Genomic DNA, 66,997 nt, shown 5'->3' with positions numbered 1-66,997 from the left:
AAAAAATCAAAGGTTCTTCAATTTGTGTATGCTGGTTAAAGCGAATATTGAAATTCATTTAAACTTAAATTACATACTCGCAATTGCTAAACACAACGACCAAGTTGAGGAAAATGGAGATGTCCTACATGTAATAATAAATTCTATAAAATTTTATTTGTCATTAGATTTAGCATTAAGAGCACGTGATTAATCCGAGGACTCTGTGTATGTTTCGTGCATTAGTTCATCTCAGTTCCGAGTTAGATAAAGACTTAAAAAAAAAGTAAGAGTAATGTGCTTAACCAAATCCATACCATTTAAGGGTACTAATTCTAAACATTGTTCAAAACGAGTTGCTTGAATGCATATTAAAAGTGTACTATGAAGAATTCCAAAAAGAACTGAACGCTGTAGACTATGTTTCTAACATTGTTGATCATAGGACTGATGTTTTACTCCTATCTATTAAACGACAAGCCCACATTTTTTCTCTAATTTGTCTTGACTTTATTTACAGTTGTATACATTTCGGTGAGTTTAATAATAATAATAATAATAATAATAACTACCGGTATATTATTCATTCATTCATTCAGTGTTTTACCCAAGGGCAGGTCTTTCACTGCAAACCCAGCTTTCTCCAGTCTTTCCTATTATGTATGTATTTATTAACATTACAATTAGGTATACACCTAGTGGCAGTGATATATATTATACAATAATTACAGCAACAAAAAAATTAAATAAACGTAAATTTAATTCCAACTATAAATAAATAAATGCAATAAACCTAGGACTATAAATAAAAACTATGCTATAATAATGCCTACTATAAGCAAAAGTAAACCTAACTTATAACTCTTGTAAGTACTTCTATGAAATCCAACTATTATCAACTTAAGTAATTACATATCACCTTAATTAATTACATATAAACTTAACTAATTACATGACACAACTTAGATAATTACACTGAATCTACAATTAAATTTTCATTCTAATCTTCTCAACCTTTCCCTAAATGTATTAATTTTGAGAGGACCACCCTGAAAGATTGCCACAGGTAAGCTGTTCCAGTCTACTATTGTGCGGTTAACAAAGGAAAATTTTGCCACGTCCTTTCTTTGTTTTCTGCATTTAAACTTCCTAATATGATCAGCTCTGCCTAAGTATGATGGTGTCACTAATCTAGCATTGATGGCGGTCCATGCTTTGTGTCCCATTTGTGCATTAAACAATGCGGTCAGTCCGGTTTTTCGTCACCTTGATTTGAGAAATTTCCATCCTAAATCTTTTACTATTTCTTCGCCATGTACCTTTCCATTTTGACATATTTTGCTGCCCTGCATTGGACCTTTTCTATTGAATCGATTTGGTTTTGTCTGTACAGATCCCAACCTACTGCTCCATATTCCATAATTGGGTGAACAAGGGTTTTGTACTCTAATTCTTTTGACCTTCGATTAGCTTTCTTAAGAATACGCAAAAAAATCTGTTATTATTATGTATTATTATTATTATTACTACTACTACTACTACTACTACTACTACTACTATTATTATTATTATTATTATTATTATTATTAGTATTATTATTATTGTTTATTTCTGGCATTAGACATTAAATATTTATGAGCCACCACTGTTCCTTACATATATATGATCATTTGGTAATGTAATTGGGTACAGGCAGCATGTATCAAGAACTTTTTTTGTGAGAAAAACTACGGTATTGTTTACCGTATTATTCCTCTATTCGAATGAATTTAAATATTAATATATTCTTAATTTGTTAGGAAATAAGCAAGCTTGTGCTCGGGCGCAGGTTCGATCCCTGCCTGGGCTGTTTACCTGGTTGGGATTTTTCTGAGATTTTTCCCAACAGTAAGGTGAATGTTTGGTAATCTATGGTGAATCCTCGGGCTCATCTCGCCAAATACCATCCCACTATCACCAATTCCATCAACGCTAAATAACCTAGTTGTTGATACAGTATCATTGAATAACCAAGAAAAAAAAAAAAAAAGCAAGAAAGAAAGGTTGCAAAACACTTTGGAAAGAATTTTACACATCCATAGAATTATGTCTCCAATTGAAAATTTCTTCAGAAAACAATTTTAGATCTCAAAAATATGTACAGGAATTAATCTGTAAAACTTACAGAACCGTAGATGTTATAGAAATACAGACAAATAAGAGGTCTTTATTTTTCTGTGAAAAAAATTATTTTTCTATCTCCATATTGTATTCTTAGAATCTATATTCCTCTCTCACCGCAAATAATACATACAGAGACCATCTGTGGTCGTTACTTTAAGAGGATTAATGAAACCTCTTCTAAACTATGCACTTATGCCATGGCAGTTTAGTTTTGGAAAGAAGGAAAAAATAAAACTTTCCACTATAGATCTACTCATTGTTTTTAAACGGTTATCTAAAGACATTGTATCAACTGTGCAATTATGTAGTGTCAGTGGAATTAGTGATACCAAGATTAGTTCAAGAATTCACCATTGATTACCTGACATTTCTCTTTACATCGGGGGAAACCTAGGAAAAAATCCAACCAGGTAGTCAGACCAAGACAGAATCAGACCAAGCAAAGCCTTAGAGCATGAGTTCTGCTCGTTCCCTCTAGACCACGCCAATGGCTTGCTCGCTGGAATTTGTCAAGGCTCTTGCTCCAAACCTCCTGCATATGGCGAGAGACAATAGCAGAGTACTGTGACATAGTCATTTCATTATCTCTCACAAGAGGCAGAGAAGTTTGTTCCCTGTTCTATTCTGCGAGCATCTGTATCGACTTCCTGAGATGTGCTGATATGCAGTTAATAAGTAAATTTGGCTGCTACTCATCTCTTACTGATGGGGATTTCTCTGGAATGGAGTACTTTGTTTCGAGTTCCAGACATAGATGGCAATACCATGGAATTTTCTGTCGAATTCTTCCATAACCACTGCAACATAGAGATTTCCAGGAAATAATACATTTAAAACATTATTGTGCATGTAAAATATTTATATAAATGAATGACATGAAGAGTGTGATTGAGCCTTGAATGTAGAGTTGAGTTTAGCTCTGTGGTTAAACAATTTTTAGCCACAACATAAATATATATATATAATATATTAATAGCATAATATATTATTTTAAGTCATATATTTCGGAAAAAAAATTATTTCTTTTTTCTTTCCAATGGCAGGACCCTTAAATTTTATGCTATTCGCCCAAACTCTATGAGTGTACTAATAGATGTAACTAGTGCCAAGAAGCAAAGGCCACTTAATTCATCAGAGACTACTCAGAGCGTACCACAGGCAGTTTTTGGATTCTCCATTGCACTCATAATGAATGATAATGGAGTGCTCTTAGCATGTCACAGGAGTACCAGAGAAAACCTCTTTGTTGCCTGGACCATGGGCTTGCCCAGCACAAGTTATAAACTCAGGGTGGAGCAGGATTTGAACAGCATGTAAGCTCGATGCACTAGCACTGAGCATCATGGTGGTTATTTTGTTAGAAATTTTGCCTTTCTTTCTTCATTTCTCCTTCTCTCTCCCTCCCTCCCTCCCTTCCTCTTTCTCTCCCTCTTTCCCCCCTCCTCCCCCCTCTGTCTCTTAGGGTGGGAGGGAAACATCCCATGTACCTCGACCTGAGGTCTGTTGTGCGCCCCTGGGATGAGTTGCATGCCCACTGATCCCACCTACGCCAAATCAACCTAATTGCTAACACCTTGACGACCAGTCCCACCATCCTTCAAATCTGTGTACCATTCTACGCCAACAATCCCCCCACATTTCCCCCCTCAAATGGTCAGAGTTGTAAACCTCCTCTCCCATCTTCTCAACAGTCTGAGGTGTAAGCCCCCTCTCCCGTCGGGAGGGGAACGGGTTCTGGTGCAGGGCACCAACAACCACCACTTAACATATACATGGAGGCTGGTCGAGAGAGTCAGTAGTTTCGGAGGGCCACTGCAGGCGCGATCTGAAAACCAAGTAAGACAACCAGAAATGAAGAGGAAAGGATGATAAGGGAGGAAAGTAAGTGGCGAGAATGAATGGGGTTCCATATACCTGATAAAGTTACTTGATATTCATCCATAGGAGTGAGGGGAAAAAAACCGAAAAAACCTCACCCAGGCAACTTGTCCTAAACGGGGAATCGAATCCCAGCCCGCTGGGTTCGGGAGCGAAGATGCTACCACAAGACCACAGCAGTGGACTTCATTTCCCTTACTCCTTTTAATACTGACAATCCAATGTGGTGTGGAGAGGGTATGTCTTTGGACTACACTGAAGACAAGCTTACATTGTGGACCTCCCTGGTCATGTGATCAGGACAGCATAGAGCTACCACTGAGATAGCATAGGGCGGCACATGACAAGGGATAAACATCCAATTCCATGGACAGAAGATAAATCTCTTCCACTGTCCAGACCAGAAATTGAACTCTGGACCACTTGGTTGTAAAGAGCATATGCTATCTAAAGAGCCAAGAACTACTTATGGTGGGACAACAGGAGAGAAATCAGGGCCAAGACCAGTCAGCATGATCAAGTGTGTTTGATTTCTTTTAATCACGTTGCTTGGCAGTGCCAAGGTTCGGAGCAGCAGCTTTCTTGCTTTTGTATGTGATGCATAAGTGTATGCAAACTATTTAAGGATATGAGTAAAAATCCATAATATTACGTTTTGGCTACTGTGAGGATAAAGATGCTTCCAGTATATACGAGTGTTGGCGAACAAGAAGGTTCTTTCTCTTGCAAGCTCGCTTCTACCACTTTCTCATATTTGGTAAAATGAGTTATAATAATTATAATTCTGTTCTGTTAACTTTGGAATAGATTCTCTTTACACGTGGGAAGCTACGGAAGTTTAGAATACTATATTTATTCCGAGTGTCAATTGTTCACCTTACTAATAATCTGTCTAGGCAGTACTGCTGCAAAGCTCTAATAATTCTCTGCAGTCAGTCTTTGAAGGTTATATAGAGGAGATTTGCAGTAAAGAATAAAATTTTTTTATATTTATACCATCATATGCCACCACGGCAGTCTAGTGGCTAAATCACTGGACTTATATTCCTGTGGACCCAGGTTTGATCCATGGCATATCCCCAATGTATAAATTGTGTTCGGCAAGCCCATTGTCCAGGTAACACAGGGGTTTTCTCTGGAAGCCAGCCTCCTTTGGCGCACCCTGTGCGATGATTCTGTTCCTAAATTTGTTTACACAATATGAGTGAATGACGAACAGACAAGTGCCCGCCATTAGTTTGTGTGTGTGTATATATATTCATTCATTCGTAGTGTTCTGCCCAAGGGCAGGTCTTTCACTGCAAATCCAGCTTTCTCCAATCTTTCCTATTTTCTGCCTTCCTCTTTGTCTTCACATATGATCCATATACCTTAATATTGTCTATCATCTCATATCTTCTTCTGCCCTGAACTCTTCTCCCATTCATTATTCCTTCCAGTCCATCCTTCAGTAGGAACTTTCTCCTCAGCCAGTAACCCAGCCAATTCCTTTCCCTCTTCCCTGATCAGCAATATTCTTTCTTCACCCACTCTTTCCAATACAGCTTAATTTGTTATTCTATCTGTCCATTTCACATACTCCATTCTTCTCCATATCCACATTTCAAATGATTCTAGTCACTTCTCTTCACTTCGTCGTAATGTCCATGTTTCTGCCCCATACAATGCCACACTCCACACAAAGCACTTCACTAATCTCTTCCTTAGTTCTTTTTCCAGAGGTCTGCAGAAGATGTTCCTTTTTCTATTAAAAGCTTCTTTTGCTATTGCTATTCTCCTTTTGACTTCCTGACAGCAGTTTGTTATAATATTTATTCATCAATACCAAATTTTTCAAGTAATAAACAATTAGCTGAATTGTTTTGTAGTGCTTAGGGTCACCTTGTGTCCCAGGAAACGAGGAATATCCCGTTTTTAAGTACATGAAAAATCGTCCTGACCAGATAGTCGAAGAAGCTCGAAAATCCCAGATTAATATGTTTGATCTAGTATAAGAGTAATATTTAAAAAATACGACACTGTGAATTTGCGTGAGTTTCCGCTAAATAATACCAAAATTTTACTGTATTTAAAAGATATATTACAAGATTTTTTATATCAATGAAAAACGCTAGATTGCATGTTACAATTATACCTACATGCTAGAATGATGTACAACTGTAACTGTTTTATTTTTCTAAGATTAGGATAGTGCAAACATGTAATGGGCGTTTTACGAATGCTCAGTACACAGAAGTAAGACATGCTATGAACAGATTCTGCCAGAACAATCACAATTTCTGTATAAAATCCTGATCTGTCTCAGAAAATGTTGAGCAAATATCTGGACTGTGGAAAAATAATAGTAGACCTGTATTATATTTTTAAAATTAATTTATTTTTGCTTGAATAAAATGTATGTTAGTCACGATCATATCTTCCTAATATACATTACAGATTCATTACTTTTCCTGGGTTTCTTCAGCCAGGTTATGACAACCCAAGTAATGCTTAAAACTTATGTGTAAGCACAATGGCATAGAATTACTATACATGTTTTATGATACGACATCTATAAGAAAACCTCCTGTATTCATGGCATGCCTGTGAAAAAGTATATTCATTTCATACATAGCAGCTAATACTTTTCTTGTCGAAAATACAGAAAAAAAATGCGCAATTTGTCCACATCTGTGGAGTAATGGCTAGCGCATCTGGCCGTGAAACCAGGTGGCCAAGGTTCGATTCCCAGTCAGGGCAAGTTACCTAGTTGAGGTTTTTCCGGGCTTTTCCCTCAACCCAGTATGAGCAAATGCTGGGTAACTTTCGGTGCTAGATCCCGGACTCATTTCACCGACATTATCACTTTCATCCTATTCAGACACTAATCTAAGATGTTGATAAAGCGTCATAAAATAACCTACTAATGCGCAATTTTCACTCTTGGTTTAATGTTACTATAATAGGCGCAGAAATTATGCAATACACCTTTTTAAAACATTAAGTTTTGTCGGTACTTCTCTCCATTTCTGAAAATTGCTTTGTATTCGAAAAAAGAGATTTAAATGAGATCTCATCAGTAAAAAAAAAAAAAAAAAAAAGGTAAAGGTATCCCCGTAACATGCCATGAAGGCACTTGGGGGGCATGGAGGTAGAGCCCCATGCTTTCCATGACCTCGGCACTAGAATGAGGTGGTGTGGTCGGCACCACACTCTGACCGCCTTTTACCCCTGGGAAAGACCCAGTACTCAATTTTATAGGAGGCTGAGTGAACCTCGGGGCCGTTCTGAAAGTCTGGCAACGAGAAAAAATCCTGTCACCGCCTATCGAACCCCAGACCTTCCAGTCCGTAGCCAGCTGCTCTACCAACTGAGCTACTCATCAGTATTTGTAAAAATATGAAACCATATATACAAACTATAATATATTTCCAATAATACTTTCAATACACAAGACAAGAAAATTTTATTATGAATCGTCATATCTTCGAGGTTGCAGGTTCGATCCCGGCCGAGGTCGATGGCATTTAAGTGTGTTTAAATGCGACAGGCTCATGTCAGTAGATTTACTAGCATGTAAAAAACTCCTCTGGGACAAAAATTCCAGCACACCGTCGATGCTGATATAACCTCTGCAGTTGCCAGCGTCATTAAACAAACCATAATTTTAATTTAAATTCGTCATATCTCTGTAAAATTAATCATTGTAATCCCAAGTTATTTACTGATGTAATGATTCACTCTGACAAATATATATGTCAGATGTTTCAGAGATTGTCTATGATATTTGTGACTTGAAAGACGTGTATTCTTCATGACAGAGTCGGCCTCAGTAACGTAGTTGGTATAGTGCTGGCCTTCTATGCTCGAGATTGCAGGTTCGATCCCGGCCCAGGTCAATGGCATTTAAGTGTGTTTAAATGCGGCAGGTTCATGTCAGTAGATGTACTGGCATGTAAAAGAACTCCTGCGGGACAAAATTCTGGCACACCGGCGATGCTGATATAACCTCTGTAGTTGCGAGCGTCGTTAAATAAACCATAATTTTTTTTTTTTGTGATATGTCTACCTACTTCATTCATTATAAAGTGCAACAATGAACCCATTGTGACTATCGTTTCTTTAGTTAGAACAGGTTGTATCAGAGGGAGGTAAAGATTAAGAGTTGAGTAAGATAGATTGTGAAACATTACAACCAGTGGCGAAACTAAGGTGTAAATACTGGGTAGGATGAAAAATCTACTCACCTTATATCTCTTTTTATACAGTAGATGTTTCTCGGCTTTCCTATCAAAATTTTTTGTGACACAGGACACACAAGAAGATGATGACCACCCACTTTCACATCCAAACAGAATACAGGTATAACAGTATAACTTATTTGTCTCAGAGCACCCTGTTAGCCAGGGATATTTCTTATAAACTGACCATGAACATTGAAATTTTCTCTTTTGTCTTCCTCCATTCGCTATTTTAATATGTAAATATAGTGTTGATCTATCTTTATAACTCATTTTGTTTCACACACCCAACTTGAAAATGGTTTCCCCTTTTAATTCTGCAAATAATGATCTCAATGTTCTCTCAGTAAGAGCCATTTTACACAAAATTAATATGTAACACAGACACACATGCACTCTTGATTAAACTAACACTCAACGATGCAGCACATTCACAGAACACCAACATAGCTTGGCGTATTATATCATGATGTTGAGGCTAGCTACAACTCCTGCTACTGAATCTTAGAGAATCAATACCTCCTCCTCCCTGGCCTTCCCTCAAGCTTGTGAGTGCTGCTTCCTGTGAGCAAGGCCATCATAAGTCGCTATGAGGCTTCTGCCACAAGCCTCTTGCACTGAACTGTCTATCCTGGAATGACTGCCAATAGGAATTTAATATATGGAAGAAACGAAGTGAAACCAAGGTGTTATGATACATAATTAGTATGAACTTATACTGTTATTAGATATAAGAACTTAAATTTTTTGAGTAGGTTAAACCTCAAAAGTCTCTTAAGACCTTCGCCACTGATCACAACACTTTATAGCCCAATAAAACTCAAAACTCTGGCAGCAACAACTTTTAAAACTTAGACAATGGACCAGACTGTAGTGTCCAATCCTTATATAGGTATTAATAAATTTTACATTATGAAATTTCATGCAGTGTAATTTTATATTCAAGATTAGGAATATCCCTCTATTATTTGTGAGTTTTGTTTTTTCTGAAATCTTATAAGATTGACTACATGACAGTTTATGGGATAAGGATTATTTTATTCACAATTTATAACCTTGTGTTTCATATTTTCTGATAAATTTTAAACGATGTAGGCTACCTTCAAAAGTAACAGTACTTCTACTCTGCATGATACTCCAGTGTTGGAGTTTCTCTTGAAAGATGTATCTTTTTAATTCACTTAATGATAATGTAGCATTCTCAGGTGGAAATGGAGGTAGATCAGCCAAGAGACATATGATTGCAGATTATTATGTCTCAGATATTTAGTTTGTAATCATTTCTACTTTAAATGTACTGGTACTGACATTGCGTAGGCCTATAATATAAAAAGGCCTCGGTATAGTAAGTGAGCTAAGTGAGATTTTTTGTAGATGGTTGAAACTGTAAGAAGCCTATAATCATTATGTTCCCAGAAAGTGAATTAAGTTATCTAGGAAAATTAACTCTGAAGAATGAGCTACGAAAATTTTGTGATATGCTGAAAGATCACTATTATATTTAACATTTTGTTGATAGCAAATAAAAAAAAAAATAGAAGTCTGCATACAAATGTTGGAAAATTGACTTAATAATGTATTCTTAATGTATGGCACTGATATCACAAAACATTTTTGGCTAGCTGACAATTTGAGTTACTGGCATTAGCTGTTGATGATGTAATGCTTTTGTTAAATACCGTATTTCCACGTTGTAAAGTCTACATTGGAGTCCAAACTCCTGACGTTACAAGAGTTGTTTCCAATGTTGCCAACATAAAATATTTCCAGCTAGTTGCTGCTAAAAATACTGTCAGATTTGGCACCAAGACAGCTAGAGTCTCAAATCAAATTGCATAATCATCTTCTTCATTCAGGATAATGTCATTCTAGTCCAATTTGGCGGAATTGCTGGAACTTGTGGAACTGTTCAGTAGTGGTGCCGATTTTACTTAGAATTAGTGTTGAAAATTCATGATCACAAAACTTTCCATGCCCTCTAACACCTGCCTTAATTACTAGGAATCAACACTATCTGTTTTTAACCTATTGCTATGATATTTTAACGAAGTTTAGCTAGTTAAATGATCGTTCAAACTTTGTGGTCGGCCAATATAAAACAAGTAATTTCAGAGCAAATTTTGATAATTCTCTGAAGGGGCTGTTTCCACTAGCATCTCTCTATTCTTTCACTTCGCTCCAGAATTCCGCATTTATTTTTTCCCACTGAATTTGATTCAATTTCGTTCATTGCTAATCAATGTGAGTAACTTTCTCATCTTTAAATCCAATTTCATTTGTCAGTGCAATTAAGAATTCCTCAAAACTCTTAAATATTTTTGAGGTGAAAGAACTTTATAAGCTTTTTTTTAATACTGCATTTTGTGGCTAACATTATTGCAGTTCAATCACTAGATTCAGTAGTAAATAGTGTAACATTTTAATCTGTTAAATTCAGCATACTGAAACCACTAACACAATTTATATTAGGAAATATAAATACAGAAAACTTTACTCTATTGCACATTAAAAATTTATTTTAACCTTGAAGGTTGGAATGGAAATCATTACGGCTCAAGTAGAGCGGGTAGAAGAGAAAGTGTGGTAACTCTGCTAGACTTAGAACTTTTAAACCCTCTGTTGTCGCCGCGACAACTAACCAAAACTTAGGCATGACAACCTTTTTAAGACCACAGTTTTCCTCTTCGTACTGTAGATAGAACTGATAGAACCCGCTCTACTGTGAAGTTAAAGAGAAATTTCTTGTATTCGAGTAATCTTTATTGTGCCGTTTATGTGAGTGAGTAAGTGAGTAGAAATATGCCTAATTGTTTTGTTCCTAGGTGTAAATCCGGTTATATAACTTGTAAGGAGGTAAGACGTTTCTTTTTTCCACCCAAAGACAAGGCTTTTTTCCAGAAGTAGTGTGAATCAATTGCACGAAAAGACAGAAAACTGCATGCTCGTTTCTATGTCTGTGATATACATTTTTCTGAGGATTTGATCGTAAAAGCAGACAAGTTTATTATTGATGGCAAGGAGGTAGAACTTCCACGGAATAACTAGCAACTAACACCCAATGCCATACCACATATTTTCCCTAACGATATCTTACAAAAAACGAAAAGAAAAGGAAATCCCCAACCAAAAGGACATCAATCCCTTCTCATAGAATTGTGCCCTTACCTGTAAGTAACAATAACGCCCATACTTCAATAGTGACAAGTTCTGATGAACTTATAAACATTCATGCTTCCGACAATTGTGAACATTTAGAACAGAAAATTATTGTATTAAGTAGAAAATTGAAAAGAGCCAATAGAAATTTAACTAGAATTAAAAATCAATTTAGTGCAGCCAAGGCTAAAATAACTCTCTTAGAGAAGGAACTTAATGAAATTAAGAAAAGTAAAGAGGAATGTAAATGCAATTGCAAGTTCCTGAGCAAGAAACAGAAATTAATAATTGATACCATGTAATCTTCATCTTACGATGTTTGGTGACGTATACACGTCCGTTGATGTGACATATTAATGAATTTAAATACTATTATAGTCACAATCATGCCACAGTATGAAAGAAAAATTTCACAACCTCGAACGGGAATCGAACCTGCGACTTCCTGTTCTCCGGTCAGGCCTCTACCACTAATTCCAAGCCTTTGGCGTGAGACGAACTCGATAGTTCAGTGGTAGAGCGCCTGACCGGAGAACAGGAAGTCGCAGGTTCGATTCCCGCTCGAGGTTGTGAAATTTTTCTTTCATACTATGGCACGATTGTGACTATAATAGTATTTAAATTCATCAATTGATACCATGGTAAAGAAGTGCCAGGTCAAGGATGCAAGAGGCATGCATTATGAGAGTGAATTTCTTCTAGAAAATTTATTGTTCAAAATAAAGTCTCCAACAGGATATAGGCATTGTTTTAACCATGAATTCTTACCACTTCCTTCAGAAGATTATTTAAAGCACCTCTTAAAAGGCATAAAATGCTCATATGATGTAAATAGGCAGGCAGTTATTGCATTACAAAACCATTTCGCTGATGAAACTGACGAAAACAAAAAAATGGGAATCTTAATTTATGATGAGGTGAAATTACGCGATGAGGTAGCGTTTAATAGCATTTCACTTATGGTGGAAAATTTTGTTAATTTGGGAGACGTGACACCCGAAAATCAGAAGAACACCTTAGCTAATCATGCGCTTGTATGTGCCATTACTCCACAGCTGGGTACAACCTGTTGCAGTAAACGCAAGCAGAAATGCTACACCTGGAGACACATTGTCAAAAATAATTTTGCAAGTAATTATTCAGCTAGAACTAGCTGGTGTCAAGGTGATTGGATTCACATCTGATGGGAGCCAGACAAACAAAGCTGCTTGGAAATGTCTTGGCATATCTGGAAAAAATTGAAAAGTTAATATTGTTCTCTCCCTAAACCCGTAGACCAGAAAAGAAAATTATTGGGGTTTCTGATGCGATACATATTTTAAAATGTATCAAAAATAACTTTCATGATAAAGGTGTAGTACAATTTTGTAACCAGGACATCAACTTTGATGTTTATAGACGGGTATATTTTAAAGACATATCTCCTGAATTTTCAGGGCTTAGGTCATGCCCCAAAATTACGTTTAGTCACATTGACCCTACTTTCTTCCAGCGAATGAACGCAAGACTAGCATTCCAGCTGTTTAGTGTGAGCATGGCAAAGTCCATACAATTTTTTAGGGTCATAAACTGTGATAGGTTTGAGAGAAGTGAAAGTACAGAAGAATTCACAAGGCAAATGAACGATCTTGCAGATGCACTAAACTCAAAGACTCCCTCCTCTGCCCTGTACAAAGGATCCTTCCATCATAAAATTTTAGGAAATATATTACATATAATTGACAGTAAAAAGAACACGTTCGCCTCAGAAAGAACCCTTGAATCACTCAGAGTAACAATTCAGAGCACTCTCGAAATATACTTCTTATGGAATTGCGGATTTAAATATATTCTGACAGCAAAATTTAACCAAGACCCTCCAGAGCAACATTTCGGAATTATTAGATCGTTATCTTGTGATGACCATCCATCTACCATAGACTTTCTACATCTGCACATGCTTCAATCTGTCTATGTTCCAGTTAAAAATGTGCTCTCTTCAAGTCCAAATTGTGAACCTCCTAATTGAACCTCCCTTACTTCTTTTATGAATCAAATGCGCACCCTTGCGAGAACTGCAGAAGAAACAAATAAGGAGCGTAAAGTGGCCACCTTGAAGAAAATCAGTGATAAGTTGGTGGTTGATGATAATCCTATTGAAATGTACGATTGGGAAAGTAATCTGCTTTCTCTTACACAGAGTGAAAAGTTAGCAAAAGAGTGCCTTGTGTATTATTTAGCGGGTTATATCATAAATAAAGTAACCAGATTTACTGGCTGTGTGTTCTGTGTAAATAAGCTTCGCAGTGCATCACTAAGAGAACAGAATGTCTCCGCTTTCACTAAAATGAAAGATTATGGAAGCTCGAACTCTTTTCTAACGCATCCTTCTGAAGGTGATATGAATGTTTTAATGCAAACTGAGACAATAGTTGGTGTCAAGATAGCGTCAAATAATAGTTTGTGTTTATCGAATACAAACTTCATGTGACATCATTAGGATGCAATGAAGAACATGCCATGGACATAGTTCCTAAACTTATTTTCCATTATTTGAAGTGTCGCTTCTTTTTTCGAGCCAAGGAAATTTGGAAGGAACTTCAGTCATCAAAAATGGTGATATCATCCCGCAAGATATCGATAGTCGCAAGCACCTAGCCTCATCTGAAGAATTTAATAATTGGACACCTATTTTTGTACGTAGAATTTAAAAATATGCTTGAGGTAATGTTCTTGTGTAATATTTTAATTTATTACTGTCAAATCCCACATGATCCCAACTGGTCATTTTCTAAACTCACATGTTCCAAACAGAGCACTCTCAGAACACTCATGATCCAAAGTTCGTTGTCAAAATTCGTATGATCCATAATTTAAAGATAAATAACTTTTACTCCTGTATAAATAAGTACGGTTACAAATCTGAATAGTAGTTTTTAATCATTGCGCTTTCATTTATTAACCTTCATTGTGAAGAAAATGGGCTCCAAGAATTACAAGTATGTTTTCCTTCATTTGTGAAAATTTTCATTTTTGGAACAAGTGAGTTGTTATGACTCTAACCGACTCAATGATAAAATTTTGATAATCTCTTAAGTTAGCTTCTGATACCCCGATTCTCTCGGAAAAAAACTTGGAAACCCTGATGATGCCTTACGTTAGACCATGATGCTGTGGTGAGGGTCACAAAGGAAGTACCGGTACTCAATTAAAATAATGAGGCTAGTCCTTTTATATCGTAGTGTGTATAAATGGTTCTTTTCAGGGAAGACTCGAGGCCAAGCGACGTTATAGATCAGGGGTGCTCAACCTTATGAATACTGCGAGCCAATATCTAAAAGATGTTCATCCTCCAATAATAAAAAGAATTTGCATAAATGTCTTATTAATCAGTGATTGCTGTAATTTATAGTAATTAATAATATGTCTGTTCAAATATATATTTTTTTAAATTTTAAGTTTTAAACTTTACTATCGGGCCGCAGCATAGTGGCGGGCGCATGAAGGCGCGTCCACACTATGCCGATCGGCAGTGCCTCTCGGCAATATGAAATAGGTATGGACGTATCGTTCGGCCTGTGCCGACTGGCCGATTTGTGCCGAGCGGCTTGCCGAATTCAAACCGACGGATGTCGGTCTCCATGAAAGGAAGCCGAGCCGAATTGCATGTGTGGACGTGCCGACCCATGCCGCGTGGCATCAATATGAATCAGTGAACTGTGAGCAGTGTTTGCGCTATGGAGTGGTCCAACGAACAAGTTACCAAGTAACTTGATCTATATCGCAGTCGTCCTGTTCTATGGGATTATGAATATAAAGACCATAATAAACGACACGATGCCCTTATGGAACTCATTCTCTTTCGGTGTTGGCAAAGAAGAAATTGAGAGAAAAATAAAAAATTTGCTAACCCATTTTGCTAGGGAAGTGAAAAAGGAGAAGGACTCCAATAAGTCGGGTCCCGGTAGTGATATCTGCTATAAAAGCAAATGATTCTGTTACGATAGTATGCTGTTCCTGAAAGACAGAAATAAACCAAGAGGAGATACAGACACAGAAGTATGCATATTCAAATTTCACTAGTTTTCTAACACAGTATAGGCTGTTTTCTCATGTTTTACTGAAAGTCCAACTTCCCTTCAGGATAAATAAAGTACTCTTTAAATTCATTTCTCACTGTCTCTGCATCCACTATACTTCTTCGATGCATCCTGGGAATATTAATGAATCCTTGCAAACTTGAATTTTCTTGTCTTCATACTCCCGGAAGAGTTTCACCTGTACTCGAACACTCAGTATCAAATGTTCCAGTCGGATTGTAAATAGCCTTTGACGTACTCTTTCAGAGGAAATTGTGCAAATAAAATATTGTTAGTGTTACTTTTGTTACTGTGTCCGGTTCCAATAACATTGGCTTTCGAAGTACTCGAAAGACGAAAAATATTAACCCGAAAGCGTTTTCTGCAACTCTACGTCCTCTACTTAATCGATAGTAAAAAATTCTGTTCAAAGATCTTTTGTCTTGCACTCCAGGAAATGGTTTCATAATGTTATGTGATAAGGAGAATGCATCATCCGCAAGAAAAACAAACGGGGTAGCAGCAGTTCTCCCTGGAATAGCGCAGGCTGCTGGAAGATTCATTGTGTTAACTTCTAGACATTTCTTGAATTTCGTCTCATTGAATACGCCACCATCCGATATTCTTCCCTGGTATGCTACACTTGCGTATGTGAAGTTGTAACTTGCGTCGATTACTGCAAATAAGACAATACTGGAGAAAACTTTATAATTAAAATATTCAGTTCCACTGTTAATTGGAGTTTGCAAATTTATGTGTTTCCCATTCATTACTCCTACACAATTCGGAAAGTTCCACTTGTCATTAAAATCCTTTGCTATCATTTTCCATTCAGATTCATTTTGGGGCATCTGAAAAAAAAAGATGATAAAGGAATATTAGTTGTTAAATATATATAATTTGAATTTAAAATAAAAAATTGGAGTTTTGAAACAATGAAATGATTTGATTATAAACAAAACGTTCGTTGTTAGGTTCATAAGAACTCAGAGCCAGAAGAAAGACCTGATTTAGGTGTTCTTCCTGAACATGAAGACCAGAACCCGAGCCATCGCCGCAACCCGAAGATAGAGGAAAGAAAAGGGCATTTATATCACCGTAGAAAGGCTGTACTGCATCACCGAAAGGAAAAGGACAAGCAAAATGCAGCAAATCTTCGGCGCAAGATGAGGAACTTTCAATTATGAGGGAAGTTAGGGCAAGAAGACAAGAAAGAGACGAGTACATTGTGTTTGCCGAAAATGTCGCAATGAAATTACGCAAACTCTCGTCACCGCATGCTACAATCCTGGTTCAATATATAATAAACACTACAATATTCGAAGCAGAGATGGGGAAGGACAACAATCCACCAGTACCCCAATACCCAACCTCCACGAATTCGCAAATGCCAGTGTTTGGTTTTCCTCAAGCACAATATGGACCAGTGTTTCCAAATCCTATATATATAAATCCCACAAGGGTAGCTGCCCTTCAGTAAGGGTTGCCAAAGACACAGCATACTAAGCAAATAAAATAAAAATAAACATTTGCGTTATCACTATTTACGATTTTTATTTGCAAATGGAAGCTAACCTTGGGAAAATACTTTTATTCAATAATTATTAGTAATCAAAAAGAATATAAGGAAATTTAGGTGTACAGGTGATTACGTAAAATCTGAACAGAATATTTCATTACGTCTATAGCAATAATTTTCAAAATATTTAAAGGAATTCCAAAAGACTTAAAACATTCAACTGAGAATTTTGGAATTGTTCCCCTAGCTCCGAACAATAGGCCAAATATTTCAATCTGTCCTTGTATATCTGTACTTCTCTCTCGTGCACCTCATTGTCTCCTCTCACTGTTCAGTAACTATATTCAGAGTCTGATGCTCCTCCCTCTACAGAATTTCTCGATCCAGAAACTACGGACAGTGATTCAATAGATAATATTCTCCTCAATCTTTAATATGTTCACTTGCAATAATTGTCATTGTAATTTTGTTTCACTGTGTAAATTTTCTAATAAATAAATCCATTATACAAATATTTGTTGTTTTATTCACTTACTTACTTATTTACTTACTGGCTTTTAAGGTACCCGTAGGTTCATTGCCGCCCTCACATAAGCCCGCCATTGGTCCCTATCCTGAGCAAGATTAATCCAGTCTCTACCATCATATCCTATCTCCCTCAAATCCATTTTAATATTATCTTCCCATCTACGTCTCGGCCTCCGCAAAGGTCTTTTTCCCTCCGGCCTCCCAACTAACACTCTATATGCATTTCTGGATTCGCCCATACGTGCTACATGTCCTGCCCATCTCAAACGTCTGGATTTTATGTTCCTAATTATGTCAGGTGTTTATGTTGTTTTATTCACTACCTTAATAAAATCTTGTAGAGCTTCTATAAGTCTATCACACAATTCTGGAATAATAGTTGAAATCACTTGCTTCGAAATCTTAAAAGTATACATGAGAGAATGGTAGGAATCATAGACAAATAAATAGAATCCTCTGTTGCAAGAAACCGTAACGTTACAGCAAGACGCTCATTGGTAGGAATGGCTGTCCTGTATGAAGTATCACACTTGCTGATTTTCGGCCCAATCATAATGAGAAGAGTTTCAAAATCAGCACTGGACATTCGAAAAAAAATTCTGAAACCCCCTCCACATCTGTACTCGAGATTTAACTGGTCTACATCGTCCAATATCAAATCTTTCATCAGATCACTTCCTCGATTTCGACTCTGGAGACTAGGACGTACCCAAAATCTACGCTTTCGGAACTTACGGCGTTTGGCACTTAAAATTATTATTAAAGCTGCAGAGGCAAGTAGAACGTCCTCCTCGTCGCACATTTTCACTACTAATGCCGACCGATGCTGATCCATGTGTGGACGTACGAAGCATTTTCAACAAAGCCGATTGACTTTGCCGCGCGGCAATGCCGATCCCTGCCGATCGGCATAGTGTGGATGCGCCTTGAGGCTCGCGAGCCGCGGGTTGTGTCTGCAATTATAGATATATATTCGTTTGGTTCTACGTTTTCACGAATGATGTCATTACGAGCGCGAGACATCTCGATTTCGTCGGTTTGCTACATCGTTGGTTTGCTACATACACGTAGTAGTTTCAAGGCTATACAACAGAGTGCAGTATTTCATATTCGATAAAATCAAGTTCCCTCCCATCCGGTAGTATTCGATAATTATTTCCGGTCGAAGGACGAGTTAAGAATATATCCGGTGTGTTTATGTTCTGGAACGATGGCCCTAAGTGGTTTTGTAGAGTTTTTCCAAAAAGGAAAGGTTAGTGAGAATTAGTACATAATATAAGATAGTGACAACAAGAGTGTCAGAATGAATTTACTTTTCATATCATTTAGTTTGTACGTCATTTTGACAGGAGTGAAGTTTGCAGACGATTTTCGAAATATATTTGTCTTTTCATGGCATTTACAGGTCGGAAGTAATTTGAGAATTCCCGTGGGTTGAATTTGAGTATTAAAATCATTAAATAACGCTTGGAAACGTAGTGGGTATATAGTAATTCATTTATGTTTCTAATGAATGTATTGGTCATAAATTTGTCTTCAAACTTAGGCTAATGTTATCACACAGTGAAATAACCAACAATTATAATGTAAAATCATAAATTTCTTTCCATTTTAGGCAGTGGCATGCGGTGGTCAAACAGACAGGGTAAGCTGTTCAGTTTTTTATAACACAGCCTCCCTCTGCAACTGAACCAAAACCAAAAATAAATTTCAGTCTTAATAAAAGTGCATTTGAAAAGTACATTACCTATTACGAGGAATGGCAATATTTTTTTTTTTTTCTTGTAGGCTATTTTATGAGTTTCACATATTAAGTATGTTGAATTGTAAGTATGCGTTTTACTATTAAAATTGTGTCCATAAATGACAACAATTTAAATGTTATTTAATCTTAATTCTGTGGCTTTCCCCATTAACTAGAAAGTGTGATTAATGCATTTCAATTCATTTTCATTAAGGTCTAAGTCAATATGAACATCTTTGGTTTATTAATGGTGAGAGTTTACTTCGATATCACAGAAAATCGGAGTTAGTGTGATTGCCATTCCTTATCCCTAAGACAGTTTTTGCCCAATGAAATTTTTATATAGGCATTTAAGTTTTTCGATGTCTATTAACATTTTCTTCTATCTAAATTCCCATTCGTCTCTCCAAAGCCTGACCTATTGGTACCAATGTCACCAGGGTAAACTTAATTGCAAGTTTGATATGCCGAATATTGCATTGTGATTTTCTGTAGTATACATGAAACTCGAATAAGATGTCCAATATTTTCAACATGTGTTACAATTTTTTTAATTTTCTAGGAAAACTTTAAATTTAGTGTGGCTGCGTAGGTTAAGAAGTTAATTTATTTTAATGATGTTATGCTATTTTTCTGTTATGGTCATTGGTGGAGGTAATATTTATATGTTATAATTTTTATCTGTATCTTTATTGCCATCCACATGGCCATTGAAATAAGACATCAATCTGTGAAGACTGCACTATCGTTACATTAGAGTGTGCTATTCTGTATTCAGTGTAAATTTATAGCCTATACATGGATTGTATTTCAGTAGAATATCACCTTTGTTTCTTTGCGTATGAAATACTTGACAACCTCTTCTTATGAAAGTTACGTAGGTAAGCTTATTACTTAATTTTAGGGCCATTACTTTGTAGATTGGGGTTAGAGTTGTTCCAAATTTTAGATAGGCTTATTTTGTTTCTAGTCTTAAAATGCAGCTAGTATCCCGAAGTTTAGTTTCAATTTTTTTTCTGCCAGTTATTGTTTGAAACTTCTTTCTAGTATGTGACTTTCTGTTGTCAGTGTCTTAACATTCGATTCTCTATCTTTTCGATTTATTATGTAGATACAGAATGCTGCATTTTTCATAAGTATAATGAGGAAATAAGGTACATATAATAATGGCTTAATTGTACTGACCTCTGCATTCTGCAAAATAAGGTGACTGTTCTTTTTCTACTAAATAGTGAAAGGATGTATTACCTCACTAGGTGTTCTGAATATTATGCATGAAGTTTCTCCTTTCGCTGTCAAACATAATAATTCTTTTGTTATTGTAAATATATTCTAAGGCTTTTAAGCATTTTATTATCAATTTGCTGTATAGACGCACATGTAGAATTTAAGTTTGTATATAAAAACTTAACTAGGCCTTGTAATATTTATTTTAAAAGTGAGTAAAAGAGTTTAACCATGAATGGGAGTGATTGGCACACAGTGCATTTAGCAAGTGTGCTAACTCCTGCAAGTGGATTAAAAGCATTTACACATAAGTGTAATATAACATTTTATCCACGAGCTCTTAAAAATAACAATTTAATATTAAATAGTGTATAAACTTATCTTTTATATTCTTGTTACTGTTGCTAGGAACAGTGAGTGGATAAATTTCTCACTCACCGCCAAGGCAAACAAAAAGACCGGAATGCAGGGATGCTTTTCAGGCTTGACAGGCCCCAACGGTGCCATGGTACTATTTTTTGAGGTCATACAGTGCCAGGGCATGTTTATGATTTTCATTTTATCGTCAGATTTTGTATTTATAAAAGGTCATATTTTATTCATATTCAAACATTTTCCTAATGTAGTCTACACGATAGACTTAACAACCTCTACATCTAGATTCGAACCCATATATTTTCGTCGTAACATTCTGTAAGTATTCCTGCAGAAAAGATGTTGATGATGATGATGATGATGATTATGATGATGATGATGATGATTATGATGATGATGACGACGACGACGACGATGGTGGTGGTGGTGGTGGTGGTGATGTCGATGGTGAAGACTACTAGTGGTACTATTGAAATCCCAGAGCCAGGGCACTTTTTTGTTTAGAAATATACCACTGCTGAAATGGGAATATGCACTCCTTCCTAGTAAAGTAACATGAATATGAAGGATATAGCCTAATGTGTGTTAAACATGAGTATAGCATCTGGCTATTTTATTAGGTAGTGTTGGATACAAATTTTTATTGAAATTATAAATTGCAAACTTAAAAGTTTTTCACACTCGGTGGTAAACTATAGGGATAAAAGAAGTATGTATTATATTAAATAGTAATTAGGAATTTGAATGAAGTTCTGGTAACAAAGCATGTACTTGTATGTTTACTGGGTGGTGAATAAATAAGACATATCTTAGTAATTTTAATGCTAAAATCTATATATTTAAATATTAGTGCCACTAATTGTTTTACTGAACAAATTCAGCACCCACCTATTCTATTAAAGGTTATTGTTGTTCTAGATGATAGAAGAAATCTAAAAATAATATTACGTGATTTGAACCACAAAACTGCACTCACTTGTGGTGCATGCCGTGGATCATTCAAAAGAATTGAGTGCAATGCAAGCCCAAAATGACGTATTACCGAACCTTCTTCTTTTTCTTTAAGGCCTCTCCTCTCTTCAGCAGTTATTCTGTATTTCCATTCACGAACTTTCACTATCTTGCCGGTTTTCTTCCTGCAGATGGTAAAACGTCATTAAGGGTATTCCAAGTCTCCATGTTGTCTTTGGTCATCCATGTTTCCTCTGTTCTGCTGGCAACCCCTGTAGAATAGTCTTTGGCTACTGGTATATCTTCTCATTCATTTTTCGTATATGACCATACCACATCAGAGCTTGCCTCTGAATTGTTTCCGTAACAGGCTTCTTCCAGTCCGTTAGGCCTAGCTGTCTAATATCTTCATTTTTTATTCTCTGTAACCTGGATACACTTCCTACTCTGTGTTCCATCCATCTCTACTGCTGATGTTCAACTAGGGTCCACCCCTTTGTACCATAAGTAGATGTATTTCCCCACTATTCTGAAAAATTCTCTTATTCTTCTGCCTAACTATAATGTTACTATACAGAACCTCATTTGGTGTGTTCCTGGAGGACACTATATTCAGTGAGGGAAGTGGAGGAAAAAAACAGAGGCAGTATGCTATTCCAAGATTTTCCCCTCGCATACCTCGATTTAAAAAATGGCATACCCCTTCCTAACAGCATACACATACATGATGTATAAAATAAATTGTTTCGTGCAGTCAGTAATGTGAATCTTTTAAGCTTACACAACATATTATTAAAGTTCTTAAAAAATAATTTCAAGTTACTTCAGTTATTTATTAGATTATTTTGAAATGTCCATTGAGAGTTATCATTTAAAATAATGTTAAAGCTTCAAAGTCCCTTAATTAATTATTAATAAAAAGTGAAACAACAAAAATGATACAGTCACTAAATTGGCAACAATGGCCATCATAAGCCTTCTATACTTGAGATACTACCCTTTTAACTATTCCAGGGGTTGACTTATCAAATAAACGTGTCTAAATACACGTTGAATACAGTTCCAGAAGGCTATGGTTAGATTTACGAAGCAAACAGATAGTACTCTTTGCTGTGAAGAAATGTAGCATATATTCTTATGGATCACATTTTTTCAGTGACGGTATGTCATTTTTCACTAACAGTATGTTTTCTGGCCATAGAAACCAGTGGCGGTATTCCATACCTGCGCACACCGCCTCACTGACTATATTCAACATCAGCATCATAGCTCATGGTAATTGAACCTAAATAGGCCTACTTGAACCGTTTTACTATTGGAATTGTTACTTGAGGTAGGATGATATCTCGTCCTAAGTTACTGTCAGGAGCTCAGTTGTCTTTATAGGGTCATGTACAAAAATGAATATTTTGCTGTAATTCTTCTATCAAAGTATGTAAAAATTTGAAAAAATTAAGATATGCGCTACTTTAGACATACATGAAGGATTTGAATTTAAATCTGTTTTTAATTTTAATACTGGATAAAATTAAAACAAAATCAGCGTATCATAATACCATTTTATGTGGACTATCGTGATAAACCTATAGTGCTATTTTAATACAGTGCAACAAACCTGGCCATATTACACAGAGCAATGAAGTAGGGCTATTGTGATACACACAGATGCTTAATGTATCTTCTGTAAAAGTTTGGTTGAAATCACATTAAATTCGACTTAAATTTAGTAACTTTTGTAATGACCGCTTTTCCCCATGAAAATTTACTGGTAAACAATTTACTGAGACTTAACACATTACTGTCAATGCTAGAAAACTGCTATATGTTGAAATAATTTTTTTGTGTGTAAGAAAATATATCGAGTAAATTATGACACAATTTGTATTGCTAAAATAAATTAAAATACGTTTCTAAATAATGATGAATATATTTTCCAAACTTGTGTTAAATTTTAGCAGTAAAAAGAATTACTATTAAGCTAAAATTGTTATGTAAATAAGCAGGGTTGGCATGTTTAAAACAAAATGTTTTAAACACAGTGTTAAAAAATGTTTAAAACAATATCCATTGATTGAAACATTTCAATCACATCATTTAAAACTATATGATATTATATATATTATTTTAATGTACCGAAGTACATATGATATTTCCATGCAGATATTCTGCGTCATCATACGATGAAAGAGTAATGGAACGGAGAAAAATTCTCTCCGGTGCCGGGATTTGAACCCAGGTTTTCAGCTCTATGGCACCGGGGTTGTATCCGGTGTGGCTTAGTGGATAAAGCATCAGCACGTAGAGCTGAAAACCCGGGTTCAAATCCCGGCACCGGAGAGAATTTTTCTCCGTTCCATTACTCTTTCATCGTATATGATATTAATTTTTAAGCTAACAGAATTCTCTGTTATGTTTATTATTATTTCTCCGTTAATAATAAACAACCAGAATGTTTAAAACTATATAATCAAAACATGTTCCTTCTTTTGTTCCATACTACAAGTTATTTCTCTTGTTTTCTGGTTGTTTTATTTTATCCTACTTGTTTACAATATAAAATCATGTTTGCCGTCTATTCAGAGGTTTATAAAATATACAGTTATGGATCTACAGTGGTGATCCTGACTTTATGGATTCAAACTTTAACTTTTTTTTTTCCAAATAAACATGATTATTAATAAGGTATTTTTGTAGGATATACAGTGCAAACAATCTGAATGCTGATATCTGCATGTAGACCTACCAGGTTTTCTTATATTTATAAGAAGTCCACAGAAAAAGTATTTTAAGATGCTTAAATTATAAAATATTCTAGTCTTTTTCTACTTTTCTACAAATTTAGCTTAAAATTTCAAAATGAAAACTGAGCTGTAAAATAAAATTTTGAAAGTACACCGGAGGGTACCAATTTTTTCTGTTGTACCACTGAGTCATTAAACCACCAAACACCACTTCTACTTCATGAAATGTTTTAATTGTTGAGTGCACGAAAAAGACATGCAACTTTGTTAGCCTTCTCTGTGGTACAAGTAATCATTCGACCATGATCATTTGCTCACTAATCGACACTCACCAGTGGCATCTTAAGAAAGCAGAAATACGGATATTCAGTTTGATTGGAAATTTATCTTTGTGTTTCTGTTGTGTGGCTCAAATAATAAATACTAAATGCAAAGTAATCTGTCTTTTAATTATACTGTCTAAATATTTAGTGAAGCGAAATTTTGATGATGAGGATTCTCTATTTAAAAAAAAAAGTATTTATTTAAAGAGGTGGAAAGATGTGTACAATTGGCTTTTGCCCACTTGAATAAGCCCTCTCAAGCTCACAATGAACCACAAATAGTCAAAGAGCAGGAACAGATGCCCCACTGTTTTATTGAAATCAGAATTATAACTTTGTGCCAATTCAAAACAGGAGTGTCAAGCTTTTTCATAATGATGTAAAAAATGATTTCTCACTGTTAATAGATGATAGATCTTCAGAGAAATATAAGCAATGAAACTGAGGTAAATTCGAAAATATTATTTTTCTTTTTATGAAATTTATCATTAAGTTTCATATAATGTATTATTTTTTCTAGTTAGTAGGTTATTAATTTTATGAATAAATTACCCTATTTAATTCAATAAACAGCGTGAGAAATGTAAGGTGCCTGAAATGTCGGTTTCCCGAATTTCTCTTAAAGTTCTGGAATTTCGCTAATTTTTACAATACCCATCTGGCAAGCCTATGTATAAAACATGTTTAATATAAAAAGCCAACTTTATTTTTTTCAATATTTAAAAAATTAACCAACTCAAAATATCACTAATTTCCACGAAATTTCTAATAATAAAAGATGGGAGAGTCTCAGCGTAAAAAAATATAATTTCTGAGTATCCAAGAAAAAATGCAGTTGCATCCTTTCGATTACTCACAGGACTATTTGTCAAAACACTTGAACAAAATTGGAATTTTTTTCTTCATCACTTTGTCCATTGTACAGTCTTCAGAAAGAAATGGATCAGAATCATATGTCCAGCCCTTTCCTTTAACCCCACTGTGTGTGAGAAATATTGGAGAGCAACTTAACTTGTGTTAATTAATGGCTTTATTGCCAAGAACTCAGCATTAGCTAACAATGATGACGACAACAACAACAGCACATTTTAAAAATGCACTATTACATGGCACTGTTTAAAACAGTATAAAACCAGTTTAAAACCAAAATAAAACATGTTTTTTTTATTTTTTTAAATAAAACTTTTTTTTTTTGAACCCTGTAAATAAGTAAAAGTAAGTTTATATGTAAAAGTTTTAAACTTCTACTGTATTGTAGGTTCCAACATGTCAATTCAAACATCCCTGAAGAGCTGAGAAATCAGAAGGAATCTGAAACGAAAATACAGTTAAGTTTTGTTCTTCCCACAATTAATTAATAGTCACAGAGTTGTATGCCCTCTCTAAATCGATACACATAAAATTAGTTTTTTAACCATTAGGATATAACTTTTGTCTTAAGCGGATGCACTGCTGAGTTTTGGTCAATTTTGATTATTTTATTCATTTTCTAAATATGGTGCCAAAAATGTGCGGTTTTTTAGGGATACTCTAGTGAAGATTTCATCGCAACATCTTCATTCCAAATTAGAAAATCAGTTTATCCCATGTAAGTGGCTATGAGATGCCCGGTGCGAGACCATATTCATGTGGTGCGTTGTCATCAATGCTCCGCTTACGGGCACTTCTCATCAGCATGCAGCTCTGAAAAACGATGTTCGCACTGTGCTGGTTCACATGACAGAAGTGACTGTGAAAAAACTAAAACGGAGTGCATAAACTGTAAGCGCTACAACAACAAAATGGAGACCAGAAGAAATTTCAAACCTGTGAACACCGAACACGTAGCCACCTCACCTGACTGTCCCGCGTACAAGAAAATTGTAGACATTATTAAGTCGAAAATTAATTATGGCTGAACTTATTATTTTCCAACAGAATGTACATAAATCACTTATTCCTACACAAGAACTTATTCACACGACGGGACTAAACTCTCAGCTGTCGAACAATGAAATTAAATTGTTATGTGTTCAGGAACCTAATTATAGGAAAAATCGCATTTCTGGTTTTGGTATTCATAATTTTGTACATTCTTACAAGAATGGCTCTGATGGTAACGAAAGCATCCCACGCGCGGCTATAATCACTAGAAATGCTAACATTATACAATTACCTCAGTATTGTTCTTCTGATAGAGTTGTTATATGCTTAGATTTCACTGGTATTGACATATATATTTGTAATATTTATTGTGATCCTGCCTGCGATTTTGACATTGTTCTAAATGATCTTCATAAAATTTGCCTAGATCTTAGAGATAAACACCTGCTTATACTGGGGGATATCAACGCCAAACACCATGCTTGGGGTAGTCCTATAAATGATAGGAAAGGGATACAGTTCCACGATTTTTGTTGCGCCAATAATCTTACCATACTCAACAAAGGAAACAAACCAACTTACCGTCGAAATAACTGCGCAAGTTTTCTCGACGTAAGTGTGTGTAGTGACAGGCTCTTACAACTCATCTCAGATTGGGCAGTAAGTGATACGGCAACTATGTCTGATCACGAACTGATTATAATCCGAATCCAGTCAGCATCTTGTAATTCTAATTTCTCTGGTGTTACTCGTAAATATAGAACTAAAAATGTCAAGTGGGATCACTTTAAAATCTCTGCAAAGAAGAAATTGCAACCAATCTCTTCCAAAATAAATGACATAGTTTCATCTGAAGTTCTTAATGTAACAATTGAAAATCTCACTAACGATATTATTAGCTTATGTGAAAAACACCTACCTAAAAAGTCGCAAACTGTGGTGAAAACTTACTGGTGGTCTACTGAATTAACTATACTGAGGAAGAGAGTCTTAGCTAGCTATAGACGCTTTAGAAGATGTAGATGTGACGAGTTACGTAGGAAGTATAAGGATTCATACTACATTATTAGAGAAGAATACAAAAATAAAATCATTCATGCAAAAATCAGTACGTGGAAAGAATTCTGCTCCACACAAACATCACAGAATCCATGGAGTGTAATATATAAAATTTGCCGCAAACCCGAAAATTTCAATCGTACACTTACGACTGTTAAAACTGATGATGGTTATACGATCAATGCACACGAAACTGCTACCCATCTGATTAACAACTTCTTCCCTGATGACACGCAGGATTTAAATTTTCATAAACATGTACGGTATCTTACTGAACTAACTCTGCGTACAGAAGATGAACGAGAGTTCACGTACGAAGAAGTGAATAGTGTCATCAACAAACTAGATGACAAGAAAGCCCCGGGATTAGATGCACTGTCAGCAAACATAGTTAAGAATGTTCATAATTGTTGTCCTGACTTATTTGTAAATATTTTTAATAAGTGTTTGGAACTGCACATATTTCCTGACCATTGGAAAATTGCTGCTGTAAGAATAATTTCAAAACCACATTGCATTGACAAACTAACAGCTAGTGCCTTTCGACCAATCTGCCTACTACCTGTGATGGGAAAAGTCTTTGAAAAGTTGATCATTGACAGGATTATGTATCATATGCATTCAAATAATCTTTTAAATTCAAACCAGTATGGATTCATCCCCCAAAAATCCACAGAAGATGCCGTGCTTAATGTGGTTAACTGGGCTAAAGAGGTATTGGCAAACAAACAGATCGGACTACTAATATCTCTGGATATCAAAGGTGCTTTTGATAATGCCTGGTGGCCCATGATTTTGTTACAACTTAAGAGAAAAGAATGTCCCAGAAACTTATACAAGCTAATCAAAAATTATTTCTGTAATCGCAAAGCACAACTTACATTAGGACTGAAGACTGTATCTAAACATATTACCAAAGGTTGTCCTCAAGGCTCAGTCTGTAGTCCCGGACTCTGGGTAATCCTGTATGATGGTTTGTTGCAAATAGATTTGCCAGTAAACTGCAACATTATTGCATATGCGGACGATGCTCTCATATTAATAAAGGGTGAAGATATACAAACCATAACAGAAAAAGCTAATTCAACTTTGAAGATCATTTCGAAATGGGGTATTAACAACAAACTTCACTTTAATCCTCACAAAACAACGGCCATGTTAGTCACTAAGAAAAAGAATGTGGATGTCCCGTTAATAAAGTTTAACAGCGAATACATTCAAACAGTGAGTCACTTCACTTACCTAGGTGTTGTAATTGATAGTCGAATGCTATTCAGACTACACTTTGATAATCTGGCTAAGAAAGCCAGTAAATTTCATTCATCACTAGTTAGGGCTGCTAAACCAACTTGGGGACTAAACTCTGATATTTTACGTATTATTTATCATGGAGCATTTGAACCTTCAATACTCTACTGTACTTCTGCTCTTCGAAACATTCTAGATAAAAAATGGGCTCAGAAAAAATTACTACAGATTCAACGTGGATTCATTTTACGTATCACACAGGCTTTTCGAACTATCTCAACAGATGCAGCTCTAATTATAGCAGGCATAGCACCACTCTATTTAACTGCCATTGCAAGAACTGAGCTCCTTAGTTATAAACAGGGTAAATTATTTCTTGACGAAGGTGTTCAATACGAAATTGAACAAAGAGCTAATTTTCTCTCATTGGGTCATCCAAGAAATCATCTCCATCCTGTTGTAAATTCAAGATGCCTTTGCAAGCACGATGTGTATATATACACAGATGGTTCTCGAACACAGGGAGAAGATGGCAAGAGTTTTGTAGGTTGTGCTTTTACCGCTTTTAATAATGGTACAGAAATATTTTATTCTAAATATCGATTAGCACCAGTATGCAGTGTGTACCAAGCTGAACTATTTGCCATACTTCAAGCAATAAGATGGAGTACTATCAACAAAACGAACTCCTGCATACTGTCTGATTCACAAGCAGCACTTCTGTCAGTTAGAAACAATAGGAATCTTCACCCCATTGCTTTGGATATAAGGTCTGAATTTAAAAATCACAATCACATATGCCTATCCTGGGTTAGAGGACACACAGGTATTGTAGGCAATGAACGAGCAGACGAACTTGCGAAAGAAGCTGCTTCCGCAGACATACCCTATTCATACATAAAGTGCCCAATCTCATATATCAAATGTAAAATGAAAGAACATATTACTTCTAATTGGAATTCACACTGGTCTGCAAGTGATAAAGGTTCAGTCACCAAAAACCTATTTTTTCCTCAGGTATATGATCGACTGAAATGCAAAATTTACTCTCCAAACTTTATTAGTACACAATTTATATCAGGTCATGGTAAATTTGGAGCTTATTTTGAAAGATTCAAAATTAAGACTGGAGAAGAATCGATGTGCTCGTGTGGAGATATTCAGTCGGTTGAACATCTACTGTTTGAATGTCCTATATTTTACATGCAAAGACAATACCTTACTGTCCATGCTCTAAACTGTAAAATAACCTATGAGCAACCAATATGCACTGTTTTTCAAAAGCACTGTTGCTACAAACGTTTCGTCAAATTCATACATCTTATATATTCAAGGTTATAATTTCATCTTTATCATCATGATAATCCAAAACATGTATTAGACTAGATGGTCTGTTAAGGTCTCACGTCAGTCCAACTCTTAGCAGGGCGACCAACAAATTTTCTTTCACGAGGAGCGTACTGCAGGATTTGTTTCGGTATCAGTGTTCTATCCATCCTTTTGAAATGATTAACATATTGTAATATTGATTCGACTTTGAGTTATTTCAGGATATCATTATTTCTTTCGTGGTTCCATTTTGTGTCTCATGAAGTCCATCTCGGCAGCGATTAAAACTGTCGGGCAAGAGTTCTTTTTAACTGCGATTCGTGTATAACTCTAAATAAATGATGGTTTTAAAATTGTATTTATTATGCATTATGTTTTTATAAATTTGGTAAATTTATTTTGTATATCATAGTCATGTGTAAGTGATAATGAATGTCCAAGGTATTTAATATTGTTCATCCTTTCCAATTATCTGTTACTGACGTACATCTTGCTGTGTATATATAATATATATAATATATATGTATCTGTGTGTGAGTGTATGTATGTATGTATGCATGTGTATATTTATAAATATATGTCTACATGTTGTTATATTATGTCTACAAATGTACATATTTTAGCGAAATGTCTTAATATGATCTACAAGTTCAACATGTCTATTCATGTTAAATTCTCTAGGTATTTCGATTATAATTTCAAGCCTTCAATCAAATTAATGTTTATTCACCGTATGTATCTATATGTTATGTCTCTACATACGTAAGTATGCATGTATTTATGTATGTATGTATGTATGTATATATGTATGTATGTATGTGTGTATGTGTGTATATTAGCTAAGTGTCATAATATTATCTATAAGTGCAACATGCTATTCATGTTAAATTCTCTATGTTTTTCGACTGTAATTTCAAGGCATTAATCTAATTAATTTATATATGTTACACTCTTACAAGTGTATATTTATTGTATGGTAGTCTGTAAGTTTCAATTTGTTATGATTAGTTTAAAATATAACCCTAATATACTATATGTAAAATAGGGTTTATAAATATGGAATAAATACTACTACTACTAATATAACAAGAATGCTTATATAAACTTTAAAAAGCTTTTGTCACAAATCGAGTTTTTACATATTAACGTGCAAGAAATGAAATAAAATTTATTAGCAATATTGGATTAACTGGCAGATCTTTTCTGTCTTCCCTCCTTATAGATTTTTTCAAATTTTCGCGTTCTGATAGCTGTGTTAAAACATGTGAAGTAATTTCGTGTAATTTATTTCTCAAAATTTGTCCAGGATTTAATTCAGGATGTTAGTCTGCCATACATTTCAGGTTTGCTTTTACAATTTCAGCATCAGTCTGTTCTCTGTTGGATGCATGAGAATGTGGGGAGTCCATATTACCTTTAATAACTCTTACTTTTGTACCTTGACTTACTGTAATGGCTGTTGTATTACACTCTCTCTGCCTCAGTTTCTTGCAGTCCCAGTAAGTTTTTCCTTCTGTCCCATTTCTACTTTTATAACAATTGTAACCATTTAATAATAACTTAGTATCTCTTTTTCCATAGGTTATAATTCTAGGCCTATTGTCCATTTCAACTTTAGTACTATGCCACGTTTACTTGAAGATTTAGAAATGTTGATTTTGTGAACTGTATACCAACATTAAGACAATGTTTATATATTATGCCACTATAGAAACTTATATACTTAATTTTTAATAAATGATACAAAAGTAGATTCGGGAAAATATCCATTCGGGAAGGTATATTGGGAATGTGGATTTCGGGAAAAAGTCCATTCCACAAAATAGGCCTTCAGGATTTTTGGTTCAGAAAATGGATTCAGGAATTTGGTCAGGAACAAATTTCGGTTTAAGGGGGGGTCAGGAATGCAGGCAAGGAAACCACGTGTTATCCCCTCCCCATCATTCACTACCCATGTTCATTTTCGAGGTTTATGAAATGTTAGCAAGACATTGTTGTTTCGTCAACATTATCTGCTCTTCGTCAGAAGAAGCTGGCAGATTATCGTAATAGTATAGAAAACGAGAACTATTTCATTCGCTAGTGATACATTTGAGGGGCATTGTTTCAAAACGTATTATGTGCAACTTACAATTTTTTTACACGAACGACGAAAAACTGGATTACTCGTAAACTGGAGAAGTTTTCAAAACACTACACAAAACCATTTTTAAGTACTGGTTTCACAGTTTACAAATATGACGATTTGGAATCATCAGACATCACAGCATGAAAGATAACTAAATAGAAAGTAACAAATTTAATTTCGTCCACTAGGGGACTTAATACGTTTTGAAACAATGCTCCTCATTTGTTGTTATATTGTTCATTTTCAGTTTCTACACTGTAGCATTAAATTGAATTTCAGTTCAAATACTCTTTCTTCACCTCTTCTTCTCTCTCTAATTTTTGTTATTTTATAACATGTTCGGAGTAGAGTGGTTTGGGCTGTGGGGTTCTGTTTACAAGAGTCCTCTTTATGTGTTTATATTCGAAATTTTCTTCTACATCCTCACTAATAATTTAACTTACCTACTGTGTCAAAAAAATCTGAAAGCATTTATAAAACAGTTATATTACCGGTTGTTCTTTATGGTTGTGAAACTTGGACTCTCACTGTGAGAGAGGAACATAGGTTAAGGGTGTTTGAGAATAAGGTGCTTAGGAAAATATTTGGGGCTAAGAGGGATGAAGTTACAGGAGACTGGAGAAAGTTACACAACATGGAACTGCACGCATTGTATTCTTCACCTGACATAATTAGGAACATTAAATCCTGACGTTTGAGATGGGCAGGGCATGTAGCATGTATGGGTAAATCCAGAAATGCATATCAAGTGTTAGTTGGGAGGCCAGAGGGAAAAAGATCTTTGGAGAAGCCAAGACGTATATGGGAAGATAATATTAAAATGGATTTGAGGGAGATATGATGGTAGAGACTGGATTAATCTTGCTCAGAATAGGGACCAATGGCGGGCTTATGTGAGGGCGGCAATGAACCTTCGGGTTCCTTAAAAGCCAGTAAGTAAGTACTATGTATGTGTCAGGGTGTACCTACTATCATGTCTGGATATGCTGTGTTTAGTATAAGTAGGACCACCTCATGCAGGGTGTGGTTCTTCTCTAGGGTATGCATGGGGATGGTATTTGTTATAGCATCATCAGAAATATAGATCTAGTTCTTAAATATTTTCTAATTATGGAGATTTACTACTTTTGGGCAATTTTTTTCAAACTTCCATTTTCGCCATATTTTATCGTCGTAAAAATGATAGAAATATCTTTATTTGTCGGAAATGAACTACAACCTAAACTAACCTAAGAATACGTTATTACAGATCACTTCCGACAATTGAAAGTATTTCTATCATTTTTACAACGGTAAAATAAGGCGAAAATGGAAGTCTAAAAAAATAGTCCAAAATTCATAATTACCAGCAAATATAATAAGCCCTGCACCTTACCAGTTAAGACATGAAATCGTAAATATAGGGTCTCCCAATCTGCTTTCAAAATATCCACACTATTCCCACACACACAACTATCAGATAACAAATCATGATTATTCTTGATACGACTTGGTTAATAAAAACCTAAGCTAATCAACCCTAACCTTCCTACATACAAGATGTACAACCATGCTACCACTGCATCAGACGTCTATCCACTGCCATCCAAGATCCAAATAAAAAAAAAAAACAAAAGACAAAGCCTCAAATACTACAATCGATCGATCAATCGAACTACACCACCCAGCAACCAATCACAATCACAACTCCCCATTCAAACCACTAACCCTTCTCTAACACCTAAAGCACTTTCTCTTCCAATCTGCTTTCAAAATATCTCCACAAATGCCACATGCAAACTATCAGATAACACACCATGATTAATTAAGAACTCGCGCAATTCTTCTTTCCTCAGTCTAATAAATTCTACCTCACTTGTTCTACATCCCGCTCACAAAACACGATCCACTTCGATCGAAGTTATCCACACAAAAGACAGATCCTTCAATACTGCAATCGATCGACCAGTCGAGCTCCCCACCCAGCAGCCAATCACAAAAACCCCCACTAAAACCGAGCCACCAGTTACCACAAAGGCTGCCGAATTCAACCATATAAATCGTAATAAATTAGTAAAAAAAAACACACACACAATGAAAACATGTTCCCATCATTTCCGACAAATAAAAAGCATAACATTGTTTTCACCTTATAAACTACCCTATAATCAAGAGTCCTTATTTAAAAATCCGCCCAGTAATCAATCTCCATAATTACCAAATATTTTCTATGCTTAACGCAAAGTGCAGCAAAGACCAGTTTCGAGTCAACCTTAAATTAAGATGTACTTTTGTCACCAAGTTTTCAAACGTACAGTTAGCAAATGTCAGGCGAGAATTTTATAACAGATTGTGTTGTTATTAGCAGAAGAGAGTCTGTTTGAGACTGTGTTTTAAATCACTGTGGAAAGTGTGAACATTTTTTATTCTTTCTTTGTCATTTTTAAAATACAGTATAAGCATCTATGGTCTATTGTGATTAACATTCTTTCATGAAAATTATTTGTTACGTTTTACAACTTTCAGTGCATACATACATACATACATACATACATACATACATACATACATACACACCTTTTGCCTCATGTTACTAAATGAATCAGAAGCAACAGCAGCTCCTGTTAAATGCACTCAGTTTTCTCAATGATCAATGCCTACTATGATGAGCACGTATAATTTTTTCCAGTTGGTTATTTAATGAAGCTGTATCAACTATTATTATCTGTGCATTTCGAACTGGTGGCTCAAGGTCAAGCAATGGACTGCATTTTCCATGTATGCTTACCCCATTCCTGGCCCATTCTCCTCAACTAAAGTCATCTGGGACAGTCGGAATTACCAGCGCTTCAGTTCAGAGTTTTCAGTTCAGTGACTCGTGCGTGATCTATACTTTTATATGTTTTTATGTGACCTTGATCTGCCAGTTCGAAATGCACAGATAATAGGTTATCTTGCTTCAATGCAATTTGTGGTAACGTGATGACGCCGAGGATTCTTCATAGATTGCCTGACATTTACCTTAAGGTTGTGGTGAAACCTCGGAAAAACCCCAACTAGGTAAACAGCACAAGTGGAAATGAAACACATCTTTGAGTGTAGCTCCAGATCAGTGGACAATTGCACTTACCAAGCATGTATCATAAATGGTTGCAGTTTTAGTGGTTAAAATAGTGCATTATTTTTTTTATGTTTTACATTTTCTAGAATAAACGTTTGTTTTACTAGAATGGATGAATGTAGAATTTTTCTCTACAAAAATTTTAACAAACTTATAAGTATAGATAATATTTTAAAATATAAATTTTAAATGTGCATTTGCTATGGGGCGTCTCCCAGTTCACCACCCATTATATTCTTTATTTTTGTTAGAAATCAAGAAGTGACTAAAATGACTGGTAAGTTACATTAAAAAAGAAACAATTATAATCTAAGTCGAGAATTTCAGTGTCATGTATTTACCAAACTCTCATATACACCTTTCTTGTGTGTATGCTCAGGAGTGTTTGCATAATGTACTGAACAAATAATCGTGACTAGACATAATAAGTAGCAATATAATGTATTTCTTGTGTACGATTCTATGTTGACCTTCACTTTCAAAGCACTAATTTAATCTAAGTGAATGTATTTTCTTGATTTCTTAATATTACAGACTTTTCGCCCTAAGAAAAGATTTGAACCAGGCACACTGAGGTACTCATTACACAAGCAGGCACAAGCATCTCTCAATTCAGGAATCAACCTTCGTTCAGTAGTACAGTTACCTCAAGGAGAAGACCCTAATGACTGGATTGCTGTACATGGTGAGTACAATAATATGCTAATATATAGACTCAATAGTGTTTGCAGATATTAGGAGCGATTTCGCAATTGAGATTCTTTTTCGAGTTTGCTCCTAATATGTGCAGCTCCAAAATTATCAAATGTTTCACTGAGATATACTATTCACATCTATTTTAAATCTTGTTCTTCGTAGAAAATTTTCACGCAGATCATTAATATTATTCTATTGAACCTTTATCTGTACTAAGTATGCGAAAATACATGGCCTTGCTGTCTGGTGGCTGTTTGAACAAAGGTCTGTTTTCATTTCTTGTTAGAAACACTGTTGCCTAGTTATTTGCTACGTTGCACATTTTCCAAGAAATTCAGTAAGGAGAATATCATGCAGCTTTGGCATGTCTTACAATTGGCTTTAATGTATTATTTGTCTTAAAAGGATGTGCATGAAGTTACTCTATCTTTCGGTTCATTAAGAAATTAATATCTTTCTTTGTGCTTACCTTCAAATAAGACTGTAATGTACTGCAGTTTTTTCACAGTTAAAGGCTGTTAAAATATGGTATATTATGAAAATGCACTCAAAATTGAAATTTCTTTTATGAGTAACGGTATTTTTCATTTAATTAAATATATTAGTCAATTTTATGCGTAAATGTGTTAAAAATTTGTAAGTCTATAGTTTATGGTTAAATTTGTCTCTCAGCATAAAATATCAACTATAACCAGTTGGCCAAATATACAGTAATATTTATTGAAACAAATTTAAGTATCTTTGTAACCGCAATCTGGGGCTGAGATCTAAACTTTCGAGAATTGTGGCTCGCATATTATGACCTACGATTCTTAATTTAGCTGGTCTACAAAATGTGTGTAGCAATAATTCATTTTCATATGCGGGAAAATATGGAAAAGAACTAGAGTGAGTAAAAAAAAAAATTACTACCTCGTGAAAATTGTTTTAGGCCTGTAGCCTGACTGATAATAAGGCTGACTGACCACTGTTCCAAAAAGAGAAATGTCTTTCAGAAATCTTAGTGGTTTTGAAGTGTAGTGTGCACATAGCATTATTGTTTGTAGGCTACTTAAAATGCCTAAGCCTAGCCGTCCACTGGCACCATGAATGGCCGAATATTTGTTAGGCCGTATATGGCCGAATGCTGGACAACCGGCAGAAGAGCCGATCGATCGTCCACTGGAGCCGACACTTCGGCCGTCAGTTACCAGTTGTATGTCCTCGTGGTGCTACATGCTTATACATACATACATACAGCCACCGGCGTGGCTCAGTCGGTTAAGGCGCTCGCCTGTCGGTCTGAAGTTGCGCTCGAGTGCGGGTTCGATCCTCGCTTGGGCTGATTACCTGGTTGGGCTTTTTCCGAGATTTTCCCCAACCGTAAGTTGAATGCCAGGTAAGCTATGGCGAATCCTCGGCTTATCTCGCCAAATATCATCTCGCTATCACCAATCTCATCGACGCTAAATAACCTCGTAGTTGATACAGCGTCGTTAAATAACCAACTAAAAAGTACATACATATATACAAATGGCTTTTAAGGAACCCACAGGTTCATTGTCGCTATCACATAAGCCCGCCATCAGTCCCTATCCTGTGCAAGATTAATCCAGTCTCTATCATCATATCCCACCTCCCTCAAATCCTTTAATACTCGTATTATTCTCCTATTTACGTCTCGGCCTCCCTAAAGGTCTTTTTCCCTCCGGCCTCCCAACTAACAGTCTATATGCATTTCTGGATTCGCTCATATGTTCTACGTGCCCTGCCCATCTCAAACGTCTGGATTTAAAGTTCCTAATTATGTCAGGTACGGAATACAGCGTGCAGTTCTGCATTGTGTAACTATCTCCATGGGTAAGTTTCATCATCTACACCTACACAATAAACTTCTAGAAGATAGTGCTAAGTTTTTCGATTACTATCGGATGAATGTTGATACAATTCAATATATTTTAATGTAATTCTTCCATCAATCTCAAAATGGTCAAATTTCAAAGAAGTTGTACCACCTGAGAAACGTTTGTCAGTGATATTCAAGTAAGTAGTACATGAATAATAATTTGTTGAGCCTTAAAAGTTTTAGTTCACTTGTTTAATGAAAGAAAAAAATACAAGATCTAATTAATTTTTCGGCGTTCATGGCGAAATTTATGGAAACAGTGACCACGTGTTGCTCTGTTCGGCCGAATGAGACCGGAAAATCCCATCTGAATTGGATCCAATCGTAATTCGGCCTCAAACGGCCGAATAGGGCAAGTGTAATGGACGCGCGCCAATGCATTCTCTTGTTGTGGGATCATTCGGCCGAATTCGGTTCCAGTGGATGGCCAGCCTAATTTGTTTTATGTTCATTTACATATTTGCTACAATATTGATACACGTAAATTTAATAATGCATATAACAATATGTATAGTTGTATCAATCACGACATTAAAGAAATATTTTAATCATGGGTTGCAATTGGTTTCCCTTAGTTTATAATAAAAACTATAGGCCTAGCTTATTTCTGTACTTGGTGATTTAAACATTTCACTTTGTCATTATAAGTTTAACCTCGACTGAAGAGTCACATCCAACAGAAAGTGAGAGTATTGATAGATATTGTTAATTAAGAAATATGGCACTACATATTATATATTTTTTAGATTCTTTAAATAAATAGTTGTTATGTAGGCTGACAAGATGTCAGTTTTTGGTTAAATTCTTATGGTGCATACTGGTGGCTGCTGGCATATAATCCAGATGTTAACAGTCCAGATTTAACATTCATTCATTGTGTACTTCCCAAGGGCAGGTCTTCATTGCAAACCCAGCATTCTCCACTCTTTTCTATTTTCTGCCTTTTTCTTAGTCTCCGCATATGATCCATATATCTTAATGTCGTCTATCATCTGATATCTTCTTTCGCCCCAAACTCTTCTCCCGTTCACCAGTCCTTCCAGTGCGTCCTTCAGCGGGCAGTGTCTTCTCAGTCAGTGACCCAACCATTTTCTTTTTCTCTTCCTGATCAGTTTCAGCATTAACCTTTCTTCATTCACTCTTTCCAACACAACTTCGTTTCTTATTCTGTCTGTCCATTTCGCACGCTCCATTCTTTTCCATATCCACATTTCAAGTTTTTCTAGTCGCTTCTTTTCACTTCATCGTAATGTCTTTGTTTCTGCCCCATACAGTGCTACACTCCATACAAAGCACTTCACTAGTCTCTTTCTTTATTCTTTTTCCAGAGGTCCGCAGAAGATGTTTCTTTTTCTATTAAATGCTTCCTTTGCCATTGTTAACATCTTATGTTTTATTAACCAATGCTTAGTTTTCGGCAATAAAGCCATTAACTCTCTACCTCTTCAATATTTCTCACACATTTTGAGTTTAGAGAAAAGGGCTGGACATGATTGAAGATAATTCTGATTTATTTCTTCTTGAAGTCTCTACAATGGAGAAAGTGAATCTTGATGTCACTGCCTTTGTTCTGTTTGAGGTCGAAAGTAGTAGCTCCTACTCCAAGGTTCAAATGGGAGACTATTATACCTCCAGAATATTTTAGTTCTCCTGACATTATATATGTCCACCACTGTGGAGTAATGGTTAGCATACCTGAGAGTGAAACAAGTGGGCCTGGGTTCAGATCTTGGTTGGGACAAGTTACCTAGTTAAGGTTTTTCCGCTGTTTTCCACGTAACCCATTAAGAGCAAATGCTGGGTAACTTACAGCGCTGGAGCCTGGACTCATTTAGCTGGCATTAACACCTTCATTTCATTCAGAGTTTGGAGAAACATAGCAGTTGATAAAACTTCGTATAATAACCAAATTAAAAAAACTTTATACATAAAAGTATTGGAGAGTGATGTAGCAAAAAATATGACCATAGGCACCACATTTTTATATTATGGCAGTTATAGCACCTACTCACAACCCACAAACTGTTTGCAGGACTACACCTGCCATTTGGTTAGTGGGTCCATATGACCTAGCTGGTAGGATTTTCAGACAACTCCCCAGACCATATACCCTCTACACCACTTAGGGGATGTTTATGCATGTCATGGCAGGTCTGCATGCTGAAATGGGTTTTCCTCCATTTTTTATGGAACAGTTATTCCACAGTATCTTGGTTTCCAGAGCCTCGTTTAAGTCAGGTCATAATCATAACCATTTCACATATTAGACCTAGGAGTCTGTTACAGTCTCCATCCAGTGCTTTTTAGGTCTTCCCAAGTTCCTTCGGCCTTTTGGATTATAGCATAAAATCAGTTTTGGCATGCGGTTGGAAGGCATCCTTGCAACATGTTCTTTCCAGTATTTACTAAAGATTATTATTTTTTTGGTCCTACAGAATATATCTGTTATGGTAACAATTAATATTAGAGGAGAAAAATTCGCTCCGGTGCCGGGGATCGAACCAGGTCCTTGGTTCTATGTACCAAGCACTCTCACCATTGATCTACGCTGAAGTCCAATCCACAGCACCAGATCGAACTCCCCTCCTCCAGGGTTTTTCCCTTTGTGGCCTGACTCCAAGTTGGGGATGGATGTTGACATTTTATTAAGTCAACTGCCATTATACAAGGAGTGCACTCCTCTAATATTGTTACCATAACAGATATATTTTGTAGGACCAAAAAAATTATAATTTGTAGTAAATTCTTCTAGCAACAGTGCATATTTTTGTAGAGATTACTGTGCACATTACTGTGGAATCCCGGCCACCAAGTCACTCAACTGAGTCTGCTCCTTGTATAATGGCAGTTGATTTAATAAAATGTCAACATCCATGCCCAACTTGGAGTCAGGCCACAAAGGGAAAAACCCTGGAGGAGGGGAGTTTGATCCAGTGCTGTGGATTGGACTTTGGCGTAGCTCAATGGTGAGAGTGCTTGGTATGTAGAACCAAGGACCTGGGTTTGGTTCCCAGTGCCAGAGCGAATTTTTCTCCTCTAATATTAATTATTAAATGTTCTTTCCAGTTAAATCAGGTGAGGATGGGAATTGAATAGAAGTTATGGAAAGAACTTCACTACTCTGTGCAACCCTTAACATCTTATTAAATACTGCTGGTCCGAATCTGCGAAATATTTTTTCTCAGATTTAAGTTATATATCACCATAGGCAGGGGCTAAGTAGGTAGATCACCAAAGCGTGTGCTAGGGATGAGCATACACCCTTTGAATAGCTGGTCCTAGAAGCACCAGGACCGACAAAAGGGACAATAGTAGGAAAAAACGAGTTAGCCCCCTCCCTTTATGGAATTCTGAATCCGCCACTGTATACCACAGTACATTAAGTAAGCCTACTGCTACTTGTATATGAATTCTCTATTTTATTCATATTACAATATGTTACGTATATTAATTTTATTTGTTTGGTGACATTTCAAGGTTGATATGTTAGATTTTCTTATTGTTGATATGCTGGTAGTTACAGCCATCAACCTTCAACATCTCAAAACAAACGTACCACTCCTCTCTTCCTCTCCACAGGAAATACTGCACATTTGTTTTAAACTGAAAGGAAATAATCATACTGACAAAGGACCTTTGGACTAATCATAATAAAGAATTTTCTCACAGCAATAAAGAAAGAGAATGTGAATAATAAAGACAGCTCATTCAGTCACCAGTGTAGAGTGATTCCATGAATATGTCCATCGAGTGGTAAAAATTGAAACTATAGTGGGGTTGTTTGTTATTTATTAAATGTGTTCATAAATATCTCAAGTGTCTTATTCAATAAGAAAATTGGAAAAGTATGTCATGAACATACATATCATAAATCAATGTAAATATTCTCTGCAAGTCTGGTCAATTCGTAACGCTCAACATGTAAAGAAATACTTTCAGAAACAGCATAATAAGCAATGGAATAAAAGTTTCTTTAGATTTAAAATCTGCATTATAGTACAAACAAAAAATATTTAACCATTATTCTCTAAAATAAGTTTTCTGCCATGACAAAATGTCAGTACGTAATGGCGCGTTTTCCTGACTCTACTGCTTTGTAAGCAATAAGCGAGACGTTGGTGAAGGTGAATGTGCGTGTAGTTACTCTTAAGGTTAAGTCTATATCAGTGTAGGCCTATTAAACAAAATTTGTTTTTGTTATGGCAAAATCATCAGCACAAAGACAGCGTGAATTTAGGCAATGTAAAAAGGAGCAGGACTGATATGTAGAATGGAAAGAAAAAGAGAAAGTCAGAATTAGGAAGAAAAGAGCTGCACTCAGAAAAAACTAAAAGCAGAAGAGAACAACTTAAAGCAAAGAATAGAGAGCATAAACGAGCTCAGAGGATGAGAGACAAATTGAGAACTGAGGAAGGTGATGATCTTGCTGACATTGCAACGCCTAAAAAAGATTTAAAAGCAGACAGCATTATGGAAAATGCAGAAAACGAGTTGAAGAAGCACTGCCCAACTCTCCAATCAAACGAAAAGAACTCATTGCTAATTTAGCATGGAAGGAAGGCTTAATAATCAAGAAAACAGGGGAACGTAAGTCGAGAAACAAACTACCGGACAACATTCACACAGCAATCCTCCATTTCTATGAGTATGATGCAATATCATACCAAGCTCCTGGAAGAGAAGTTTTCAAAAGGGTTTGTATTAATGGCGAAATCCAAATAGTTCGCATTAGATATTTGTTGGCATCAGTGAAAGTTTTGCAAAATTTGCAGAACTACGTCCTGCTTATGTGCGTCTACAGAGTGACTTTCCCCACAATGTATGTACTTGCATAATACTCGAAAACATTAAATTTCTTCTCAAACCTTTGCACAAGAAGCTTGTACCTGTTGAGAATGAGTTTCGGAAGTTTATACCTCAAGTGGTGTGTGATCAGGATAGAAGTGAATGTATGCAATTAGACTGTGAGGAGTGCCCGCAGATAAGTGAAATAGACATAACAGACGAACAGACTAATTCGTCATGTGAGTGGAATCAGTGGACAATAAGGATGGAAGAGCCCAAATTGAGGTGAAAGAAGGTTCTGTTATTGATTGCATAGAACAGTTGCGTTATCATCTTCCCCATTTCCTAAACCATGTGTATGTGACGTAAAAAATTACGCGTGAAATTGGCATGTATTTTATTTTTTGTTGATCTTCCTGCTTAATGGATTTCTGCAATTTTAAAGGAAAACTAAGCACTATTCATGAATAATTTGTTAGGAAATTATGTATATTTATTTTTTAAAGTTAGACCTATATAACAGAAATAATATATCTGTATATTTGCGTTAAGCTAAAACTGTCCACTGTAATTTTATTGTAAGTGTACATGACACTGTACACTTCTATACTTGGAGACGGGCTGTGCCTCTTCTAGGCAAATGCACATGGTATCTGAGCAGCATGGGAGTAGTAGGGAGCAAGCTCTCTTGGTAGGAAGTGAGCACTTGTAAAATTTTCCAGCCGGGCTGTATTCTGACCAGTCCAAGACCAGTTATTCACAGGTTTCGTAGCATGTTCTTCCCATTGTGCCAAATGCAGTAATTGTCATAAATTGTTTTACACATCTACTGTTCGAGTCCAGAATTTTACAGTATATGAACATATTTTTATGCTTGTGTCAATTTTAATAATTTCAATTTTAAGAAGAATATGAATAAGAACATTGTTAGGCCTAAATATTTACAAAACATCAGAATGCATAGAAGATTGAAATTAAAATTTTATACTGTAAAACTGCTGGTTTATTTATTTCTGAGATATCGTAAACAAAAATCAGATATATTTTAGGGAGTTTTATTATGCTATTTATTCTAAGCACAAGTGGTTTTGTGGCTGTTTTTAAAAATGCACTCTTTTGCTTTCCATGTTGGTAATTTGGAGGTGATGCAACTTGACCAAAAGCTGAAGTGAATATTTACATTTAGGTGAGAAAGTTAAACACTACAGAGATTCTGTTAAAGTATAAAGAATGTAACTGATTTAGCTACATTAAGAAAAGTAAACATTGCATAGTAGTTAAACGATGCTTACAGACATCAAACAAACAATCACAATGAGAAAGTGAGAAAAAATCGAAACATTGTCTCGAAAATTGGTGACTGCATTTAGTTTTGTGAAAAATTGTAACTTCCTTTATGTGGTCATGATGAAAACTCACAATCATCAAATTGTAGCGTTGTTGTAATTTGCTGGAAAGTTACATGATTGTCTCAGAAACCATTTTGAAACTCAACAGTGTTTAAGGGAATTACCAAAACAATCCAAATTGAACTTCTAAACTGTGTCCTCATGGTGTCGTCTTTATACATAATGAAATATGTGCTATGCATGAAAAATTTTGGTTAATTTTTAATAAAAAGCTCAGAATACTGAAAGATTATCAGAAAGGATTTTAAAATAATTAAATATAGTTTGACAACACTGACGAACTTATTGCCCAAACTTACGACAAAGTGGACATAATAAGAGAGGAGATGGGAGGTGTGAGAACAATTCTTAAATAATCATACAAATGCCAAATTTTGTGCAGTTATGCATGTCAGATAAATATAATTATTAAAAATTAAATTATATCTTTAAAAACAGCAGCAGCACCAACAAGAACTGGACCAATGTTTCGTTATAGTTTCAGAGTCAATAATAATAATAATAATAATATAAATTTCATTGTGATATTTGATAATTTTATAGACTGAAAAATATAGTCCAGCCCTGCCAAACAGAAATCTCATGAGTATTTACATTAGAGTGACCAGATTTATGAACTCAAAAAATGCAGGATATTTTACAAAATTTGCTTTAAAAAACAGAAAAGTTGAATAACAAAGAATGCAAGCATTCCTTCTAATCTTACAGTTCCAGTTCAGTATTAGACAACTTGCTGTATTGCTATAATGAGACTTCATTTTGTCATCAAATAACACTATTAGTGATTATTATTCATTAGAAGCATGTCTTATTTTTGAAGTGAAACTGCACTGTGTCAGAATCTTTTTATGAATGAAATTTTAACATTTACAACTATGAACAATAAAATTATATTTATTTCCCACATACAATTATATGGATCTTTTAATCTGTTAAACACGAACTGGTTCCTTTAACATCAGAAACTTTGTTCTTAATCTTGTATATTTCAGATTATTTTATCTCCTGCAATAGTTTAGGATTATTCAATAGCATATTGTAAAACTCTTTACAATCGAGATACTGAAAATGAGTCTTAATAATGATAATAGCTTGTACAGTTTCAGTTATGAAACGATTTTTTTTTAATTAGTCCACAGAAAAGATTCTCTCCAAAACAGCATTTGTGCCTGGTACAGCCAGTAAAGAGCATACAACAACTCCTATGTTTTTAACTGAACAAATGCATTTTAAATGCATTAAAAAGTCACACCATTTTTTATCTACTTCAATATTACTGTTTTTCCATTCTTCAAGTTTGCAAGTTACAATATTGTTCATATGCAAAATTTAATGAAATAATTCATCTTCATCCATCTGAACTGATGGGCCTGAATCTATTGTTTTTAGAACATTAAGAGATTTAGAAATTTCATCCCAGGATGTAACATTTTTCAGTGCCATCCAATTAATTGTTTTCATAAGTTCGTATGGAGAAACTCAATTTTCGAAATGATCTATTAAAATATCATAAAATAAATTTGCTAGTTCTTCAAATTTTGATTTTATGGAAAGACCTTCATTCTCTGAGTCAAAATTGAACCAACAACCGAAGTTTCAAAGTTGACACATTTTCTGTTAACAATATTTTCTTTAACTAAATCTAATTCTTCAGCTACTTCAGTTTCTGAGATGTTGGCTCTTTCTAATTTTTTAATTGAATTTGAAAATGTTTTCAACTGACTTTGAATGAAGTGAAGTTAAAGAAGTGACTGTGAGGTTTCAAAAAATGTTTTCAATAGAGTAGGACACCTGTCCTGAGACATGAAATATACCTTGAGGGGATCAAACACATCAATGACCCTGGTAACTGCAGGCAACAGTGATAACCATCTACTTTTGACACAACCTAGAACCTGCTTATAATCAGTAGCAACAAAATGATTTCAATTCTTCCATCCTTACAATATAAATGTGGAAGTATTGAAATATTTTGTTAATTATTGCTCCCACATTAATGGGAAGAATATCTGTACTTGTCTGCACAGCGTTATGTACCACATGTGCAGCACAAATCCCTTGAATGTTCATTTTATTGTTCAATTTATGAAAAACATTGTTCTTTCCAGTTCCAAAATTCGTATTGCAGTTATCTGCACAAAATGCAACAACTTTATCAGTTAAATGATTTTTCTTCAGAATATCTAGAACATGTTGTTGCTTAGTCAACTGTTCGAAGACAGGTCTGAACCTCACAAGTGATACCAACAAGGCACTACTTATGAGGCAACTAGGCCAGGAGATATTGGGGTAGAGTGGCCAGTTCATTTCCCCCTCCAGTGCATACGTAGCCAATTAGCTACATATTACACTAATCAGACTTCAGATGCATACAAATAATTTTTCTTCCTCTGACATATATTGTCAAGTGAGATGTACTGCCTGATAAAAGATGTACCTATCTGCCAGAACCTCAATCAGCATGATTACCTAATACATCAGCTGCTTCACCACTGATATTCTGGAAACAGATCACTTTAAACTTGACACCCTGATCAGTAGAGTTGAGACATTGGAGCAACTGCCTTCTTTATGAACATGAAATTCAAAACTCATCTGTGTGACAAGGCAGTAAGCTGACTGCACAGGTAGCATTCAATTGAATAACATTTACTGCAAGAGAGAACAATTGTGCTTGTCAAAATGCTGAAGGCTAAAATAAAACTTTCCAGTAATCTGAAATGCTCTCTCATAATGGCATAATAGTTCACTGCATTAATTTCTTCACATGTTAGAAGATACAGTCAGTCTATAAGGACTTCCTAGATCCAAAGTTACAACAACCATGGTGACCACATGTCACCCAAGGACATCTGTTGTTTCTTCAATAGAAACCAAATATTGCAATTTTTTAGTTTGAATTTGATGTCACCAATACACTCTGTAGGACATTCTTTACATGATACTTAAGTAAAGTAGATGGATGTGGATTGGTTTCCAGTATATTTTGGTAAAAATGCGATTAATTTCAATTGAAGCCTTGGAAAAATTTGAAACAAAACTAGTGGATAAAATTACAATAATTAATAATGCACTGATTAAATTTCCACCGTCTTTACTGTATTAATATTTAGGATTTACCTTAGCTGACTGTTTCGAAGTCTTGTTCTTCATTGCCTCTAGGCTTTAGACAGTTAAGAACAAGACTTCGAAACAGTCAGCTAAGGTAAATCCTAAATATTAACACAGTAAAGAAGTTTGAAATTTAATCAGTGAGATATGTGTTAAAAGTTTATATAGAAAAATGAATAAAAAGTAAATAAATAATGTTTCATGCAAACTTAACAGTGTGAAAGAGGAGACAGGAAAAAATGTGTCTGTTAAAATAATGTCTTGCAGGAAAGCAAAAATGTTTCACAGTTACTAAAGTCATTATATAATGCAGCCAACTGACATAGATGTACAAATAAATAACATAAAATACTTCAAATATGCATTTGTAGTTTCAGCAGATACAGAAGGCACCTTCTCTATATACAAGAATTTATTATCCATGACTCGCCATACATTTAGTTTTGAAAATTTTAAAATGTGGATTATTGTGTATGACAATAACATGAACAAATAAAAGTGTTACAATCGACCCTTCAGATAATTATTATATATGAAGAGTTCACAGGAAAAACGATGAATGTCACATTTCTGTTAAGGATTAGATAATGATGTAATTGAGTCTGTAACTGCAAGATGTAGCGCTGTTTCTATAGAAAATAAAGGAAAGGATTACTGTATTCGTGGTGATAATTCTTCTTTTTACCATTTTTCATAAGAACAACATTAAATTTCGTAGTGATCCATGAATTAGATAATGACATCAACCTTAACAAAACTGTGACATTCATCGTTTTTCCCGCGAACTCTTCATATATAGACTGCAGGTCATGCAGTTAACATCAACCTCTCGAGGTGCCAGTACTCCAAAGTCTCGTAGTGCTGTCAGAGGCTATGCAAGCCTTGGTTATATTACTGAAGTCTGAATCACACCGAACCACGTAATGGCACACCAGAACTGCTCCAATGTCTCAGCATTACTGATCAGAAATGAAATATCGTACAAGAATTGGCAGTAACTTTTAACTTTTGTGGTTAGCTGCATCAGTCATCACAGAAACATATTTAGCATTTTTAAATTCTGCTTGGATTTCAGGCATTGCGTACTGGTACTGTGAGAAAGCTTTCACTATTATAGACACACACTTTGTTCTGCAACATGTGAACGTTTTTCAAACAAGTTCCTCACTATTTGTAATGTATAGTTCGTTGACCTGAAAGAATGGCTGTGTTTTGCTGTGTGGAAAGCACAGAGACCTTCTTCAGCAGCAACATGTTTGTTTTCTTCAATTTGTAGTCCACTATTTGTGCTCTCCTTTACTCACATATTACGAAGGAAACTGGAATCATATTATGAGAATATAATAGGGGAATATCAGGCTGGTTTCCGAAAAGGTAGATCCACTATAGCTCAACTAAACACAGTAAAAATTATGTCAGAGAAATTTTGGGAATATAATTTGAGCCTATATCACCTTTTCATAGACTTCGAGACAGCCTATGACAGCGTGAGTAGATTTGGGTTATATAGAATCTTAGCGAAACAAAGAATACACCCAAAGATAATAAGACTGATAAAAATGACAATGTTGGAAACTAGAGCATAAGTCAAAGTTTTTGGTGGCATATCAGGAGCCTTTGTTGTTAACAATGGATTGAAACAAGAGGATGGATTGGCACCAATGCTATTCAATATTACGCTAAATTGGGTGATAAGGCAAACAGGTATAGATATTAATAATACATTGATGTATAAAAACGTACAAGTTGTTGGGTATGCAGATGATTTGGACATCATGGGTAGATCAAAAGCCAAAGTAGAAGAGATACTTAAAGACCTTGAAAAAGCAGCAGGAAAAATAGGATTGAACATTAATAACAGCAAGACAAAGTGGATGATATAGTCCAGAAATATCCTAATATCCAATCAACAGATAGGTTCAGAAAGATTCGAAACCACGAAGGATTTTAAATATCTTGGGTCAGTAATAAGAAAACTAAATTTTGAATCTATAAAATGATAATTAGAACAGTGCTCTGTTATGGATGTGAAACTTGGGTAATAAATAATAAGATAGAATCAGCCTTAGGTGCATTCGAAAGAAAGATATTGAGGCGGATAGTTGGACCAGTTAATGAAAATGGAAAATGGGGGATAAGGTATAACCAGGAAGTAATGGAACAATATCGAGATATGGATGTAGTGACACACATCAAACTCCGAAGATTGGAATGGGCTGGGCATATCAACAGAATTGAGAACCAGAGGATACCTAGGAAAATAATGGAGGGAAGGATATATGGTAAAAGACTGATAGGCAGACCGAAGGATAGATGGGCTGATGCAGTGAGAGTGGATGCTAGACAAGTTTTGGGAGTAATGGCATGGAAGAGAACATCACTGGACAGAGGAGAATAGAGGATGTCAAGGCCCGATTTGGGCTGTAGTACCATAGCAGAAGAAGAAGATTTGTGCTCTCAAATGTGAGACACAGGCTGAAAGCCTTGGCAGCAACAGCCAACATGTGGTTCTTCTTCTTAACGTGCTGCATGATATCAGATCACCCTCATTGTTTAATAGACAAAACTGAATGGCACAACGTACATTCCACTTTGCTTGTTGTGCCATCTTCTTTCAAGAAGGCAAACTCTTGTCTTAAAGTATTAGAGAAAACACATTTTCTGTTCCCCATATCAGAATTTATCGGTCTGCATATAACTACTAGACCTAATCACTACAAAAACTATGTGCAAAATGAGAGAGTGCTGACTGCAGAACAAAGAAAGAGAAAGTGGAAACAGGGTGTCGGGTGCTATCTGGTGGTAACCAAATGAATTATTGTGAAAACATTGAAAAAAAAAGAACTGAGTTTTATTTTCTGAATCTGTATGTGTTCTCGCATCTTGAGAAATCAGTGGCGTGTGGTAGCATGACGTGAAGGGAAGCGGTGCCTGTATGTATGCCATTGCCCGACTGGGCTTCAATGCCTGTTGCCTACATACAGTGTTTCAATGGAATCGCTTCCCCTGAAAACATCATCACCACATGCCGCTGTGGGAAACGTATTTATGATTTAAAACTGTTAAAAATAATAATGTGACATATTATAGAGGTAGTATATTTGAAAAAATTAAATTTCATAAATTAAACAGCAATTTGTTGCAAGTTTGAAAAAAAACGGGACATTTTGGCATCCTGTTAAAAATTTATCAGGACACCGGGACAGATCATGAAAAAAAAAAAAAAAAAAGACATTCCCATTAAAAATGGGACGTCTGGTCACCCTAACTTATATATTATATCGTATTTTACTTTTATGCCATTATGTAATATAATTTCTGTTGTATAAAATTTCCATAGAAATATTCAATTTAGAACTTACCTTTTTATGTTTTGATTGATTGTACTACTGGTCATTTCAAAAGAAAGTAATATGACTATGATATTTACTTACTTATGGCTTTTTTTTTATTGGATTATTTTACGACGCTCCATCAACATCTAGGTTATTTAGCGTCTGAATGAAATGAAGATGATAATGCCAGTGAAATGAGTCCGGGGTCCAGCACCGAAAGTTACCCAGCATTTGCTCGTATTGGGTTGAGGGAAAACCCTGGAAAAAACCTCAACCAGGTAACTTGTCCCGACCGGGATTCGAACCCGGGCCACCTGGTTTCACGGCCAGACGCACTGACCGTTACTCCACAGGTGTGGACTTAGGGCTTTTAAGGAATCTGGAGGTTCATTGCCGTCCTCACATAAGCCTGCCATCGGTCCCTATCTTGAGCAAGATTAATCCAGGCTCTATAATCATATCCCATCTCCCTCAAATCCATTTTAATATTATCCTCCCATCTACGTCTTGGCGACCCAAAGGTTTTTTTTTCCTCTGGTCTCCCAACTGATACTTTATATATGCATTTCTGGATTCACCCATACATACTACATTTCCTGCCCATCTCAAACGTCTGGATTTAATGTTCCTAATTATGTCAGGTGAAGAATACAGTGCATGCAGTTCTGCATTGTGTAACTTTCTCCATTCTCCTGTAACTACATCCCTCTTAGCCTCAAATATTTTCCTAAGCACCTTATTCTCAAACACCCTTAACCTCTGATTCTCTCTCAAAGTGAAAATTCAAGTTTCACAGCCATATAGAACAACCAGTAATATAACTGTTTTATAAATTCTAACTTTTTTGAGAGCAGACTGGATGACAAAAGCTTTTCATTCGAATAACAGGCATTTCCCATATTTATTCTGCATTTAATTTCCTCCTGAGTGTCATTAATATTTGTTATTCTTGCTCCAGGATATTTGAATCTTTCCACCTTTTCAAAGGATTTATTTCCAATTTTTATATTTCCACTATGTTCTGGCCACGAGACATAATCATATACTTTGTCTTTTCGGGATTTACTTCCAAATCTATCTCTTTATTTGCTTGAAATAAAATTTCCTTGTTTTCCCTAATAGTTTGTGGATTTTCTCCTAACATATTCACGCCATGCGCATAGGCAAGCTGCTGGTGTAACCTGCTCCATTCCATATCCTCTCTGTTATCCTGTACTTTCCTAATATGAGTATGATATGATTTTTAAATACTGATTTAATTAAATGGAAAAATATTAGACCCCGTTAAATTTCTCATACAGTGTGCCATAAATTTAATTACTTTCTTTTCTGATTTTGTAGTTGTTGACTTCTTCAATCGCATCAATCTGATATATGGAACTGTATCAGAATATTGTACAACCACATCATGTCCTACAATGTCAGGTGGACCGAAATTCGAATATCTATGGGCGGATGGTGGAAAGTATAAGAAGCCAACTCCATTGCCAGCACCCCAGTATGTTGCTCTTCTCATGGATTGGGTGGAATCTCAAATAAATAATGAGACATTATTTCCTGTCTCAACAGGTAAGTGTCAACATTTATTTAATTTAGATGTTATCACTTATGTAGTATATAATTATGTCAGAATTTGGTAATGAAAGAATATAGTCGCAAGTGAATTGTTTACAGATTTAGTTGAAACTACATCTTGAAATTTTAATACTGGGTCATTCAATTATCGTCTGACCAGAGCTGTGCCTGCCGATAAGCTATAGCTTCCTGCTGGCTGGGCAATACTTGAGCCTGTGGTTCAGCGGTTACTTGTTATGCTAGAGTGACTGTCTAATAAATTCTAATGCACTTTAAAAAGTTATGTACTCACCCATGTCACGCAAGTAGATGCTGGAATTGCCTGCCTTCATTTTCCACACATTTCTAGCATTTGCACCACACTCCTAATTTCTGGTCATGAAGAGGTTCCTCATAGAGCAGATTAGGTTTTTTGGAACTCCAGTGTCAGCCATTTTGCAAAATAACATATCCACGTAAGTGAAATCATGCTTTGTTCGAAAAGAAAATGAGATTAGGATTAATTTCTCCGTCATGCATTTTATTCAAAATCTATTCACAAAATATCATCTGAAATGCAGGATGACCTGGTTTAAGTTCTTGCACCACAGTACATTTATGAAGTTTTAACTTAACTTTGTAGCTCTTTGTACAGAACCATAAGAAATTCCCGTTTGCTGAGAAAGACATCTAAAGGTGTGTACACAAGTAGCAAATGAACAATGAATGATGAAGCAAAACTTTGTTCATTCGCTCTTCGGAGCAACATACAAATCATCAGCAAATGATCAGAGAACATTCACGTTCGCTGATTATCTGCACTAATAGCAGACGAAGATATAATTATTATAGCAAGTGTAGCCATTGTTATTATTATATACAGTTCAACAAAAAGAAAGTTAAAAAACAGAAGGCGATGGTGGCAAATGCCACTCTACGAAAATCGCAATCGATTATATAGAGACACTGACTTGCTTCATGATTTACGTCGAATTGAATCGGACAATTTCACAACTTCTGCTGCATTTCGAAACATACTTCGAAATATTACTTGGCCATAAAATTTCCTGCTTCCTATATACATCAGCAAGTCTGATGACAGCTTCTTCAGTCCACTGGAGTTCAGACATTCTGTTGGTGAAATTAAACTAACCGCTGTATTCTGCTACAAACTGCAAACAAGTAGCAAATCCCATCCAAAACAAATACCAACTCCCTTTGATGTACCAACAAGTGACGGATCACTACCAAAGGCAAATCAAATGATCGGTGTGCCTTTTCTGTGCCATCCACATGTTTCGATTTCAATTAGCAAATGCATTCATTTGTCGTTCATTTGTTATTCATTCGCTACATGTGTACGCACTTTGAGATTTCTTAGGGGAATTTTCCAGGTGTTGTCCAATGTCATCAATAGTTTCTTCTGTGAATACTGTCCATCACCTTTTTCACTTCCTACCTTGAGCACTTCCCATTTCCTGAAATTTATTAAGTTATGAATTGTATCACAATGTGGAACTCAATCACCTGGGAATTTCTCTGAAATAATCTCCTGACATGAGCAGATACTGTACGGACATACAAATCGAAATAAACACCTGATGTGGAATAGAATAATTAGGTCTATTATTTGCCATTTATTCTTAGAAGAATGTATACTTGTAGTTGCTTGCACTGTTCAAACAACATTAACTCTGTTGCATGAGAGTCCGGTTAAAACCAGTTAAACCTACCCACCTACTTCCCCATCCTACCATAGGCATTGCCTTATCGGCTGATGCAGTTCCTACTGCATCTCTGGTCAGAAGATAATGGGATGACCCAGTATTTATTCAGAGCACTCCTTCCCATTCAAAGAGCTGTGCCAAAAGGTACATTTATTTTTTTATTGTATTTACATAAATTAATCATAATTTTAACAAATTTCAGTGTTTTCGTGGTATTCTAAAAACTCCTTAAAGGAATGTCCAGTTTTGTAAAATTTTAATGATTCTCATGTTATATATTGTAGAAGCGGTCTGTGTGAAATCAGCTCACTTCCAAAATCCATCCTATTGATTCTAATGAAATTTTTTTATGGTGTTGATAATATCTGTGCAGTGTTGCACTTCTAGATTGAACACATTTGGCTGTAATCATTCATATTTCTTAAAAATCAATTATTTTTGTATAATTTCAAGGGAAAAATTGTTCCGGGGCCGGGTATTGATCCCGGGACCTCTGGTTGAATGTACCAGCATTCTTACTAACTGAGCTACCCGGGAACTCCACCCCACACCATCTCAACTTTTACCTTTATATCCACACAACTTGCGTGGGCTGACGAAAAGCCAGAGACCCACATCGAGTGCACACAATCTCTGGATTGCCCCGGAACAATTTTTCCCTTGAAATTATTCAAATCTGCTTTACAGGGAGCTTTACCTGAAAGATTAGATTTGCATAATTATTTTTGTTATTAAGCTCATTTTAAAATTCAAGCAACTCGTCAAGTAATTAATATAGGGAGTTCTTCTTAGTCAAATTTGAAAGTGGAAAGAAGATGCTTTGTTACATGTGTTGTCTTGATCTTAAAGATGGGTTCAAGGTCATAATAGATTTTACTTTCAATTTCTCAAAAGCAACAGTTTTAAAATTATATCTGCACTCACTCACTCTCAAAACTTGCATAGCTTGACGACATGAACCTTCAGGTTACTGTGGTAAAAATAGTTTCAATATACTTGGGTTTAGTTTTGAATGATTGCAGAATTATCGAAGTTCTTTTTTAAATTTTTTTCATTTCATTTATTGTATTCCATAGATCTTACATTAGCATTAAAGCATTAAGATATGGAGCAACTAGTAAGTCAAGAGTTGTACAATTTTTTGACAAGATGGGGTGAGGTCGAGTATTCACCATAGATTACCAGACATTTACCTTACAGTTGAGGAAAACCTCTGAATAAAAGTAGATTTACTTTCATTTTCTCAAAAACAACAGTTTTAAAATTATATCAGCCCCCTCCCCCAAACCCCAACTGACATGCGCGCGCACACACACACACACACACACACAATAATTGTTGCATCACATAAAAAATTGAAAAATCGATTTATTGAAGCTGTTAAGCTGTACCTACAACTTTAAGTCAGTAAATGCAATTCTGCAGATACAGTATAATATTAAACATTTTAATGGCAGTGAATTTCACAAGATCATCCAGAAACAAGGTTCCGAGAATTATGATGGTACTGTGTTGGTGATACACAGATTTGAATGGTCTGCCTCTATAGTAAATGGTAATAATGTAATGCCCATGCTGAATAAATTTATAGATAAGACGAAATGTATTACTGAATTGTCCAACCAGTCCATATTAAGTAAATAGACTAAGTGATGCTGATGTAGCGTGTATAGTAAATAAATGATATTTAGTATCCATATTAAATATAGTATAAGTGTCTTAGAAATTCTTGTTGCCGATGGAATTGACATGTTGGTCATGTCCTGGTTTTGTGTTTCTTCGTTATGGCAGCCTTAGTAATATACCTTCAAGTGAAGGCCAAGAGAATGCTTCCCATAGTCCTGAGTCAGAAAATAATAGCCCATAGAAGAATTACATCTAAATTTAGTACACATAATACATAATTGTTTTTACAGTAATCCCAGAAATTTGAGAATCTGACGAATATATGTATGTACTGTATAAAAAGAATATGGAGCTTCAAATTACATGGCCAAAAGAAGCTACAGCTTCTGAAGTCTCCAGTAATACAATAAAACTTATTTTATATGTTTCACATTTCTCCATTTTTCACACTTACTCGATTTTTTTTTGTTTTTTTTTTCTTTTTGTTGTTTTTTTTTTGTTGTTGTTTTTTTTTAAGGTCCTGGCAAAATTTCAATACTTTCCCTATTCTATTTCGGTTATACATTTTTCATTTATTCGTTTTTTTTTACACTTACATCATCATATTTTATACCGTGGTAGGTATAAAACTTCATTTTTATTTTATTTATTTATTTATTTATGGCTTTGAGAGAACCTAGAGGTTCATTGCCACCCTCACATAAGCCCGCCATCAGTCCCTATCCTGAGCAAGATTAATACAGTCTCTATCATCATATCCCACCTCCCTCAAATCTATTTTGATATTATAATCCCATCTATGTCTCGGCCTCCCCAAAGGTCTTTTTCTGTCTGGCCTCCCAACTAATACCCTGTATGCATTTCTGGATCCGCCGATACGTGCTATAGGCCCAACCTATCTCAAACATCTGGATTTAATGTTCCTAATTGTGTCAGGTGAAAATACAATGTGTGCAGTTCTGCATTGTGTAACTTTCTTCATTCTCCTGTAACGTCATCCCTCTTAGCTATAAAACTTCATTTACACTTTCTAAATCAATTTTGCTCGAAATTAGTTTGCCATGAAAATGTGAAAACTCAAAAATATTGTACGTGTTCATTGCTAAAATACGGCCCACTTTGAAATTCGAAGTTGCCCATGTCTCCAATAATCTTGTGTCCCTTAATGATGGTATTACTAGTTTAGAAACGGTGAAACATTTCGTAATACATCATGATGTAACTGAATAAATTATGAAACAATTATCACAAATTGAAGGCATGGTTTATTCCTTAGGAGCAAGCAGTCTGACTTTTTTTTTTTTGTATGACAGTATAGTCTTCAGATGCTATTTCAGACGTTATTAAATGTGATTTCACATACACGTTTTTCTTACTTCGGCGTTTTTTTTTCTGACCTCATAAAAACGTGTAAATCAAATTTTACTGTATTATCTACCTAAAAGATGAAGCCTGACTGGTCCTGAGAAATGATACTGTGAAGCTAATTCACGAATATTGTGTCACTGATGATGGTGGCAGCAGTAGGAGTGGAATAAGTAGATGTATGCCATGTAAGAAGATTAATATCTGTTATTAGCTGAAGAAAAGTGGTCAAGCAAAAAAGACTAATTTTATGTAATTTAAAAAGTTCATACCTTGTCGATTAAATGCTATTCTGTATTAAAATTTTGAAATTTTCAAGTCTTGTAAACTAATACCAATGAAGATTGTTACAGCTGAAATTTCTGGTTATCCAATGTGTGTATGTGCTGAACATACGGAAATGAAATATTCTGCCTAATAGAATCAGTATAAAATATCTTACAAAATGCTTACTTTTTTGGCTAAAAAGTAATATTTAATGTATAATTTACTGGATGAATTAACTTCTTCCATAAGTGTAACTGTAGCCATTATTAAGATTTTTTAGTTCATCACTTAAAAATATTTGTGTCCAGAAACTTTGTGAGCACTGATAGTATATCATACTCAAATTCTTGTTATAATGGAAGAATTTTCATGTTATGCATGCTTTTCCTACTCCAATTGCAATTAATTTCGTAATTAATATACTCGTTGAAATTTCACATTTAATCACTGAAGAAAATAAAGTTTGATCAACTAATTCGTTGTACATGAACAGCAAATATCGCCTACAAAAGAATTCATTTTTGTCGCACATGCTCCATGAAAATTGCTTCATGGATGTCTCGCATATATAAATTTAATATATTTATTGAAGAATACACGTAACTTTGGTATCATGAGTAGAGTTACTTGGAGATTCATTTTCAAAATTCCAGTGGAACACCCAAAGAAATGCTCTATTACAAAAGTAATTGATGTGAAGGGGTAACACTTTTCATGTGTTGTGTAGAACTTTTTTCTGCAGGGACAAATAAGTGTGTTGATGTACAAAATTTCTAAATTATTTCAAGATGTGCGCAAATTCTTGTTAATAATGTTGTAGCACAACTGACTTTTTTATGTACCGTAATTTCCCATAACTATGGTCCTGGAACACAACTATGGTCTATTGAAATTGTATACTCCATAACATAGTACCTCGTTTATCTATATTTTTGCTGTACTGTAGTTTGAAGTCAAGTTACTACAGCTATCTACGAACGATCTATGTTACTTCTACAATGTTCTTTGAATAGTTGGATCGTGGACCATAGTTGTATTCCAGAACCATAGTTATGGGAAATTAAGTTTTGTCTTCATTTTTTGATTACCAACAGAGCACTGATTAACATTGGTACCGTTAGTGAGTTAAGAGAACGCTTCTTTGTTACAGATGTGCCTTTCCCAAAGTCATTCGTCTCATTATGTCGAAAGATTTTGACAAGATTATTCAGAGTATTCGTTCATGTCTATATCCATCACTTCGATCGAATTGTGGCTATAGGAGCTGTAAGTATTACAGGCATATCAATACTGCTTTGTGAATATTTCTTCCAGTGTTGTAATTCTGTGATTCCAAGTCAATTTTTGGCAAAAATGAGATTTTGCAATATGTTGTGCATCCGAAGGTATCTTTATTGTGGCACAAGATGACATGCATATGTCATACTTTTCTCTCTAACTCGTTGTTATGAAACTTGATTATTATGATTTTATATAGTCATTCAAACTTTGAATGCTCACTCCTGAGAAATTGCAAGAAATGATTGTCATATTTTGTTTTGGCACCACAGAATTAATGCATGATTGAACACTGGATTTTGTAAAAGAAAATCGGTAATTTTTTGTGTCCGTCTCTAGTTTAGCATGTCTAGAATATGATTGCCTTCTGTTGTTTTTGTCTTGATTTTCACACATTTTCTATCTGCAGACATGAAATAAGAGTACCACTTCGCCTTTTGTTGTAGAAGTTAAGCTTTCTTCTTAATAACATTGGAAGAAATAATAGAATTAGATTTGTGAATGGGCACAAATTGTATTGAATTGTCTAAAGAATTCCAAGAATGATTTTAATCAAACACAAACAATCATAGAGTAGGTAATATAATATAATATAATAATATAATCTTGTGTCCGGTTGGTGATAGAGGGTCAGGATTTACCAGCTGGCTGCTGGCCTAATTTCCACATTAGAATGATATCAACAAATACAGAGTAAGATGTGGTTAGCATGATTTTCTCCCTCACCCAAGCTGGTTTGGCAGGCTGTGGAACTGGATTTCGCTACCTACTTTTGGTCTTCAAATTCATATTGATGCTGGAGGGTACCACTTCCGTACATTGGCCGAAATTTCGTGAGAAAATTTCTTTCCCAATAAAGACTCAAACCATCGCTCATTTCGTGATGTAAGTTCAAGACATCATGCCGTAGACCATAACATTATGGCACAGAACACAGAGTAGGTAGTGACAATAATATTGTTGATTTAGAATTGTTGTAGTCACTTGCACAGTATAAATATTGAGCCCATTGAGCTACAGATGCTAGATCTTCATTAATCCTGGTCACAGAGTCTATAAGGAAGATTGTAATGAAAGGAAATGTTACAACATTTTGAATGTTACAATTTGGTGGTGGAGATCTCGATACAGAATAAATTAAAAATATCTTCAAAATGAGTGTTTCGATCATCTTTTGTTGTTTTCAGTAGATCTGTAAATCAATAAGTATTTCTTGACAATCAGAATTAAATTTTTTAACGCATATTGTGTTAGACAAATAAATTATCGGGAAATTAATACGAATTTGTAGTATGATTTTTAACACAGAGAAATATTAATTTAATGATGTAATGAGAATATTAAAAAAAAATTACCACTAAAAACTCATCTCTTTACTTGTACTTTAAGGAGCATCGCTTTGAAGTTAGCTAAAATAAATCCCAATTTATTTACCGCTACTACTTATGTTTCAGGAGCCACATGTGAACACCTGCTACAAACACTTCTATTACTTTGTTCGCGAGTTTGATTTAGTCAGTAGTAAGGAACTGGAACCCTTGAAGGAAATGACATCACACATATGCCGGGACTATAATGACCCACCAACAACGTCAAGTTGACTCCTGACATCTCGACAAGAAGCTTGAGGGCACTTCATCTGTATGGTAAGAATATGCATCCATTTACAGTGATACATCCCTCTTCATGATAGAATGTCTCGAGTTTCATACTTATCAGTTGTATTATCTCGAACAGAATTTTTGTAATTCTATTATACATATTGGTGCTTAGCAGAAGGATTATGATCTATTCTGCATAAGTATTAGTTGAATTTTCAATGTGTTTACATAATTATGCGTTTCCAGTGGTGCGTGGTGTCAGTGTGACTAGTGATGTCATGAAGATGAAATGTGCTAAATTTAAAAATAGTCCTGTGTCATCTTTGCCACTGTTGAAGAATATAAAGGAATATAATTTGTTTCTTGTAATTTATTTATTCTGTAATAGTCTGCGTGATCTCAGTGTGGAAAGCCCGGGTAGTTGCTCAGTGTTCGTTTTTAGAATGCTTGATTGAGATCAGTATTGTCATTCACTTTGCTTCAAATTGAATAGTTCCAAGATTTTATCCTGAAGGCCAACTGCCATGTAGGAAGTATTTTCTTTAATTTTAACCTATACTTGCAAATATTACGAAAGGCTATTTTAGGAAGTCGGCACCTGTTTCCTCTCATGTCATTATCATTTAATCATGTCTTATAGCTATACAAATTGTGAAGCCATATAATAACGTATTAAAAGTAATATCTAGGAAATGCATATCACAAATTATTAATATTCTGTTTATTCAGCAAATTGTTTATTCTCAGAGAAACGTTTTTTCGCATTTCCCTCAAGTGAGTGCATACATTCTTAAAAGGAACAGCTTCCATTTCGAACTATCTTACTTACGAACTGTTTCGAGTTCCTCAGTCTGTGTTGAATTGCGTGGAACTTCACTCTCTCTAGTTGTGAACTATCTGCCAGAACTTCTATATTACCATAATGTGAATTGTATGCTAATTTTCATGTTAGTTTACAAGAGTGGATAATATTAGTGGCTGTGAATTTCTTTCTTACTACTGTTTCTTTCTTTTCTATTTCCTTTATTCCTTTTCTTTTCTCCTTTATTTTCTTCCTCCTTCTCTCTCCTGTCTGTTCTCCAATCCTCTTTTCCTTTAATTCCCTTTTCCTCACTCTTCTTTTTTTCGTTTTTATGTTTTCCTTCTGTCTCATCAGGCAGATCCTATAGAATTGCGAGTAGTCTTTATTCGTACTTTTCACATTAAATAAACCAAGAAACAACACAAAGAGATATTATTTAATCTATATGTGTCGCATTTTGACGAAAAATGTAACACATCACAAGGAATCTCATTTGTTCAGTCACGTGATTTAGTATTGTCTATTAGTTGCCTCGGCTTACACACTACCTTTTAATGCTAAGAGAGTGAAATAAGCATAGATTATAAATATATCGGGCATTACATGTATTGATGTGTGAGTGAAGATTTGGAGGTACAAGCTTTCAATTTGTTGCCAATTGACAAGTGTAAGGTCCTATGCTGCATCTTATTAATATTAAAATATAAGGAGCTACTATACCTTAGCCATTATATCCAAATACGTATTTAGATATTTCACATAGAGATATGGTATTTCAGAAATTATTTTGTTTTGTTGTGTTAAAGGTCCTATGCTGCATCTTACTAGTATGGAAATATAAGGAGCTACTATACCTTAACCATTATACCCAAATATTACACATAGAGATATTTCAGAAATTGTTTTGTTTTGTTTTGTTGTGTTAAAGGTATATGCTGCATATTACTAGTATGAAAATATAAGGAGTTGTGTACCTAAGCCACTATACCCAAATACGTATTTAGTTATTACAGATGAGGAGCATAGATTCAAATCATATTATGTCCAAGTAACTAAATTTTACAGGAAGAATGAAGAACTGATTACTCCTAATCTGGGTAGTGAAAAATGTGAAGTTATTATGGTTGAGGCTTACTTCTAGGAACTTGAAAAAAATGAAAGTACTTTTCAATTGTGTTCTTCAAATTGAAGGAAAATGTGTTAGACATAATACGTTTTGATCCAATAATTGTACAGATGTACGTAATCAAAAACCCTTAACGAGACAAATGCATAAAATAACCAATCATTATTGTTCTTATTAAATAAAAATCTTTTTTGTTATTACAAAATTACAATTTTCACATTAAACATTTTGATATATAGGGTGTTCATAACGTCTTTCTGCTGTCATAATGTCTTTAATGAGATAAATGAATGCATAAAAACCATAATTATTGTTATTATTAAATATAACATTATTTTGTTAATACAAAAAAAAAAATCTACACATTAAACACATTTTGATGTAGGTCTACAGGGTGTTCATAACATGCATATGGTTTGATTCATGGTGTTTGACTCTTTTTCACATTTTTCGAATCTCCTCCTCCTAAGCAGCCACAAGTTGCCATACTACCATCATCCTTATTGCCAGTTACTACAGAAACTGCATCAATGATGTTAGCATAGAAATCCAAATCTCCTATGCTCCTCCAATCACCTCCAAAACATTTGTTTAATAAATTATTCACATCAGTCTTCTTTTCTTCACTCACTCTGCTGAATTGTGCAATTACTGATGTTCATGAACAAGACACATTTTTTTCCCTTTTTTAGAATGGGACTGAAAAACTTGGATGGGTCATCACAGCGATATGTTGCCTCCATTTTTGTCTTAACTGTGATATTTTCATCTTTCACTGGCTTCTGTAACATAATTCGTTTCATATCACTGATACCGCCCATCATTTTAAAATGTTTGCTGAGTGCTTTGTAGTCCCTCACACATCATTCCTCATCTAAAATGTGAACTGAACCTACAGATTTACAAATACTATAGTAGTCTTTAGGTGTCAGAATCTGAGTTTCTTCGATGGTATTTTTCCGAAACTCCAAAGGCTGTGTCAGCAGGGAGGAATGAGCGACCTCGTACCGGAAAAATCAGTGTTATATTCTTTAACTGATAGGCTTCATTGATTGATAGCTTTGGAAGAGCCTGTATCTGCCGCATATCGAAACATAGAGTAATTGAATTAATGGCCTTCTCCCTCATAAGTTTATGAAAAGCTTTAGCTCTTATTCGATGAGCATCCAAGTTAGCAAAAATATTCGATTTTTCATTTTGGGATGTTGTAGCCAATCTACGAGACAATTTAAGGCAGTAACTACAAGTATCCATTGCAGGTGTTCCAAAACCTAAGTTAAATTATTTTGTTCTGAATATTTTTTTAAAGAACCAGTTTTTTACTTTTAATTCACATGTTACACTTGCATTATATATTGTTAACAACTTACTGATGCTCAGGTCAGAAGAAAGATACAATTGTTGACTCTTCTTTCTGGAACAATGACTTTCCCTACTCTTTAGGCTTGAGATGAAACTAATAACCTTCTCTTTCTTTGCTGCAAATTTCTCTTTCTTGTGATCACCCCTCTGCGTTCTTTACACCCTTCACCACCCACAACTGATTTGGCAATGGTATTTAGATGAAGCTGCCCGAATCCAAACAGCTTTACAAAAAATTTAGCACATACTGGTTCCATATTCCTGCTTACTGGAATCTGATAGTTGACGATCATTGATATAGATTTTCTGGTATTAACTCTTGGGTGGCATCTCTTTGGCGAAGAAACACGAATCATCAAGGAAACATTACGATCCTGCTCACTTTTGTTATGAACTGCAAATACTTTAATTTTGGCCTTGAGTAGAAAATAAGCTGGTATATTACGGTACAATAATGGAAACGACCTTCTCTATGCTGGCATGGTGGTTTGAACATGGACATATCAGGATCTGTATCTGAGTTTCTATAAAAAAAAACAATAATTGCCTATTAGTAAAGCTTCACACAATTGAACGAGGCCGCCCTTTTTTTAACTATTCCTTTCTGCCATAAGTTGCTATAGGTCATAGAAAGAAATGAAACAGTAATTTTACATTTTAAAAGTTCGGGGGTAGTTTTCAGCTCATTTCCCTTCTCCAACATCGACTCCCATGCATAGGTAAATATTCTGATGCATAAGAAAAAGGTAAAGACCTGAAGATTTGAATGTTGATTTAGTATTGTATTAAATTAAAATTATAGGATTTCTATGTTCATTAAAATATTGCTGGGGTGTGATAAATGTTTGTAGGGGGTTTCGCAATCCCTGCATTCTTGATTAAAGTCTATTTTTCACGTACATTGCCTCAGATTTCAGTTTATGTGCATGTTTTGCTTATTTTTGCTTCTTTCAGCTTCCTCTTGAATTGTCACCTACGGTAATTTCTTGTTCCATATTGGAAACAACTTTCGTCACACACAGCTCACAAGGAAAAGACTATTATCCGTATTAAATATCTAGCATTGTCGAGAAAAGTGCGCCATATTGTCAATATAACCAACGTAAGAAAGTAATTAATTAATTAATTTTATTTATGCCAATTCTATAACATGATTATTGCATGTAATACGATATGAAACAGATAGCCTTCTATAAAGGGCTGAATATGATATGAAGCAACTGCTACTTTTAAGCAGTCATTTACGCTGTTAGCGAATATGATTTGATACAATTGTATTTCACAAAGTGAAAGATCACATCCGAAACTATATGAAAATGTATCAAACTCAGTTTTGTCCACCAGTGGACATAATGCGATTTGAAACTGTGCTCCTCACATAGAGATATTTCAGAATTTATTTTGTTTTGTTGTGTTAAAAGTCCTATGCTGCATCTTACTAGTACGAAAATATAAAGATCTATGTACCTAAGCCACTATATCAAAATACCTATTTAGATATTACACATAGAGATATTTCAGGTATTATTGTGTTTTGTTGTGTTGAAGTCCTATGCTGCATCTTACTAATATGAAAATACGGTATAAGGATCTATACCTGTTCTTTTGAAAGATGGGCCATGACAGTAGTTTTGCGATTGGAAAAACAACTGAATGTCACATAGCATGGTAGGCCTGTTGCTATGGTAACAATGGTTGAGTTGCCAAAGTTACAGTTGTTTTTGATTCTCTGTCGATTTTTGTATTTTTTTAGCCTCGCGTCAATTGTCAATGTTTTAACGTCAGCCATCTAACATCAATTGCTAGCTTCCATGAGCTGGCAGAGTGGTAATCCATATTGGCAACATAGCGCTGTAGTTCCAAGCTCGGCCACTTAACTGTCATGTCCCATCTTTAAAAAAAAACAGGTATATGTACTTAAGCCACTATATCAAAATACGTATTTAGATATTACACATAGAGTTATTTCATAAATTATTTTATTTTGTTGTGTTGAAGGTCTTATGCTGTATCTTATTAGTATAAAAATACAAATATCTGTGTACCTAAGCCACTATATCAAAATGCATACTTAGATATTACACAGAGATATTTAATAAATTATTTGTTTTTGTTGTGTTTAAAGTCCTATGCTGCATCTTACTAATATAAAAATACAAATATCTATGTACCTAAGCCACTCTATCAAAATACGTATTTAGGTATTGCACATAGAGATATTTTCAGAAATTGTTATTTTGTTTTGTTGTATTATTTGTTAATTAAAAAAGTGCTGGATAATTTTCAATGTTTTAAATTCTTCTGTCCCATGCTTATATGCATACTCATTTTTAAAACTGAACAGTGATATTTTAATTTGGTGAGATCTTACTATCACAATTTGTAGCAAAGTTTAATCTTAAAGCTTAACACTGCCTTTCATGTGACTTCCATTTCTGTTAGAGTATTAAATGACCTTGCAGTGTTTTGCTTTCAGATACTTAAAATTATTAGACGTAGAGAGAACTTGTACAATAATGTTTCTAGTACAGTGTATTGAATTTGGTGTGTCCTCAGTACAGATACTTCACAGTAATTCTTATTGAATAGGTAGCAAATATCTCAGTTACAGAGGGCTTCCAGTGATTTTCTGGGAACTTTTGTGGGTATGTGAGAGGGTTGTCTGTTTCTTTTTAAGAAACTGAGTATTTTGTTAGACTACTAGATTTTACTATTTTTCTGGTCTTTTCCTCATACTCCATCTCTTCAGAACTATTATTTTAGTCATACATTGAATCGACCTTTCACTATTTCATTTTTTTCTCTGTTGGGTTTAAAGTTACCACATATGAACTGTAGAAATAAAATATTTTTATGAGATGTGAAGTTCTGAAACATCATCCTTACACCCATACACTGCAATCTTTCAACAGTCATAGAAAAATCTTTTAATTTATATTTTAATATTCTCCCTAAAATGAACATTAAAGGGGAAAAGGAATAAACAGTATGATGGGAAAGGGGAATGTTGAGGGAAGTCATACAAGTGGACAGATAAAAATATGTTCGTAGCACATCATTTTCGATTCTCCACTCAAATTTTGAGTTGTTTTTCTTAGTTACTTCAGTAGTAGTGGTATCTTGTTGAAAATGTGTACTGCCCCATTGAGATATCAGATAGAGGGTTGAGATCGACAAATAAACCCTGCAAGATTCTGTATTATTGTCTTTATCTTTGTTCTGGTCTGACCGGTAGTTTTAGGACATTAATATATTTTCTATCTCTTTTCTAGTCCTAATTGCATTTTCTTAAAATGCATAATTTTATTGCATTAATATATTTTGAGAATAATAGGGAATTTGAAGCAGTAACTTGAAAGTTATGTATTGGATATTTTGCTATAAGACATATGATGTTCAGTTATATTGATTTCAGTGACTTAGCCAGTCTTGTTATGTTAAGAAAATACTGTAATTTACAAATTAAATTTAGTTGTAAA

General features: G+C 35.1%; 1 protein-coding gene across 4 annotated transcripts; it reads left to right on the top strand.

Moving 5' to 3' along the window:
* Positions 1-18,609: 18,609 nt before the first annotated feature.
* On the top strand, positions 18,610-65,798 carry Mob3 (MOB kinase activator 3). Of its 4 annotated transcripts, none has more exons than XM_069837884.1 (7): positions 18,635-18,753; positions 19,117-19,146; positions 36,124-36,274; positions 52,152-52,379; positions 58,500-58,615; positions 60,082-60,273; positions 61,837-65,798. In XM_069837884.1, exons 1-6 carry the CDS (start codon positions 18,712-18,714, stop codon positions 60,226-60,228), a joined length of 714 nt encoding a protein of 237 aa, XP_069693985.1. In that variant the 5' UTR covers positions 18,635-18,711; the 3' UTR covers positions 60,229-60,273; positions 61,837-65,798. The 4 variants fall into 4 exon arrangements, with proteins under 4 accessions (XP_069693986.1, XP_069693985.1, XP_069693984.1 ...); XM_069837883.1 differs by having other exon boundaries at positions 60,475-65,798; XM_069837882.1 differs by having other exon boundaries at positions 60,082-65,798.
* Positions 65,799-66,997: the final 1,199 nt, after the last annotated feature.

This window comes from Periplaneta americana, chromosome 10 (genome assembly GCF_040183065.1).
Source record: "Periplaneta americana isolate PAMFEO1 chromosome 10, P.americana_PAMFEO1_priV1, whole genome shotgun sequence".
Classification (NCBI taxonomy): Eukaryota; Metazoa; Arthropoda; class Insecta; order Blattodea; family Blattidae; genus Periplaneta; species Periplaneta americana.
Note: the sequence above shows the minus strand (reverse complement) of the source record. Positions and strands in the feature narration are given on the sequence as shown.

Excerpts from the sequence above, each read along its gene's own strand:
- Mob3 (XM_069837884.1), top strand. The coding sequence starts at position 18,712 with ATGGCCCTAAGTGGTTTTGTAGAGTTTTTCCAAAAAGGAAAG. Across the intron at positions 18,754-19,116 it reads AGTTTTTCCAAAAAGGAAAG|GCAGTGGCATGCGGTGGTCA; the intron begins GTTAGTGAGAAT and ends TTTCCATTTTAG. Across the intron at positions 19,147-36,123 it reads GCGGTGGTCAAACAGACAGG|ACTTTTCGCCCTAAGAAAAG; the intron begins GTAAGCTGTTCA and ends TTAATATTACAG.